A 72,089-nucleotide genomic window follows, 5' to 3' on the forward strand; every position below is an offset into this window, starting at 1 on the left:
AGTTTGGGGAGCCCTCCAGGTCTGCGAAGTCGCCCTCCCGGATGAAAGAGGAGGAGTTCAATGCCAACGGAGCCCTGCAAAACACGGCTAACAGAGGGGCACTTACCAAGCTGATGGAGACCAGGCGAATCGGACATACGATGCACTTTGTTGAGAAAGACGAAACCAAGACTGAAAGGCCATCAACCAGCTTGAAGAAGAAACACTGTCGGATCGGGACTCCGATAATAGGCGACCTGTGGGCCCGAGCAAGGAGAGAGTCCTCCGAGAGATGAGACTTGTAACGCGAGAGTAGGTATGCAAATAAACCGGATCCAGTTTGGAGAGAGAGAGAAGAGGTATGCAAATAGACCGGATCCAATTTTCCACTTTTATTATTTTTTGCTGTTTCGACCCGGATCTGACTTTTCTATGTATTTAGCTGATCTGAATCCGATCTGTTTGCATCCCTGAGAGAGAGAGAGAGTAGTTTTCCACCGTGGGCATGCGTTTTCTAGCCGCATGTGTGCATGTAAGGCTGAGAGCTATTTACCATCTAATTCAATGGGACCTCATACTGTAACTGAGATATAAATGAGAAAAAAAAATGAAGTTGAAAAGGATTTTCACTAGTAGTCACACAATAATGGTGAGCAAAAAAAGTTTAAAAGATGTGCGGGCGAACCAATCCCATCAACCAGCTTTTTAAGAGAATTTTATGCTGAATCTTGCTTAAGGCATGATAAACCAGATCAGAGGGATCCTACCAGCTGTCATTACGATGTAAAGACGAGCTAAGGACTTGTGAGATTAATCCTGCTCTATCGATTGGTCGCTGATCCTGCGAATTAGGCATCAGAGCGGCATCGAATTGCTAAATTTACTTTTTGAGAAGCATAAGACAATAGAGGTGAGAATAAATAATCCCTAGAAGGTTTCTGGGAAAATTTGATCTTTAAAAATGGACTGCTTGCTCGGTCATTTGTATCCATTAGCAGGGATTAACGCATCACCACTTTGTCGTTTGCTTCCTTTGGTTCGCATTTTTATAATGCCAACTTTGCCTTTTCTCTTGGTGTGCTTCGTAACAATAAACAATTTGTTAATGTGCCAATCTCCCCTTCTTTGGTTTTTTGTGTGGGAGACCAAGTTTGTACACCTCTGTTTACTTGGACACACAACAGTCTTGACCTTTCCACAGTGACCTGCACTATCCAAATAGTAGGAATGCCCATCATGACCTCAGAAAGTGCCCAACCACTCACCCTCATTTTACCTCTATTTATAAGCTCATCACCTTCACTAGTGCATTGCAATCTGAGTGGAGGGATCATTATTTTGTTGCCTTTTTAAGACGAGGATTACTTTGTTGCTCAAAATCTCCACATTGAGAGAAGATGGACCATGACAACACTAGTACTAGAGTGAATGTCAGAGGAGGAGGAGGACGACCAATGTTTTCCTTGAATCACTCAGTGGATTGGAAAGGCAGACCTTGCAAGGCCAGCCATGGAGGAATGAAAGCTGCAGTCTTCGTTCTGGGTATTCATTCTTTCACCTTTCTTTTCAATTCAAAATTGTTGTCTTTCAATTGTTTTGGCTTGATGACATGTTACCAACAAAACCATGTGTGAAGAAGGGAGGGCATGATTGCTGGGTTTTGTCCTTCCTGCTTCCCTTCATGCAAAGTTTTTGGTTTCTTGGTGAGTTCATGATTTTGTCCAAAACTAAACGTGGGATGAGGGAAACCGCAATCTCTGAGCTGAGTCTTCTTTCTTTTGCCCGCCCTCTGCCGTTTTTTATGCCAAAACCAATCCATGTAGGAATTTGGAGCTGCAATCTTTATGAATGAGTTGATGCCCACTGAGGCTCTGATGGTTTTGAGACTCAAAGATGCAATCCTTGATATGGGTCTTATCACTCTCTGCCCTTCTCTTTTTCAAATGCTTGAGCAGACGGATTTGTACCCAACTCTAGAGAAGGTAGAATCAAGGGTACAATCTTTATGGTTGGTTTTCTCTGTTTTGAATTGTCGTTTTTTGTGTTGTTTGTATTCATGGATGGTTGGTAAATTTGTTACAAATGGTGGGGTTTAAAGATGCCATGTTTCTCTGGTTCTTCTTTCTTTTTTGGTTGAAATGCTTTGATTCATGGTTTTTCAATGTGCTTTTTCATTATGCAAAAGTCCAGCCATCGAGAAGGAAAGATAGTGGCAGTCACCATACAGTCTCCTCTCTATTTTTTTGCCTTTAATTTACCCTGCTCTTCTACTGTACTGGTCGATTTTATTGCCCATAGCAGTTTTTTTAATCAAAGCCAAATAGTCAAATTGTTAATTCTTGCTAATATTGTCTAAGGCTGGTTTGCTGAATGAAATTGTGCTCTTTGATTCAATTTGTGGGCCTTGCTGAATTCTTCAAAATGTTTTGGACTTTATTCTCATGTCGTGCCTTGTCTGCATTGTCTTATTGGATTAATTGTTCAGAATTTCTAATATGATGCCGATTTTTCTTTTTTTTCTTGTGATGATCCAGGCCTTCAAGCCTTCGAGATCATGGCGATAGCAGCTGTGGGGAACAATCTGATTACATATGTATTCAATGAGATGCACTTCTCTCTTTCAAAATCTGCTAACGTAGTGACAAATTTTGTGGGCACCATCTTTCTGCTATCCCTGTTGGGTGGATTCCTTTCTGACTCTTACCTTGGAAGCTTTTGGACCATCATCATATTTGGCTTTGTAGAGCTTTCGGTAAGAGCCTCTTCGTTTAGTTTATCACTTTCAGATCATAATGAAAACATCTTCTCATGTGATCCTTTATTTCAAGCATTATTTGACAATTCATTAAAAAAAAATTGATTCTGGATAAATCATGAAGCATTTTTTGACAATTCATTTTAAAACAAACGTTTTATATGTTTTTTTGATAAATCATATCGGTCTAACCTGACGGTTTCGTGATCAAAATTGATTACAGGGCTTCATCTTGCTCGCAGTCCAAGCTCATTTACCTCAACTTAAGCCAACAGCCTGCAATATGAGAATTGAAGGCGACTTCTGTCAGGAAGCAAAAGGGTTCCAGGCATTGATATTCTTTGTGGGCTTATACCTAGTGGCTCTGGGAAGTGGATGTGTGAAGCCAAACATGCTTTCTCATGGAGGAGATCAATTTGCAGGGGATGACCCTAAGCAGTCGAGGAAGCTCTCATCTTACTTCAATGTTTCATATTTTAGCTTCTGTGTTGGTGAGCTTATCGCGCTTACCGTCCTTGTTTGGGTTCAGACTCACTCAGGCATGGATATTGGTTTTGGAGTCTCAGCTGCAGCCATGGCCATGGCCTTAATCAGCCTAATATGTGGCATTACTCTTTACATAAACAAGCCACCTCAAGGCAGTATATTCACTCCTATTGCACAGGTATGCCTGTTCGCCTAACACTCTCACTCACAAGAGAGAGAGAGAGAGAGTATGTTTCTCTGCTTTGTTTACGAAAGAATCCAACTGTTTCTTGTGACATTGCTTGCTGCAACTTTTCCTTGATAGTAGGATATACTTTAAAAGATTCCAAGTTTATAACACCCTTTTGTTTCTGTACCAATGGAATTTGTTTGGTGATTGTCAGGTATTTGTAGCTGCCATTACTAAAAGGAAGCAAGTCTGTCCATCTAAATCCGAGCTTCTTCATGGAAACAAAAATGATCTTCCCAATCTAAACTCATCTACTGTTGCGGCAAACCTGCTGCATACAGAAAAGTTCAGGTGAAAACTGATTCTTGCAGCCAGATTCCTGCAATTACTTAGTATTATTTATGATGAATATACCGAAATCAAGACATGGAAAAAATTCCAAGTACTTCAACTATACACGGAAGTAATGATTTTAGTTATTTAAGAGATGCAGGTTTTTGGACAAGGCATGCATCATGACTGAAGATGGCATTACAAGAAAGCAGAGCCCATGGAAGCTCTGCACAGTAACTCAGGTTGAGCAAGTGAAGATCATCATCTCTGTAATCCCCATTTTTGCCTGCACCATCATTTTCAACACCATACTTGCTCAGCTCCAGACATTCTCAGTGCAACAGGGAAGCACCATGAACACCCAACTGACTAAGAACTTCAGAGTCCCACCTGCTTCACTTCAATCAGTCCCCTACATTACGCTTATCTTCGTTGTGCCGTTCTACGAGGCTGTCTTCGTTCCATTTGCACGACGAATCTCTGGCAAGGACTCTGGTATCTCACCATTGCAGCGAATAGGTGTTGGACTGTTCATTGCAACTTTCTCCATGGTAACAGCAGCTATAATCGAGAATAAGAGAAGGAAAACGATGCAAATCTCTAACCATCCAATCTCCATATTCTGGATTGCACCACAGTTTCTCATATTTGGACTCTCTGAGATGTTCACTGCTGTTGGGCTCATTGAGTTCTTCTACAAGCAGTCTCTAGCAGGGATGCAGTCCTTCTTAACTGCCATGACATACTGTTCATACTCATTTGGCTTCTTCTTTAGCTCAATTCTAGTCTCTGTGGTGAACAAGATCTCCTCAGGCAAATCTCACAAGGGGTGGCTCTCAGAGAATGATCTCAACAAAGACAGGTTGGACCTTTTCTATTGGCTGCTCGCCGCCCTAAGCCTGATCAACTTTTTTCAGTACATATATTGGTCTAGATGGTATGCTTACAACCCAACGCTAGACCCTACTCAACTGAATGATCCCTATGGAGAAGAGACTAAGTTCAACCCCTCTAAGTATATTGGAGATGAAATTCAACTCCCCTAAGCTTATTGAAGACGAGATTACAGTTTAGTATCTCCTCATCTCCCTTATTCTTTCTACCCTTATTGACTCTTGTATGGGCAGAATAGTAAAAAGAAAGTCCATGTTGGACATAGAACCACCATGTTGAAAAGGACCCCCTTTGCCTTCTTTAATAATTGACTATGTAAATAAAAGGCCTACTGAGGCCACACTGTAATTAATTAAAAGTAAAAGTTAAGGTTAGGTCTGATACCAACTTAAATTCTCATCATTCTTCTTCCTTTTCTTGCCATCTTTATTCTGACTTTTTTTCCCAATTGTCTTGTGCATGTCGTAGCCTTTTATGATAACGGTGAGCAACATATCTTGTTTAATATGAAGAAATGTGGATACGGTGAGGTTGACATACCACATGCTTTCATTAATTACGTAAAGTGAGGCTGAGTTTAAAATAAAAAATCACATTTTTCTTTGTTTGGCATAACTGTGTTAGCGAATAACCCTTCGACTTACCTACCGATGGATTGAAGAGACAAACACTGAAAAATTCAAATGACAAAACAGTCATACACCAAAACAAAGATTTTATGGGGTTTGGCAAGAACTGCGAACGGTCACGACCGAACTGAGTTTTCTTCTTCATTCGATTGAGATACACAATACATGGGAGGATGTCTCCTTAAGTAAGAGGAGTCTAAAATTTTTACAAGGAATCTACTAATGTGGTTGAATATAACCAAGTGTTAAAAATAAAATTATAGAACTACCCTCCAAAAAATTGCCTCTGCCCCCAACTAATGCCCCCCAAAACCCTACCTTACGGACAAGGAGGCTGACTCTCCTACAACTCCCCTCCAACTTATCATGAAGTTGGATCAGCAAAAATTAGGATTTTATATCCAAGTAGGAAATAGACTTCACTCCAACAAACTGGGCATGGTCTTTCTGATACTCTATGTTGAAAATGACTCTTATGATTTTGTCTTATGTTCTATATGACCATGTTTGACTTCTTTTGCTGCTTGACGTTGTTTGTTGAAATATTTTGATCATCTAATGAAATGATTTTCCCCTCTCAAAAAAAGAAGAAAAAAACCTATACACGTATATGCTCTGCAAATTCACTGATATTTTTTCCTTTTTTCCAAGAAACCCATGTCAATTAACTGAAACCATGGTTTTGAATCCATATTGAAGATATAAAGCAAGCATCCCAAAGAATCAAAAAGGAAGTGGTGTGCCTTCTTGATGCAGTGGTCAGGAGGATCTCTCTTGAACCCTGCAAGAATAACCACCCTAGGGAAACTATGAAACTTGGAAACTAAGAAAACGTGAAATTAACGTAAAATTGAAGAAAAATAAAAAAAAATACTCATAATTCATTCATCTCTAGCTATTCATTTAAGATCTCTTGATAACCCTCTTAAAAGATAAACTTATTCAAATCTAATTAGATCTGGATATTGGATCTAATATGTAAATTCAATGTCCGTTACAAATAATCCAAAATACAAAAATGATCCAAATACAAAATATTCAAATGCTAAAATATAAATCGGATCCAAATAAATCCTTATAGACCCAGTCTTCTGCTCCACTCAAGCATCACTTCTTTTGCAAATGGTGGTATGCTTGCTGAAATCCAAGTACGTGCTTGGAGATTTCTCTTACTGCATATATCAGTGATGACTTCATAGATGATCGTCGAAAGGCTTTTGTTGTATTGTACCATAAGTGAGAGTTGTCCTTCATATAGCCAGCCATATTGTTGTCTGCTGATATTTTAAAAGTATCGCCAAGCAGCAACCTAAAAGGAAAGAAAATGAATAATTATCAAGATATAATTAATGGCAAAGCAATTTAAAATAGATTCATTTCTAATATTTTTAAAATCCAATCAATTTAATTGTTGTAAAATAACGATATTAGTATAATCATTCACACTTTTTATATCCATATGTATAAATCTATTCTTTTTATCTAATTTGAAAAGCTTATCTATATCTTCCCCGTAATATTTCAAAGAAAGATCTATTTTTATTATTTTTTTGTATTTTATATTTTATATTTTATATTAAATATGAAATATGAAATTTTTGTAAGATTAATAAGCAAGCCTATAATATCCTAAAAAATTGCCTTATCAAGCTAAGATGGACATAATTGTGTCTTTTGATATGCAAGCTTGGGTATAGGCCTGATGGGGTTTTGATGTAGGAGTGGAGCTATGCATATGCGGATTCATATTCCTTTTTGGATTGTTTGAGATCCATATTATTTTAATTTGAGTATCTTTTTATTTGGGTCATTTTGTAATAGATAGTAGATCTTTATGCTTGATTCATGTCTTAATTAAGATATGTTTTATCTTTTTAAGAGTTTATCAAATTAGGTAGATCACTTGGATTGAGATTTGGGAAACCTCATCTATAAAATGATGAGAGCCTTACATAGAAGAAACAATGGAGAGTTATTTTCAGTTATTTATTGTTTTTGTTAAGTTCTTGCATTTTCTTATTTGTTTGACTCCCCCACATTCTTTATCCAACTTTTTACCGTAGCCTGTTTCGGGGATACATATCTTATTCAAATGAGTATGGACCTCATTCAGGCACATTCCCAACCTCTTGAGGTCAGGTCTGACCCGATTTTTTATTCAAATCAACCCCAAACGCAATATTTTGGTTCTGTTGCGGGGAATATGTATAATTTAACCTCAAATGAACCCTCAAAATCCATTTTAGACCCATCACCCTTCTTAAACTCTTTAGACAAATCCAACATAAACTCCTTTTGAAGTCAACCCACACCACAAGAAAATCGTGGATTAGCGACGGATGCTATCCATCGCTAAGTCATCGCTAAACTGTTTAGCGATGGATAGCGTCCATCGCGAATTTTTGCTCGCTAATTAGCGGAAAACCTTATATGTTGTTATTTTTGTCGCTAATTTGCGATAGATTAGCGACGGACATTATCTGTCGCTAAATTTTAAAAACAAAATAAAAAAAAAATTTGTCGCTAAGTAGCGTGCTCTCCGGCGTTGCCGTCCTCTATGAACCAGTGTTTGCTTAGTTTGTATTTTTTTTTCTTCATTTTCGTGCATTCGCTTTACCTCTTCTTCGTTGTGGTTCCATTTCTAGGGTTTCATTTCGTGCATTCGGGGGAAGGGGAAAGTGAGAGATGGCGCAGGAAAGAGGGGAGCACCAGAATGGGAGCGGAGCAGAGAACGGCGGCGAATCCACTGCGAAGTTCTCGACGCTCAGGCCGAAGCTCGTGGTTCAGGCGCCGAGGGCGGTCGATGTCGTCGCCTTCTACAAGGCGGCTTTTGGTGCCGAGGAGGTCGAGCGCTCCAATCACTCCAAAAGGAAGGCCGATCACGAGCTCCCTCTCATCCTCTTCTCTCGCCTCCGACTCGACGTCATGGAGTTCCTCGTCGCCGACAAGACCGATGAGTCTGAAGCCAGGTTAGTTTCTCTCTCTCTCTCTCTCTCTCTCTCTCTCTCTCTCTCTCTCTCTCTCTCTCTCTCTCTCGTTTCCTTGCTTTAGTATCCGAAGTCGGTTTAAATCGAGCGAGGTCAGTTTAAATTTCGAATGGAGAGGGAAAATTTCACGCTCAGTTTAAATAAAAAATTAGCGAGGGATTTAGCGAGGGAATTTTTTCGTCGCTAATTAGCGATGAATTAGCGACAGAAAAATTCTCTCGCTAAAATGTTTTCTTATATTGAGAATTAGCGACAAAAAAATGGTGTCGCTAATCCGTCACTAAGTAGCGACGGTTTAGCGATGAAAGTTTTTCATCGCTAATCTGTCTCTACTTAGCGACGAATTCATGAAGAAAGTTTTCTCTAGCTAATCTATCGCAAATTTGCGACGGAAAAAAATTGTCGCAAATTTCCGTCGCTAATTAACAATTTTCTTGTAGTGCCATATTCCCAACATAACCTGTGTATTTGACCTTGGACCTATCATAACCCATTTGGATCCTATTAAGATTAACTTAGATCTTGTTGATTCTATTCGGATCCAAGTGCATCTTAAGATAGATCTTCCTAGTTTGACTCATGATCTACATGAAGACCCATTTGTTTACATGCTACACAGTCATCGGATGATTGGTTTGTCAGTTCACACTTGTTTGGATATTTTTTGGATCGAATCACACCAACACTAGTAGATCTGTGTCTTCCAGAGTCCATTATTTTCTATAATCAGAGCACAACTAAAAGAAGTGTAAGTGAGATCAAGACATGAGGGCAAATCTTCTCTAACCTAGGAAGAATGATGCAGAAGCGGAAAGATGCCTATCCAAGTCCATATCTTTCTTTGGATCATTTGAGATCCATATTATTTTAGTTTGAGTATTTTTTTATTTAGGTTATTTTGTAATGGATATTGGTATCTTATGCTTGATTCATATCTTAATTAAGATCATTTTTATCTTTTTAAGAGTTTATCAAATTAGGTAGTTTACTTGGATTGGGATTTGTGAGACCTCATCTGTAAAAAGATGAGGGCCCTATAAAGGGACAATTGAGAGTTCAGAATTTAGAGTTATTTCCAGTTATTTTATGTTTTTGTTAAGTTCTTACAAATTTTTTATTATTTTTTTGAGTTTCTTGTCTTTCTTAGATAATTCGTAGTGTGGGTAGTTTTCTCATAAATCAAACACTCTCTATTTACATCAGATTTGAACCCTTGACCCTTTGATTATTAGAGTGTGGCCTACCCCCCCCCCCCCCCTGACACATACACACACACCTACCGCACATGGAGGGATGAATCTATAAAGCTTCACAAGCTAAAGCTCTAAAAGCAGCCCCTACCACCAGTTACAAGTTCTACAACTTTGGAGTCCTAGGGGCTCCCATTAACCTGGAGAATGTGTGACTTACTTGCAGCCTAATAACATAGTTCACCCCAACAAAGGCTCTACATTATTGTTAAGGGCGACCATAGTTTGTCACCTAACAAGAAATGACTGTGGTTCAAATTGATGTGGTTGATGATAGAGTGGTGTTAAGGTACCCTCCCCCCCCGACAAAAAAAAAATGACAGCACCCTTAAGATGGAAATGGTGATGATATAACTGATGAGTCGAAAATGAAGATAGCCTCAAATCAACTACATACGTGATGTAGTTGACAACTCCAACCTCATTACCCATTCTGCTCTCCACTCTTATCACCCCTTTCATTTCCTTGCCAAGTCCAGCTCCAAAACAACCTAAGGCTGTAGCAACTCCATTGGTGGAACTAGGATAACAGTTGTACCTTCCTTTCTCCATGAATGAACCAGCTCTACTGATTACTTTAGTTCCTTGATAGCCCCTCTTGGCCATAAATGCATGGCTGAATCACAATGTTTTTGCCTTGAAGCTGAAAACAATTTTGAGTCAATGCACCCCTACTCATTATCTAATCATTCAAGTTGAACATTTTGCGTGTGAAGCACATTGAAAATTTAAGTACATAAAACACCACCAAGATATAATGTATTTTGATGCCTAAAATGTTTTATCTCCATCTCTAATATTCTTATAAAAAGCAGAAACATGGTTAAACAAAACAAAAAGTTCAACCTTTCATTACTTTTCTTAATGGCCTTCATGTTATGTAATATTCAAGGTGTCATTATGTATTTTTTCTTAAAAGACTGTGTCATTTACATGGCAATGTTGTAAATTTAACAAGATATATACACGACTAAATTAGGTACCTCACTACAAGGAATACGGTTAATAGCGGTGACTCATTAATGGTGACACAAAATGTTGCCTCTATTGCTGGAATTGAATTGCCGCAATAACATATCATCATTATAGATATATCTATAACAGAGACTTTATATATCGTCGTTAGAGATATGTCTCTAATGGTGATTAATAAATATCGTTGTTATAGATTGTCTATAACGACATATGTGGCCGTTAAATTCTTATCGTTAAAACACTTTTGATGGCAAGATCTAACGACCATTACAAGTCACCATTATCGTTATAAGGTTTTACTCTATAATGGTGACCATGTATGTCACCGTTATAGATCTATCATTAACGACAATATATGCAGTTGTTAAATATACATACAAGGATTAGGGTCAATAGCGACAACTCTATAACGGTGACGTAAATGTTGCCGTTATATATTACTCATTAGTAACAACATAAATGTCGTTGTTATTGAGTCTATAATTAGGGCTCAACAAGCCCTTTTGAATTTTTTTCGCTCTCTGTCTTTCTTTCTTCGGCATCCCTCCTCCATGCTCAGATGATGCCATCAGACCTCACCTTCCCTCTTCCCTACTTTGTTGACACTACCGGACCCCAGCCTCCCTCCTCCTTGCTCGTCTGATGTTGCGGCACCTGGCCCCCTCACCTTTTATGCTACCTCCTCTTCTTTCTCCATCTTTCATTTTCGTTTTTTTCTCTCTCATTCACTTTTCTTCTACTTCCTCCTCATGTTCTTCTTTTTGTTTCAACCTAACTCTCACTGCAACAGCCTAAACCACCACCATGTGAGGCAATTTCCACACTCTTGCTTTCCTTCCTCCTGATTAGAGCCAAAATAGGCCAATATTTCATGGATCGGCCATCTTAGAAGCCGTGGATTTGGGAATTTCGCAAATTATGGAGTAGGCTCTGGGATTCTCACCATATTTTGTGTGAAAATCAAAGGTAGGATCTTTCCATCTATTTCCTTAGGTAGTACCACGCGTAGTTTTTTTTTCACACCCTTGTTGGTAGTACTCGGCGTTGGATTAAGCTTTTGTTAGAGTTTTGGGGTTCAACATGTTGCTAAATGGGAGTTTAGTGAAATCAGTCATGGCCATTAGGTGGTGGCATTTTGTTTTTGTATGCTTTAATTTAGTTGTTGTTTTCTACAAAAAAATTTACCTTGTTCATAACTGTCCAAGAATATTTTATTTACACAAGAAGATTGAAAGATTTGTTCAAAAAATGTAAAAATAGGTTTCAAAAAATTTCCTTAAACTTACTATAAAAGAAAAAATCTTAAAAAAAAAACTATTGTTGAATTCAAATTTTGAACTAGTCAAGAAGCAGACAACTAGCACATTTTATCGACTTGTTCAATTACTAACAATTGCATACTATCTAAGAGGATTTGTGAATCAAAAGAATACATGTAAAACAACTTGTAGTGGCCAATATCTCAACTTATTTTTCTTGATAGATTCACACTTAACTTTGTCACTGATAAAAATACCCTTCTTAAGTCAAATATGTTATTGATAATGATTAATATTACAAGCATGCAATCGCGATAACTTCTACATATATGCAACTTAAGTAGGTCAAATACATCCAAAATGGCTTTAGAATTAGAGTAACATATATCTTGAAATTATATAAGTTGATTAGCGTGACTTCCTGCTGAGATTTTTAGGTGATAAAGTCCCTGCTATTAACAAGAGTATTGCTAAAAGTTTCTTTGTTTTAAATCTCTGCTATAAATGTGAGGCGGTTGGATTTCCTTTTGATAGAAAATTTCATACATGTTAACATTATGCTACTAAATTTTTTTATAACAGGTTATAGAAATTTTTCTAATTCATGTTCATTTTCATTCTTCTTTCGTAACAAAAATTATGTATATACAACATTGTTTTATCTTTGCTTGACATTAATGTAATTTTTTGAATTCAGCGGTTGATATATATATATATATATATATATATACCCCTTCTAAACTTTGATTCAGGTAGCGAGGCCTATTAGAAATTGATGTTCTATCATATGGCCCACCCCCAAGTGGTTAAGATCCCTTAGTCGTACTAATCTTAATCTTGTTAACCGCCTAACTTGAATAGTTTTGTGCATGGAGATGTTCAATCTTATTTTCATGAGAAAAACATGGTTGCTTATGTAAAAAACACGGGCTTCACTTTTTATGTGTGTGGATGTTCCATCTCCATCACATTCATAATCACAAATCTCATTCTTGTGAAATTTTTGTGATATTTTAAAAAAAAAAATTGTAAAATATCAAAAAATATAAGCATATATAAACATATAAGAGATATAAAAATTGACAACAAAATATGATTTGAAATCTCATACAAACTAGAGAATGAATCTTATTTGCAAAAATAACCAAACATGTGATTAAGAATCTCCTTCAAAAATCACATTTGAAGCGACTCTCATGTGATTTCAATGAGATGCAACCAAATGTACTCAATTAATTCAAAAAAATAGATGGTTAAATTATGCTTTTTATGAACTATAAAGTTTGGTAATCTATTAAAGTTCTTATCGTATAGATGTCAAAAAGTCCCAATTGGTTGGACTCATGGCTAGACCCAAAATTTTCTATAAGTGAAATTGAACATCTACCTATTAAAAAGTTGATAAAGCATCTAGGGTTACAAAGGAAGTATAATATAAGTGCTTCTGTATTTTTTTTCTCTCTTGAAAACAAGTTCAAAAATGTATATAGCCCTTATATGATAGTGAATATTCTTGTATGATTCAATTATGTAAAGTGTAGTCTAATCTAATATTGTTTGCATGAAATTAACAGACGACATTTTCACAACGAAGACATGTGTGTTCATCCTCATTCAGGATTGCTTCACCACCCGACGAGATTGAACATAGGTCACACTTAGGTGATTCTTTGTTGGAAGAGAAGCCCCCCAACACCACAGCCCACTGCAACTCCAGAGCCATCCACAACGACTTCAAGTAAATATTAGTCCAACATTTCTTTAGTATAATTAAAATTTTATTAATATAATTGCTATTAATATTTATAACTAAATACAAATTAGCAACTGGAGGTTCTTCCAAGTACAAACATGTGAAGAACAAATGTGTAGCCCACTTGAAGCAACTTAAACAAGGAAGGCTTCAGTAACTGTCAAGCCTGGGTCATGTGGAGTCATGGGCGAGGGTGTCTCACAGTTCTCAAGGAGGCTTACGTGCATCATCAAGGGAAAGACCGAACTCACTCACTAGTCGTGGATAAAGATCCTATCGGATGAGAAGACATTGTTGCTCAAGATAGTTTTTGTAAGTATATTGTTTAACTATATTTTGATAAGGTGATTAATTTATAAAAAAAAATGTTACTAACTATTTTTTGATAATTTGGTGCAGATGGAGTTTACTTTATATGAAAATATATTTGATCATCATACTGTTGTGGATAAGCTTCAACTATCATACAAAAGGGTGTGAGAAACATCCTATATGCATTACAGAACATTTCAATACCGTACCAAAGTAGGACATCCTCCCGAGGGAATCAACTATGAAGCAATTTCTAAGCCAGAGTAATTTCTAGTCTGGACTCGGACCAATTCTTTTTCTAAGACTATATCAATATCTGAGATCCAACTCAGACATTAGATCCAATGTTGGATCTGATGACCGGTATCCATTTTCTATTCTGGACCTGGATTTTTTATCCAATTCACTTTGTTATTTGTATCCAGGGTCCATCTTGTTTTCAGACCTGGATCCTTTATCAAATCTGCTTTGTTATCTATATCTAGAGTCTAATTTGTTTTTTGAACCTGGATTATTTTATCAGATATCTAGGGTTCAATCGTCTACTATTCAGGATCCATTCTTCAATTTTTATTTAATATCTAGGATCCATTTCCACCATATTATCTTGATTTGGAATCTGCTTCTGCAATAGTTGTTTACTTCCTTCATTAGGGTAACAACGCAATTGTTACAATTTCAGTAACGACTCAGTCCCTGGTAATGTGATATCCTTTTTAAATGTCAAGTCGACTCTTGTTGTTTGTCCTTCTGTGTTCTTACTTATTCATTATCTTTTTCTTTGAAAATCTTTTCAAAACTTCTATTTCTCTAATTATCCCTTTTGGCATTTTCATCATGGTTGACGACCTCGCTTGGGTAACAAGGAATCCTTTAGTTGTTTATTTTCTTTCAAGGAGTAACAATGGAATTGTTACAATTTCAGTAACGACCCAGTCTCTGGTAATGTGATATTTTTTCTAATTGTCAACCTGACCCTTGTTGTTTGTCCATCTGCTTTGTCTATGTGAATATTTCTTAACATTGTCCAAACTCTTATTCATTGTCCTTCTTGCAAAAAAAATCAAAACTCTTATTCATTGTCTTTTGTATTCTTCAAAGAGCTTTCTTTAATAACAAAGATCGCCTATCCTTCTTTCTTTGGTCCAACATCCCTTTCCTTTGCTATACTGGGGCATCTTTTATTATGAAACTTTATTTTTGCCCAGAATATCTTGTGCACATGGCAAGATCGAGAAATTCTTTTATCATCAATTTTTGAGACATCATGATCAACTTCCTTTCCTACCCATTCAGGATAAGGGATCATCTTGAAAACATCCATAGGAGTGATAGGGCTACCTATAGGGATTTGTCCAAAATCGTGAACCTTCTTTAGGTCAAGGGGGTGAAATTGAAAATTTTTGCAAAATCTTCATTATGATCACCAAGAGCTTTCAAAGTACTGGTCTTTTTCAAATTGAACCCTCAGGTTGATCTTTTTTTATCAAAACTAGTTTCCCACCGGTCTTTTCTAAAATCAACCCTCGGGTTGAGCTTTTTCTACAAAACTAGTTTTTACCAGTCTTTTTAAATTCAATCTTCGGGTTGAAACCCTTGTTATCAAAACTAGTTTTCATCGGTCTTTTCAAATTTAATCTTCGGGTTGAACCCCTCTTTATCAAAACTAATTTTTCATCGGTCTTTTCTAAATCAACCCTCAGGTTGAGTTCTTTTATGAAAACTAGTTTTCACCAGTCTTTTTCAAATTCAACCCTCAGGTTGAGTTCTTTTATCAAAACTAGTTTTTCACTGATCTTTTTCAATTCGATCTTCAGATTGAATCTTTCACTACATCCAGCTTTTGTACCGGTCTTTTCCAATTCAATCTTCGGGTTGAACTTTCTATCAAATCCAACTTTTGAACTTGTCCTTTCCAATTCAATCTTCGGGTTGATCTTCAAATCCAGCTGGTTTCCAAAATGCAACCTCTGGGTTGATCTTTTTATCAATGCCAATATTTTCAAAATCCAACCTTCGGGTTGGAACCCGTTCTCAAACTGGCCCAATACTTTGATTATTTTTCAACTTTTGCAAGGGGCCCTTTTTCTAGGGAGAGTTTGAGGGAACTCGCTCCTTTTGTAATCACTTCCATTATTTTCTTTCGCAAGAACCCTTTTTTCAGGGAGAGCTTGAAGGGACTCGTTTCTTCGCAAAGTCGTTTACAAAACAACTACCTTTTGTTTTACATAAAGAACCCTTTTTTCAGGGAGAATTTCGATGGAAACTCATTTCTTTGTGGCCCTCTTGTTAACTTTTTTTGGCTTCCCTCCTTCATAGAGGATTTTTTTTCTAGGAAAGAGTATGATAGAACTCGCTCCTCTATGATATCTTTCAACTTTTGTTATTGGCCACTTTGAAAAAAGAGAAGCCTAAGATTAAGGAGTTTTGACGAAAACTTAATTTTTCTTTGAAAGACTCATTTTGCGAATACCTCCTCTCTAGGGAAAAGCAAAATCTTTCACACCCATTCAGGTAAGGGGTAAACCTGAGCCTCTCTTTGGGAAAAGAGAGGCCCAATATTCAGTCAAAGAATTCATCAATTTGATATCAAACAATTTCTTTCATAAAGGATCATAAGATTTATTGCCAATATGTTATCAGGAATATTTGTCAATTTCAAAAATTTTATTCATTGCATAAGAGTTCACCTTGAACTACGTCTTGTATTCTTTTATAAGGGTGAAACTTTTGTGAGATAAGGAGAAAATTCAAGTTTTTTTTTATTGGTCAACTAAAAGGGATGAAGAAAAGATCCTCGATGTGGCCAGCAGAGAAAAGATTTAATGATGTTGAGAAGCCAGAAATGAATTGATATTAATTATAGCAATGAAACATTTTTAAAGGCAATTCTTCTAGCAATATGGTAGTGAAAATATCTCGTGTGGTATAGAGCCCACTCCATTTATCCAAACATTTGAGCATAATGAATTACCTGCAAAAAGAGATTTCTCAATTGTCACCAAGTTGAAGGATAACATGAGAGTTTAGATCCCTAGAGACAAAAAAAGATTCAGACCATCTTCATGTTGAAGGAAGATGTGACATGCACTCCCAAGAAAAAAATCAGATTGTCACCAAGTTGAAAGATGACATGAGAGTCTAATCCTAGGGGACAAGGAATGCTCTGATCATCTCTGAGTTAAAGGAGGATGTGGCATGCTCTTTTAGGAAAGATCTGAAATATCTCCAAGTTGAAGGCTGATAAGTCGAACTTCTCGCCAAACCCCAAAAGCATTTAAATCTCAAGTTTATGTGTCAAAGAATGCAAAAAGATATGATGGGTAAACCCTAGATAACAAACTGTCAAATTGTCAGGAATCATCTTTACTTATGTGAAATTCTTTGTTAATATCTTTTCATCAACCCGCTTGTATGAAACTGACAACGTTTCCTCTTTTTTCATATCAAGGAAATTGATAGCTTCTTTGGAGAAACCCGATAGCAACAACTTGAATTTGATTCTTGATTTTATGAGGTTAGCCTAGTTGGAGATAATACTCAAGGTAGACGAGGGAATATCTTTTGCACGTACGCGCTCATTTTCAAACATTTTGATCAACTATAATTTCTGTCTTACTGACAATATTTCCTGACTATCCTGGCATGAAGTAAGAGTTTGATGTCTCTTGATGTATCCTTGCGCCTTTTTATTATCCCTCTTCAGGATCTAAAAACCTGGGTTTTCAAGATCCTTCCCTTCTTTTGGTTTGAGCGCCCGGGCTCTCAAATCTTTAGCAATTTTGTGCTTTCCCATTGTCTTGCCATAGACAGTTTCCGTTCAGATTAAGGGTTAAACCTGAATCTTTGCAAGAGGTCTTTATTTTAAAAGCTTCTTCTTTGTCTCAATCATGGGACCCCCCCTTTATAAATTTCTCTTTTCAAAGCTTTTAGGGACCTTGTTTTCTTACCTTTTGCCATCTCTTTCGAATTTAGTGCAAAAATCAGAAGTTTCCATCATGGTTTCCTCACCCCCTTTTATCAAAGCCCTTTGTTTTTTAGGATTCCATTCTTTTTAACCCCTTCAGGTTAAGGGTTAAACCTCAATCTCCGCAAAATGCTCTTTATTTTTAAAAGCTTCTTCTTCGTCTCAGTCGTGAGACCCCCCTTTATAAACTTTCCTTTTCAAAGCTTTTAGGGACCTTCTTTTCTTACCTTTTGCAATCTCTTTTGGATTTAGGGCAAACCTCAAAAGTTTCATCACGATCTTCTCATCATTTTTTATCAAAGTTCATTATTTTTTAGGATTTTGTTCTTTTCAAAGTCATTCAAGATAAGGGATTAAACCTGAACCTCATTTCATGAAGACTTTTCAAAATCAATCTTCCACACTCAGTTCAGATTTTCTAATTGGGGCATTTTGTTTTCAAAATTTGATGTGTTTTTCTTTGCCACTAAGCTCAGCTTTCAACCGGCTTAGTAGAAAAGAGGGGCATCAGTAAACACCCCAAAATTTTTAGGTTTATTTTTTAACACCCCCTTTCACAGATGCCAACCTTTGTAGCACAGTATAGGAGTCTAACCCCTAGGTCAATTCCAATTTAGGTGTCATTTCACCCTATTTTACCAAAAAACTATCATTTTACCCCTAGGTAACCTTAGAACCTTATCAGTTAGGTCCAACCAAGCTCATTTTAGGCTTAGAATAGTTAGAATATTGAGATCGGGTAAACCCCTTCACTTTCTTTTTATTTTCATGTTTATTTCATTATTTATTTGTTGCATTCTACTTTTCTTTACAGCCCTCAGAAGGTTGAAACTCGGTTTCTCATAAACTGAGTCCCTCCTTCCAATCGGCTACAGCAAAGTAAATCCCATGCTTTTATCATTTTTATTTTATTCATGTGCATCATAGATCTAGGTTTTGCATTATTGTTTGCATCCATACAGAATCAAGAATATTTCATCATTTCATTTTCTTTTTTTTATGCATGTTTAGATTAGTTTGATTTTGTTTAATAGCCTGTACTCTAAAATCTTGATTCTAGCCTTCACGTTAGCATCATTATTTCATGTATTTATTTTTATCATTTTAAGCTAATTTTTTTATGAGATATACATTCATATGCTTACGTGAATCTGGCCAAGTTTCATTATTTTTCAATATCTGTTGACCCATTTTTAAAAATAAAAATTGAAACATGTTTTTTGCATCGTCTGGTCTCTATCCACAGCCTGAGCCAACTTGCCGAAGTCATATCTCCCTAATCGAAGATGATTTTTCAGATCCGTAAAAAATGACTTTTTGTATGCATATCTAGTATATTCTAAAAAAAAATGGTGATTTTTGAGGTCTGTTTGCTATTTTATTTTAACCCAAAACCAGAACCTGTTTCTCGGCACTGCCTTACCATGTTCATAATCAGGATCATTTTGTCAGAGTCATATCTCCCTAACCGAAGATGATTTTTCAAATTCGTAAAAAGGGATTTTTTCATCATCATGTCTAGTTTTTTTTTGTTAAATTTTGTAATTTTTCATGGATGTCTCTATTTTATTTTGACCTAAAACTGTGATAGGTACAGAATATCCCATTCTACACCCTATTTCACTTTTTAATTTAATATCCATTTCCTGAATATTCATTAAATTTAGGTTTTGGTTGTATGCTGTCTTTAGGGTTGTTAGGAGTCCTCATGTCATTTTTCATGATTTTAGGATGTCATTTAATATTTCATCTTGTTGTTTTTCAAAAATTGATTTTCTGTAGAGTCCTCTTATGCAGAAATAGAGGTAGATTCGATCTTTTCTTGTTTATATTATCGTTCTCATAAATAGTTTTTATAATTTTAGAATCTGATTATTTTTTTATCATGTCAGGGTGCTCTCTACCCAATTTGGCATCGATTTGAACCTGTTTAGCCTTTGAATTGGGCATATTTCAAAACTCATTTTTAAACCCCTAGTTTTTAATATTGCTTTTTGCAATTAATCTACACTCTCAGGGGTATTTTGGTCTTTTTGCCTTTAATTCTGAAATTTTTATTTCATAATAAGTTAAATCTTGTAGTTTATTATGTAATGTATTTTCTTTTAGATTATTTAAGGATTTCGTTTTATGAATGCATAGAGAAAGACTTATTTTAGATAATATCTCTTAATTTCTAGATATTGTTGGATAAATTCTAAAAAGCCTACATATTTCTACTAACATGTTTGTTGGTTTTGCAGGAAAGTTCAATATTTTAATTTTCTTTTCTTTTTTTATTTTATTATATAATTTCTCAATGTAAATTGTAATCAAAGACCATAAATAGTAAAAAAATATTTTTATGCGTAGCTTAGGATTGCATAAGCATATAGTTTATTTTCTTATTATTAATTGCTATGGTTTGTTATGCATATGCACATTTTCAAATTTCACAATGGTGAAATATGAATGTCACATGCAAATTCTTTTAAGAGATTAATAAACTTAGTGAAATTCATATTTGTGGCCATAGTCAGAATATGAATGAAATTCAAGTTTAACACTTAGGTTATTTTAAAAAACCATTACATATTTCAAAGATTTTCAACATATTTTTCAAAACACTTCTATTAGAATTTAATGAGATATATTTAAAATATATTCGTGGCCATACTCACAGATATATGGCAAATTTATCGCACTTGAATTTTATAAGACACAAAAATCCCTTTTTATCAAAAGAGTTTTCTAAAACAAGGGGATTTTCAAATGATTTTCTCGAATCTTTCAAAAAGATATTTCGATCTATTGCATCCACGCATCATTTAGACTTAGATTGCATCATGCATGGGCTCACAAGGCCACATGCCCAATTATTTGATTTTTTTAGAAATTCAATTTCAAAAATATCTCAAAATATTTTTCTTTCACAATGTTTTCCAAGAATTTCAGGCTTGCATCATGTTTTCAATAACTCTTTTTCAAAATCATATCATATGTGTGTTTGATTCTTTTTGTATTCTAGGATTTAGAATAATTTCTAAAACATTTGAATAAATAAGGTATATCGTTCAATCCTTAGTTCAATTACTCCTAGGTAAGGTGCCAGAAACGGTTGAACCTCGTATCGACAGGCGGATCCCAACCCCCAAGTTTTCCTGCATTTTTCAAAATGGAGGCGAGTTTTCTAAAAACTTTTTCAAAGGTCAGTGCAAAAGTAAAATTTTGCATGATAACAAGTGCCTAACAGACTGAATCTCATATCCAAGCGGCCGATCAGTGATCGGGAGAAAACCCTTAAGATTCTAACATTTAACATGGATTGCAATCCATATTATTTGAAGTAGTTGAGGTATATTCCATAGACAACCACAACCTCCTTAACTTCGAGTGACTGGAGACACAAAGGATGTCATTGCTTCCAAACAAAAAGTGTGATATGTAGGTAAATTTACATGCGACTGGGTCACTCGAAGTTGTACCGATCTATCTTCTCCACTAGACCATTAGTGTGAATAAATTATAAGTTTTTTTTAATTAATGTGTCAATCTAAGTACCTCCGTTCATGAGGCAAACAGGGCTCAGTAGACCTAATATCCTCTTAGGGTAATAATCATATGAAAAAATAGTTATGTACTCAACCCATTCACGTTGCTCCGATGCCTTTAGCTCGTACGAGTGTCTTGTCGATGAGAATGAGAGATCAATCAAGTGTGAATGTATGCATTTGTAATGATACAACCTTGCGTACCTTATGAGTTCTTGACCCACTCAAGCTCTATCTTGAGCTATCAAGCCTAAATATGACATGGTTCAAATGCGTAACTGTAACAATTGCATAAATAAGTAAATCCAGACAAGTATTCATAAATGCCGAAAGGTTTCTTGAACTAATTGCACTTTACACAAAAAATAATTGTGCAAGCATGAATCACCAACATTGTGCATTCATAACATAGTAACCTCATGTTTGGCATTAACACCATGCACCACTCTTAGCATAATCAAAATATGCAATTTTAGGGCACATCATTCATTTCATACATGTAGGCTAAATGAATATATATATATATATATATATATATATATATACATGTAACATACTAGAATATGTATGCATTCCTTTCCTTTGAAATCAACAACATAATTATGTATTTCTTAAAATCGCACAAACTTGTAGTTTAGCAACATAGAGTTTAAAATCATATTTTAACATTGTATGAGCTTATATTGTTTTTTTAATTTCTTTTTCATCATGGATATTAGTCAAAACAATGTAGAATCATTATTAAAAACTCAAACACAATATTTTTAATAATAAGCATGTGTTAGAAAATGTTGAAACATCCTTAAGATTTGAAGAACAACATTTTTAACAACAACAACTACGCCTTCATCCCAAAACAATTGGGGTGGGCGATATGAACCAACAAAGAAAATCATTCTCGGTCTTCCACATGAATCCTTCTCCTCCATTCATTTCTATCCAATGCCATGTCCTCAGTGAGGTTCAAAGCATTCATATCCTTTCCTATCACCTTCATCCATGTCTTCCTAGGCCTACCCCGACCTCTTTTAACTAATATATTTTCCCATTTCTCCATCCTTCTAACTGGAGCATCATTAGGCCTTCGTCGAATATGTCCAAACCACCGTAAACGATTCTCTCTCATCTTATTTTCAATGAGTGCAATGCCTACCTTCTTATGTATCTCCTCGTTTCGAATCTTATCTTTTATTGTATTTCCACACATCCATCTCAGCATACGCATCTCAGCTACACTCATTTTTTGAATATGATGTCTCTTGGCAGCCCAACATTCCGTACTATATAGTAAAGTGGGTCTAATAGTCGTCCTATAAAACTTTCCCTTCAACCGCAATGACATTCTACGATCGCACAACACTCCAGTTGCACTCCAGTTGCACTTTTCCATTTCATCCACCCAACCTTTATCCTATGATTTACATCTCCATCAATTTCTCCATACTTTTGAATGATAGATCCCAAATATTTGAAAAAATCATCCACCGGTATTTCTTGCTCACCAAGCTTCACTATACTCCCATCACTACTTCGTTGCTTACTAAATCAACATTCCATGTATTTTGTCTTACTCTTACTCAACTTCAAACCTCTTGCTTCCAATGTATTTCGCCATAATTCTAACTTAGCATTAACCTCAGCTCTAGACTCATAAATCAAAACAATATCATCAGCAAACAACATACACCACGACACATTTTCTTGAATTGATCTCGTAAGCTCATTCATCACTATAGCAAATAGGAAAGGGCTTAAAGCATATCCTTGATGTAATCCAACCGTTATAGGAAAATTGGTTGTCACCCCTCCACAAGTGCGGACATTGGTTACTACTCCTTCATACATATCTTTGATTATACTAATGTACTCGAGAGAAACATCTTTATTCATCATTGTCCACCAGATAACGTCCCTAGGTACTCTATCGTAAGCCTTTTCCAAATCAATAAAAACCATATGCAAAACTTTGTTCCTTTCTCTATTTCTCTCAATAAGTTGTCTAAGAAGATGTATAGCTTCCATAGTTGATCTTCTAGGCATAAAACCAAATTGATTCTCCAATATCATGACAACCTTCCTCAACCTAGACTCAATCACCCTCTCCCAAAGTTTCATTGTATGACTCATGAGTTTTATTCCACGATAGTTTGTGCAATCTTGTATATCACCCTTATTCTTATATAGAAGCACCAAAGTACTCTTCCTCCACTCGTTAGGCATCTTATTTGTCTGTCAAATCTTGTTAAAAAGATTTGTCAACCATTCTAAACCTTTCTCTCCCAAGCATTTTCAAGCCTCGATAGGTATACCATCTGGGCCAACTGCCCTTCTTGATTTCATTTTCTTCAAAGTCTCTACAATTTCTTTTTTTTGAATCTTGCGCATTATGTCACGATTCATCTCATGAAAAGGAATGGAAAAGTCTCTAAGATCCTGAGCATGACTTTCATTAAATAGCTCATCAAAATAATCTTTTCATCTCTCCTTAATCTCCTCATCTTTGACTAAAACCCTTTGCGTTTCATCTTTGATACATTTAACCATACCCAGATCCCTCGATTTCCTATCTCTCATCTTTGCAAGCCTATAAATATCCTTCTCGCCCTCTTTGGTATCCAACTTGTCATAAACCTCCTTATATACCTTATCCCTCGCATTCCGAACTACGTTTTTAGCTTCCTTCTTTGCTATCATTTACTTCTTCAAATTCTCATTATCACGACTTTTACTTAGATTTCTATAACACTCTCTTTTAACCTTAATAGCTAATTTGACATCCTCGTTCCACCACCTTGTATCATTACCTTTCGGTGCACCGCCTTTAGACTCACCCAATACCTCCTTAGTCACCTTTCTCATGCCACTCGCTATCTTATTTCACATAGATTCTGAATCCTCCTCGAGACACCAATCAACTTCCTTAACTACCTGCTCTACAAACATTCATTGTTTAGCTCCTTTCAGTGCCCACCACTTAATTCTAGGATCTATCCTATGTCTATCCCTTTTGTGGCATTGTCTAATTCTAAGATCTAAAATTAAGACTTTATGTTGTGTATCTACACTTTCTCCCGGTATAACCTTACAATTGATGCAACAACCCCTATCTCTCTTTCTAAGTAGGAAAAAATCTATCTGACTCGTATTAACCCCACTTTTAAATGTTACTAGGTGAGACTCCCTCTTTCTAAACCAAGTGTTTGCTAAGATCATATCATAGGACAAACCAAAATCTAAAATCCTTTCTCCACTTTCGTTTCTTTCTCCTATACCATAGCCTCCATGAATACTCTCAAATCCATCCTTACGAATGCCTACATGCCCATTAAGGTCACCGCCGATGAAAAGCCTTTCTCCATAAGATATCACTTGTGCTACTCCATCTAAATTTTCCCAAAATTGACGCTTAATGGAATCATCTAAATCTACTTGAGATGCATAAACACTAATAATATTAATAATATTTGTACCTAATATTAATTCAATAAGTAAAATCCTATCACCCTTCCTACAGACCTCAACTACATTATCTATAAACTCACGACTCATAACAATCCCTACTCCATTCCTATTCTTATTTATTCATGTATACCAAATCTTATATCCCCAAGGTTCTATCACTTTTGCTTTCTCACCTACCCATTTGGTCTCTTGTAGACATAAAATATCAATCTTTCTCCTACAATAACATCTACTAACTCTACCAACTTACCAGTTAAAGATCCTATGTTCCAAGTGGCTAACCTAATTTTATGGTCTTGGACTAACTTCTTTACCCCCACCTGTGCAACAAAGTGAGGGTATGACTAAGTTTTTATGCTAGCTGTCACAGGCCTACCGCAACCCTCCTCCTTTATCCGGGCTTGAGACCGACAGTGTATAACTAAACAGTTATTCACAGGCGGAGTTAACAACATTTTTAACTATGACAAAAATTAAAAATGTCAAATTTCTTATAAAAATTCAAACACATTATTTTAATCATAGACGTGGGTTTAAAAGAATGTTTAACAACATTTTTAACCATGAGTATGAGTTAAAAATGCAAATTCTTCATTAGACAACTAAAAATATTATTTTGAACCATAAGCATAAATTAAAAATGCAATGCCACCATTAATACTCTAAGAACAACAATATTACCATAATCATAAATTAAAAAATAAAACTACCACTAAGATACTAGAAAGAGTATCAACAAGATTGAATGTCCATACTTATATTCACATGTATTACATGAATACATGTGCATAATGATGAAAAAATAAATAGAACAAGCATTGAACAACTCTAATATGGAATTAAATAGGAAAATTAACAAATAGAACTAAATACCAAGAATCACAATGACTTGTAGGGTGAAATCCACATGGGTACTTCACCCTACACCTAAGTGGAAAATGGTGGAGAACAAACTCAAATCCTCAAAAAAAAAAATGGTGGAGAGAGAGATAAAGAAAATGAAAGAACAAGAATTTTTGAAAATCTAAAGATGAGCTCTCTCGTTGTCTTAAGGGATATTTATAGGGTGAAAATGGGCTGAGATTAGATGTTTAGTGTAGCATACATGGGCGAGGATGGAGGGTTAATATTAAATCTAGCCTCCACTCCAAGAACTCAAATTTTTGAGCTTGACATCCTTTTTACAAAATAAAAAAATCTCTTTTCTAATTTCACAAAAAAGGAAATGTGCCTTTTGTCCTTTCAATTTCATCCGGATCTAAGTTTTAATTAGGATATGATACACTCCCGATCTATTTGAGCTGCCAGATTGAGTTTATATTGGGTTCATAAAAACTAAATCAGTAGACATCAAGTCACCCTCTTAAAGAGTTGGATTGGGTTTGGCTTTGATGTTGGGCTCAAACAAGGTTAAGAGAGTTAAGCTGCTTAACCCGAGAGTTGATGCATTGAAGGTATTTGATTTCTATTCCCAGCGACATATTAATAAGTTTTGAGTTAACGAACTTTGTAAGATTATGCAGATTTAGTACCGGGCCTGATTGATTCTGGGTCAGATTTTTCTGTGGTGATGGATTCAATGCAAAAAACGAGCGTTTTGCATGTAAAGTGTAAGCCGATTGGATTTGATCTGGACGATAGATAAATCAAGTGAAATATTAATCCTAAGTCAATCCTAATGCAGAAAGTCTAAACCTATGCTAAAAATAGGTGGTCTGGACCTAGATCCAACTAGGAGATGCTGGTACTAGTTATGGACACAGGTCCGATATTTCATAGTAAAAACCATACCGGCGTTAGATAAGGATTACATAAACCAGACCTGGTCCATACCAGCTAAATAATGTCATGCACTTTTTTTACATTGAAAAACTATGAATCTTAATGGGAACTCAGGTCAGACCCAGGTTTGGTAAGAAATTTCATGAACCATAACTGGGTGGATGTGTTAATCGGACCTCATAGGTCCAACCTGGATATTCAATCAGACGCCCATCTTGTGTTACAAAAACCTGGCCTTGCCGGATCCAGAACAGACCTATTAGAATTCGATTCAAGTATACATTCGGATCTTACTTAAGATCCATATCCGAGAAAATGTTTCAGATCCTGGTCTAAGGTCCGACAGAATCCGATTCTTATCATTCGGCTGATTCGTATAGTCTCGTCAGAAAATCGATACGAAACAGGGACATGAATCGGTACCTTAAAAATCGGACGATCCAGGGCAAAACGATTCGGTTTAACCGATACACCGAGTCGACACTTTTTTGTGTCATTTTCTAATCCAAACCCTAAATCGACTCGCGTCACCACCTCCACGGCTCCGCCTCCCCCTTCACATCCTCCGCCGCCTATTCTGGCCTTCCCCTAACGTTTCGTTGCGGTTGGTATCGCCGCCGGCGTCTCCACCACCGGAAAACGCGATTCATTCGGATCTCTCTCTCCCTCTCTCTGCTTCACCGGCGGCAAGGTAGCAGAGGCCTGGCTGTGGACCTGTGGCCCTATCTCTGGCTCTCTCGAACCTTCTCTCTCCGTTTAAACAATCGACACGGAACCGATTCGATATGGTACGATTCGGTTTCGTTGAAAAGCGATACGGATCCGATTCCGATACCGACAACTCGTAGGGTTACCGCGATATTTTTTTTTTCCCGCGAGGGAAAAGATAAAAAGAACAAGAAAAATAGAGAGAGAAGGGTAAAGCCCACCGTATCTGTCCAAAACCTCTTCCACTCTCGCCTCCCCTCTCTCTCTCTCTCTCTCCGCTGGTTTTCGGCCGCTCACCGTCGATCTCAAAGGGTTTGCTATCAGATTCGTTCAGGTTGGTCTGCGTTTCTTTTGTTTCTTTCTTTTAGACAAGAGGATGAATTCTTGTTCTGTTTCCTATGCATCTGATTCTCCTCTTTTCCCTTCATATTCTCCTCCTCGAATCCCCTGATTTTTTCAGACGAATGATTCTAGGGTTTCTCTACATTAGATCGCATCTGATCCAGATTCCTCTCCCGAGTCTCTGTTATATCTTGCAATTCGTTTTGCCTAATTTTCTTGCTGTTTTCTTTTTCTTTTTTGTTAGTTATTAGTCACGGTTTCGTTCTTGGATGCATTTCAGTACGAGGCGCGATTCTATTGTTTTCTTTACTTAACAGAATTTTTGGATAATTTTAGGGGCAAGAAATTTATGGAGGGAGATAATACGCCGATCCATCGGTTTGGTGAGTTTTCTTTTGTGCTCACTTTGTCAACGCCTTTTTATTTATTTGTTTACTTTTAATGTGTGCGTGTGTGTGGTGAGGATGGTGGAGGTGGTGTTAGGGAGAGGAGAGGCGAATGAAAAATTTTAACATTTTTTTACATGATTATTAATTGTTTAGGTAATGACATTTCCACAGATCTGCTTTATATGTGTGTCATAGGAAAATTTTAGTAAGAGTGCGAATATTGATGATTCGTTCGTGTTATTGTGTTGTTGTATTTGACGTCTTCGTTTCTTTAGAATGAACCAACGCATGCTTTTGCATTAGAACAATTAGCCTTGTTAGAAGAGCGAACTGAGCGGTTTGTTTTCCCAGTATTGGTTGATTTTGCTCTCCCTTTATGCATTGGAATTGTTGGTATAAAATGCATGCCGTGTTATTGTTTGATGAAATAGTGTTTTAGCTGAATGTAGTCTTCATGATGATTGTATGCCCTCGTGTTTTTCGGGGAGGTGTAAGGAGCGTGATCATGAAGGAGGCATGTATTGTATAGTAACTGGTAAACACTAGATACTGGTAAACACTAGATACTATGTGGACACTAATTTCTCTGTGTGTGCACATAGTGCTATGCATTGGAGAAGATAGATGGCACTGAGCATGAGAAGTTTTGAGGTTTGCACATGGTTCTGTAACCATCAATTGTTAATTGGTGATTGTGATAATTATTTCGTTATCATCTGGGCAGGAAAGAAAATTCTTAGGGAGTTTTCTGAGAATGAGAAACCATAGAGAAGGAAGTTTGAATGATCCTCCTGGAGTACGTGCAAACACTGTAACTGGTACTTGTACATATATAGATAGATATTGTACAGGCACACAATTGATAGAATGGGTGATAATAAAATAAAGGGCCTTATGTTAGGATGCAAACCCCTTGCTCATACTTCAATTTCATGATCCTAAAATGAATTGTTATAAGATTGTTTCAAGTTTAATTGTATAAGTCCAAACATTCTATACACATTTTCTTTGAAGGTTTATTTCTTAGACCAAGTCCACAAGTTGGCTGTCTCCCTTGCACCCATCTGGCCTTGAAATTTCTGTTATATTCTAGTCATTATTTTTTAGCGGTTGTTAAGTGAGACTGTTTTTAACTTGGCAACCTTATGGCAAAAAAGGAGTGACAGAAAACAGTGATTCAGACTTCAGTTCACATGATTGCTGGGTTAGAGTTAGTTTAGTTGATATTTTTGTACAAGTTCATATTTGGTGCGGTTGCAGAAGAATTTCTGGTACCTTTTCTGGGGTTGTTATAATGTACGGTGTACAATAAAGCTTGCATCATGAGCTATGTTTTGGATCCGTCACTTGCATTGAGACTGGCAATTGTTCTTTCTTTTGTGCATCCTAATGAACCACCAGTTCTCTTCATGAGGCAACACCCTTAACACCTGCTGCACCCACCACACACCACATGTACCGTCCATGTGATTGAGCGGATGGGCCTGTTTGTGTTCATGTGTGATATGTACTTTATATAGGTAATGCACCATGTATATATGCTGCAGTCGTTTGTACATGCAATCTAGTATAATTTGCTTTTTCCACTTTTATTTTTATTTTTGGTGGATCTAACCTTACAGATGTGATCTATATAGTTTTTTTAGTAGAAAATAGGCTTTGGATCATGTGTTTCCAACGTGTAATCAGGTTTTTCAAGGGCTTCAAAAATCAACAGTCCATGATGTGCCAAAATTTCATGAATCAAAGAATCATAGTTTTACGTTCTAAAAATGTGATTGAATGTGTGTTCCCTAGAAAAGGAGATATGCTGAATGCATCTATGAGGTCAGATCGAGTGGATACACCTTGCATCTATGATTTTCCAACTGGATTTTACATACTGTAGACACACACACACATATATATTTATATAGACATTAGACACATACATACATTACCTATATAAGTTGTAACACCTCTTGGTTACTCTAGATATGTTTGTTTGCTTTTATATTTGATCTCCTCACCTTGTATATTTATTTTGATCCATGATTTTGATGCAAGAACTTGGCATAGTTGCTTCTAATAGGTTGATCTTGTTGGTTTTGATTGCTACTACTAAACTACCTACTGAGCCTCATTTTGATTTTTCTTGTTTCTTGGGCCTTCTTGATGGGTTTCAGACAACATGGATGATATCCAGTCGAGCTTGCATGCATTGGGTTTGGAACCAAATGGTATTTGTGTTATTCAATCATGATCTTAAGGAAATGCATAGCACGTTTAACATATGATTACTGTAATATAAATAATATTCCATCTTGCATCCAGCAAAAGAGAATGAACATGATGCTTTGGAGGATTTTGAAGACTTCCAGGAGAATGAAGGGGAACTAAAGCAACATCTAAATGTTGTGGACGGTGGTCATGTTGGTAAGTTGATCTGGTTTTGAGCATCTATGCTTTATTTTTGGTCCTTATTCTTGAGGTATAGTATTGGCAGTTAGCAAGTTGATAGCCCATTTGCTAGTGGGCTTCCATTGAGGTTTCTCTATTTGATCACTGGTTGTGAGACATTGAAAATAAAATTGTCCTATTTCTGCTCTCTGTACCTATCATACTCTTGGTTTGATCTACCAATGGTCAATCTCCTTTGGAATATTTCTATTCTATTTGGGGAAAGTTATTATGTGAGTTTGGTTGGTCTGTCTCATCCTTGTGCAAGAAAGATTACTTAAGTACGATCATGCTCATGGATAGACAAGTGGTACCCATTTATCCATACTACAAATGCCATTTTTGATATCTCTACTTTATTTATGGGCTTCAGATACAGTGGAGAAAGTCCAATCAAGTTTGCAGGCTGTGCAAGTGGAGCACAATGGTAATCTTAGGCAGCCAGTAAATTCTATTTTCTTCTTTGGGGCTTCGAGGGTGGTGGGGTTTATAATTTTAGAGGCACATTGCAATTGGTATTTGGGTTTCATGATCATTAATCATGTTTGATAGTATATTTTTCTTGTTCAATTTCAGTAAAGGAAAATGAAATTGCTGCTTCAGAAGATGTTGAAGAGGAAGATGAAAAGGAAGACTATAAAAAGAGACACCTGAATGTGGTGTTTATTGGTCATGTTGGTAAGCCTTTTTCTGAACAATGTGTTGCATATGATTTGAAATTCTTGATTTTGTGGTAGGTTTTGTTTCCCTTATTTCTTTTTTGTATCTTTCATTTTGACCTGTGCTAGCGGTAGTACTTTTCTTTTGGTTTTCTAGGCTATGAATTTTTGTGTCCCTTTATCTATATCTTGAGCTAAGATCATAGTCACCGATATTGCAAAAATATCACGATAATTTTGGTATTGTAAGGTATGATGATAATATCAGCGATATCTTGAAAATATTGCTAGAATATAACACATCCTGATTTTAACACAATATTTTTTATTTTTAAAACAAAATATTTTAAACCTATTTTTTCTATTTTTTGTTTCTTTTATATTTTAAAACCTTTTAAAACTTGTTTTTTTATATTTTTTGCAAGAAAAATAATGTAAAACTTATTAATTTCTATGTTTTTATTATTATTCATATTTTTTCAAATTTTAAAACCTTCCGAGATTTTCTCTAAAAAACCATTTTTTTGAAAAAAAAAACTCCAACAAAAATCCTCGATGAGAAATTTCCTTGAATTATATAGGTGACTATGGCTAATATGTATTATATATTTTGGTTTGTGTGGATCCATTGTCTATAGTTTTTATTGTTGATATGTCTTGCTAGTTTGGTACCTTTTGATGATTCGGCCAGACAGGTGTCGCACCCTTCGTCGACGCGACGCGGGTGCGGCACCCGGTGCGGTCAACGCACCCAGGGTCATTTTGGTCCATTTTTGGATTTTTTTTTTTAAATTTTGCCCTATGAAATGGGCTGCGGAATTTAAAAAAAAATCTTGGGGGGGGGGGCGCTGCCCCCCTATAACCCCCGGACCCCGCCGGGGGGAACCCCTGGACCCTCCTTCTATATATATATATATTTTGCCACACCCCCGCACCCAAGGTTTTTGAAAGTGCCGCACCCCCGCACCCGCACCCGTGTGACATAGCTTTTTAACCAAAAAGGGTGAGATTTGCTGATCTGATGGATTTTTGTGGACTTGGAAGCATGGGGGGAGATAAAATTCAAGCAAGTGGTTGCTTGTAGCATATTCTCCATGTAGATACTGGAAGTGTCTAGCAACATCAGGATCACGCTTCTTAGGAAAAGTTGTTTGCTGCATAATTCATTTATAGGTGCCATAGTTTCATAGCAACATTGGGAATCATTCTTCTTAGGAAGCGCTTGGAAGTTGGAACCTGCCTGCATCTGATAATTTAAAAATGACACATGCATAAAATATAAGTGAAACATTAAAGATTCAGTTAAAGTTTTTTCTACTTATATTAGCATTGCTATCATATTGTCATAGGGATGGAAGTATGAAATTGTTTCTAAATTCATAAGATCTTTTTCTATTGTTCAGTAATATCATAAAGTAGCTGACTTGTGCTATTACAGTGAAGACTTAATGGGAACTCTTACATTTGTAAAATTTGTTATAAATTATGTATCAGTGTTGCATGGATTATTGTTGCTATTTTCAATCCTTGGGTGTCCAAAGTAAGCTTACTATTCATGAATGCCATTTTTATTTGAAATGTAGCATAGAAATTTTTATTTTTCTATTTTTTTTGTTTCTTCTTTCATCCATCAATTTCTCAGTACTTTACACTCAAAAGTCAAATCTTACATCCCTTCCTAAACACTTCTTGTATTACTGCCTATCTGCTTCCTGCTTCCTGCTTCCCTCTTTGTCAGCTATGGTTTCACTATTTCTAACTTTCTAACTGATCACAGAAGTTCCTCTGTAGCATTCATTTGCTCATAAACCGATCATTTGTTTTCCTATGCATCATCTCGGTCCAGATCACATACCAAAAAAAATATTTATTCTACTTGAGAATTTCCTGATCTTCTCTTCTACCTAAACAATTAAATTTTGAGTATGGGTAGAGCTGTCCTTTACTGCATTGGAAGATGGGTTCATGAGTTTGATGACAAGTTTGTCTGGAAGTTGGTGGTGGGCTGGGGCTTGCCAAGATGGCGTCTAAAATCCTTTCATATAGATACAAATTGTGGTGAGGGTGACATTGGACATATAGTGCATGGACAAAGCACGTTGATGGTGAGATAAAAACTTGAGAGTTTTAGAGCGGGGCTCTCCTTTTAGCATTTTGGTCCATTGTGAAGGGGTTGTTAGGTGCATAATTTTCTTCAGTTGAAAACAGTATTGAAAGGTTCTATAAACTGATGGTCATATGGTGCCCCAATTGGTTTATGAAAGAAATATACACAACCCATTTTTGAAGTCATGCGTGCATTTTTTCCCCATCTTTTGCACATTGGAGCCGCATTGGCTTGTCTTTTCAAGATGGCTTTTGGTTTTGTATTATTGCTTTACAGAAAAAATCAGTTTGTATAGGGCAATTACTGAAGTTTTGCTACAACTGCTTAAGATTTCTGTGTGCGTGTGTATGTGGCAGATGCTGGCAAATCAACATGTGGAGGCCAGATACTATTTCTTAGTGGTATGGTGGATGATCGAACAATTCAAAAGTATGAGAAAGAAGCGAAGGAAAAAAGTAGGGAAAGTTGGTGAGTGTCAGATTTTCATGCAATTGCAGGAATTTTGATCAGTAAAGGCAGCAACCTTTTCTTCTCTAAGTCACACTCTTTAAATGTTGTTTGCCTGTTTTGTATTTCTTATTCAGAAAGTAGGTGATCTTACTATTTAGAATCAAATTGGTAGGCCTTCTTGAATAAGTTTTATATAAAATGGGACTTCCTTTTTCTATTGGTATGGACCTTATGTTTACTCATATAGATTACAGCTGGTGAAAATGTTTCTGTTAACTCTTGCTTGCACTCTTAAGTGCATCTTAAATGAAAGAACATGCACATGAAGGTCCTTAAACATGTTGATGGTGTTGTCTAGGGATGCACAACGAACTGAGCCAGCTTGGACTCGGCTCATCTAGTAAATGAGCGGAGCTTGAACTAAGCTCTAAGGCTCAGCCGAGCAAATGAGCCAATCTTGATCGGCCTATCGAGCTCGATAAGGCTTAGCTCATATTTACATTTTATAAAATATATAAAATATATATTAATTATATTAATATCGCCCCACCCCTTCTTGAGCCCTATCCCTCTCTCTCGAGCCCCGTCCCCGCCCACTTTCCCCTTTCTCGCTCTCTTTCTTCCCCACTTTCCCCTTTTTCACTCTCTCTATTCCCCTTTCCCCTCTTGCTCAGCTTCCCACTCCCTCTCTTCCATGCTGAAGGCGCAACAACAGAGGAACACGATGGAGGAGTGCAGCGGTAGAGGAACACGATGGAGGAGGAGCGTGGCAGCGGAGGAACATGACTGAGGTCCTCCTCTCTCGTTCTTCCCGGTTGAGGGGAAGACTCTCTCTTTCTCTCTCTCTTTCTCGATCTTCCCGATTGAGGGGAGAGATTGGAAGACTCTCTCTTTGTGCTTGCTGAGCCCGGACTGAGCCTGGGCCCGCTCGATCCGTTGTACTCAGAAGTCAGAATTGTGAAACACTGACCCAGGCTCGACCCGGTTAAGCTCGGCTCGATTCAAGCTTGGAACGAGCTCAAGCCGAGCCTGTACATCTTTTTTTTTGGGCGAGCCAAACTTGTACATGCTAAGCTTGACTTGAGCCCGACTCGTGTGCATCCCTAGTGTTGTCATTGGCTACTTTGCAGATCAGGTTATCCAAGATTTTTTTTGTAACTCAAAAGTGGAATCGTTACAATGCACACCCATTTGTGCATATTAATATCATGCACACAAGCAAAATATGCCCTTAATAATGGTATATTTGTAGTTTATAAAATGGGTTTTTGGTCATTCTATTAAATGTAATATTTATTTCTTAACAAGTAAACAAGTTCCCTCACCCTATGTCACATAGACACGGCTACTGAGCAGCCGTACCCGTGTCGACACAGCCCGACATGGGTACCGGTACCGGATGCAGCACGGGTACGTGGTGGTTCGGATCAGGTTGGTCGGGTCCAACCCTGACCTAAACCTTTTTTTTTTGATGTCGGTGAAAGGCAAGAAAAAAGAAGACGACGAAGAAGAAGAAGAAAAATAGGAGAAGGAAAGGAGGAAGAGGAAGAAAAAAAAAAGAGGAGAAGAAAGAGAAAAATGAGGAGAAAGAAGAAGACGAAAGGGGAAGAGGAAGAGGAAGAGAAAGAGGAGGAGAAGGAAGAAGGCAAAAGAGGAACAAGAAGAGGAGAAGGAGAAGGAGAAGGAGAAGGAAGAAGAAGACGAAAGAGGAAGAGAGCATACCCTCTTCAACCTCCTCCTTCTTCCAATATGAGAGAGAGAGAGAGAGAGAGAGAGAGAGAGAGAGAGAGAGAGAGAGAGAGAGAGAGAGAAGGGCTCACCTTCCCCATTTATAGAGAGAGAGATGGAGTTTGGGTCTGGATCGTATGTGGATCCAGACCCTCTTATATATGTATAGCCGTGTCCCCGTACCCACATTTTTTAAAATTGCTGTGTCGCACCCTCTGTACCCGCACCCTTACCCATACTCATGTGACATAACCCTCGCCCATTCACCGTTTAACCGCATCGCACCGGAATACCCATCAAAAGAGAGTCCAGTGTGAATATGTTTTGGATTGCATATAACTGTCAGAAGTCTGTCTCCATTCAGTGTGATCTGAATACCTGCTGGAAACCAGACATTTACCCATTGGAAATCTAAGTCTGTGCCTTAATCTAGATCTTATCCATTAAAAAATCAAAATCCAGCTTGAATACTGCAGGATGTCAGACTTCTTTCATTTAGGGGTGGGCAACGGGCCGGCCCAGTCAATGGCCCAGCCCGTCAATGCCGGCCCAGTTCAAAAGTCCGGTTTGGGCTGGGCCCATTGGTAAAACCACAGCGCATGGCCCGCCCATTAGGCCCGTGGGCTTAATCGGGCCGGGTCAAGCCTATTATATAATATATAATATATTCTACTTATATATATAGAGAGAGAGTAAAGTGTTTGATGATACGTTGGACACACATGTCAATAATGAAAAGGACTTTTAGCGGCGGTCGTGGCCGCCGCTAAAAGTCCTTTTTCCTCCCAGGGGCCAGGGAATTAATCGCGGTCAGAAACTGTCACCAATGCCTGTTTTTTACTGACATTAACGAACGAGCGTCAATATATATGCCGGGCCAAAAACCCGGTTCTGACCAGGCTGGCCCGGCCCAATACCCACCCTTACTTTCATTACAGCATGTACCCATCAAAAATCTGCATAAATTATGAGAACCTGCTGGAAATCAGACCTTTCCCATAAAAAATCTGGATCCATGCCAGAAATCATGTTGCACGATGAAAAACGGTATCCTATGTGAGCAGTGCTGGAAATCAAGCCTTCTAAATCATAGGATGTAACCACCGGAAATCTTCATCCTGTGTGAATACCAGTCCGGAAATCAGACCTTCCACACACACATACACACGCCCCCCCATATATATATATATATATATATATATATGGAAAGAGAGAGAGATCCACCTGCTATGATAATGGACAGTCTGATTTCCAGCAAGCATTCACGCCAGATTCTGGCTGCAGGTGGTTATTCCAGTGGGATGCTGGTAGATTTGGACAATGGGCGAAATAAGAAGTGAAAGGTTAGGGATGGGATTTGTGGCTTTTAGGAAGGGTATACCAGTCACTGCTGTTAGAAATTAAATGATATATTTGATAAAATGACAAGAAATACCAACTCAAATTATAGGCATGCCATTATTGCATCCTGTTTTGTCCTAGAGTTTTTGTGCATGATATTAATATGCAAAAATGGTTGTGCTTTGTAACGCTTCCCCTCAAAAGTATTGCCTTTGTTATTTCCCTGATTGAATTTATGTAGATATGGTCTTTTGCAAACTACATAAAATCTGTTTCTATGTGAAAACCTTTGGGTAGACATTCATGAAGTGAGCAGTCTTTCAGCGTTTTATTTTGAAGTACAAAACTCGCTTGGTTTTTATTACTGTTGCAGTGAAAATTTGCCCCCCCCCCCCTCTCTCTCTCTCTCTATATATATATATATAACAAAACTCGCTTGATTTTTTATTACTGTTGCAGCGAAAAATTTCCCTCTCTCTATAGATACAGATATTTATATGTATGTACATTTGTATGCATGTGGTGCATGCACATGATGTGTGAAAAGTGTGCATGTGTATATGCTTATAGTGAGCCATTGTTCGCTGTGTGTTTGATTTCTGAGGGCTGCTACTTCTTGGCAAAAAAAGAAAAAAGTGAAGAACAGAAGGTTTGGAGCCCTTCCAGCTCCTCATAGTACAGGAGTGCACTTTGTATGGCCCTTTATATATATAAAACCTATGATAATACCATACTCTCTAGTTTATGATTTTCTAATGTTTGCATTAAATGCTGTGTGTTCGTCATCCCAGATGTGAACTCCATAGCTTTTTTAGTAGAGAACATGCACTAAATAAGATATTTTGGTGTGCAAGATAGTTTTTTAAAGGAATGTTCAAATGAAATTTTTAAAGGAACGTTTGAATGATGGGCCCATAATGCATTGATTTTTACATGTATTTTAGCAAACGAACTGTGGCAATCATATCTACAAGGTCTGGAGGATATGACTTTCTACTAGAGTAGGGTACTATTAAAGGCACCAAAGATAAGCTTGTGTTATATCGGTGCATGCATGTGCGTATGCAGTAAGCTGGACATTTTTTGGCAAATTTTCATGTTGATATCTCATCAGAGGTGGCTATTGTTCTGAGCTTGTCATTTTTTCATTGTTTATGATGAGCCTAACCATGCTATGTTATAGGTATATGGCATACATCATGGATACAAATGAGGAGGAGCGAATAAAGGTATGCTTTTTGGAGTGAGATTTTGTTATTTACACCCATTCACCCTCCCACACATGTTATGCTTCTATGTTTGAGCATTATTTCCCAAATCTCCATTCTTGTAAGGAAATTGCCCCATTATTGTCATTTTTTGGTGTTATTTTCTTAAACTTTATTATTATTATTTTTATTTCATTTGAAAGAACTAACTCTTGTTCATCTCCATTTTTAGGTTGTTATTTTTTTACTTTTTAGATATCTTCTGCTTAGTGTTTTTTCCCCATTGTGAGCATTTTAAAAGAAAAATAGTTAATTTCATGAGACTCATCTTTTAAGTGCTCTAGCCACTAAGCTCTTGTTAATTAGTTGAAAACAATGTGTAGGCCCTTCCTGAAATATGCCTTGTTTCTGGATAGCTGCTTTATTTTTTGTCACCATGGTATTTCTTTTTGGACATTAAGGATTTTGGTGCACAATACAGTTTGTAGTTGAATTTGATGAGATTATGTGCCCAATTTGAAATGTTGCCATTCTTGTACTTGAGCAGCTTGTATATGCTTGTTTTTACTTATTCTAATCATATGCCATTAGCTCCCTGCATCTCTCTGTTCACTTCATTCTTTTTAATTTTTTTTTTCTAATTTACCTACTGCAGGGAAAGACGGTGGAGGTTGGTAGAGCTCATTTTGAGACTGAGACAACAAGATTCACTATCTTGGATGCTCCGGTAATGCCTACTGATATTGCACAAATGGGACTTCTCCTTGGATTCATAATATATTTATTATATTATTAACCCAAATCACTAACTTTATGGGTGTGAAAGCATTCCATGTTATGTTTGCGTTTGACTCTTTTGTGATCTCAAAGTTTCTCATTGGGTGCATAAACGACACCTGTATTGGCTTCTTCTTTTTTTTTTTGCCTATTCCCCTCATGGTTGAAATCAGTGTTTTCTTTTTTTCCTTTTTTTCGCTGCATCACACAGTTACAGATGTTGCGACATTTTGAAGCCGTGTTCTTTCAAGTTTTTTTGGGGAGAAGATAAAACTCTAGAAGATCATAAGTTGGGAAAACCCCAAAATAAAAAAATTGTGCTACTACTATTATATATTAATTGTGATTTTTAAGAAATTCACTTATTTACTTTAATTTTTGGTCTTCATGTTATATATATATATATATAAAATGCCATGATTTTCAAAGGGAAAATCCTTTTTTTTTATTCTCATGGGAAAAGCTCTTGCTGATATTGTATAGGTGAGCATGTACATATGTATATCTACATCTTAACACTTACTAATAGTGATGCAGAGATTGTCAGATGTAGAAATGATTTTCTTTATAGGAATTCAGACAATAAAACCTTTTGGCTGTATTTTATACGTCAATATAGGTTTTATGACATTTTTAGACTAATGCACATCTAATGGTGTAAACTGTAAATTACGTCATGAATAGAAATGAAATGATCCGATGGTGTTTTTGGATCTTGTCTTTGTACTTACTGAAAATAGAATAGTTTAGAAATGCTATATTTGTTCTTTCTTTACTTATGGCTTTCAAAGAAGAAATATGTAGTTGGAGGATTTTTATGTAACACTCTCTTGCACGTGGAATGACAGTTAAAAGTTTAACCTTGAGCTACTTGTAAGATAAAAAAGTAATTACCATAAAAAGATGAAGGTAATGTATATGAAGAGAGTATAAATCCTTAAAATGGGGAATATGAGGTGAAATCTCTCTCTCCCTCTCTTTCTCACTCTACACACACACAAATGCCAGAAGCTTCTGACATTACGCCCGCTCGTGTGTATATATATAGAGTAGGGGGTAGCTGCCTACTCCGATCTGTGCCTACTGCAGCAGCCTACCGGGCTTTTGAAGGCCTTTTCTCCCATGGTTTTCTCAAATCTGACTGTACAGATGCGTTCAATATGCTTGATTTTATCAGAATCGTCTCTTGGATCGTCCAGTTCTGACATAAGGGTAGGTTTTTGTAACCTTTGAAAATCAACAGTCTAAAATTTTCATGAATAAACAAGGCTTAAAAAACCACATTTTTCATCGAAAACGTGATCCAAGTGTTGTTTTCTATCAAATTGACCATGCTGAATGCATCTGTGGGTCAGATTTGCGATTCGCTCATGGTAGGCTGCAGTAGGCATGAAACAGAGTAGGCAGCTACCACCTACTCTCTCTCTTTCTCTTGATATATATTAATTATATAATGAGTATAAAAAGAAGGGCCGTGCCTAGTGTGGTTCTATACACTAGCATACTGGGGTGTTGGCACAGGACACACACATATTCATTGGCACAGGATGAACATAAAAGGTGGCAATGCCCAGTGACGTTCTGTATTTCTGGGGTGTTGGGGAGTAGTGGACTCGATGTCCTAACCATGGCTGCTTTGAGGACTTGGAACTTATGTTTTCATGATCACATAAGGTTTCTTATTTTTCAGAACTAAATTTAATTGATAATAATTTTGAATCAAACAGAAAACTTACATAGTTTTTTTTTTCTGAAAAAGCTTTTCATTGTTACTTGGTGAGATGCCCTTAGATTAGAAATACATCTTTTCTATTTTTTTCTTGTCATATCAACTTTCTTTATCTGATCTAGAGTTTCCAACTAGGAGGGGCAATTTGACGCACATGCTTGTTACTTAAATCATAGTTTAATATGTGATAGGGTCATAAAAGTTATGTCCCGAACATGATAAGCGGAGCTTCTCAGGCAGATATTGGAGTTCTGGTGAGTGAGTTTATTGCTAGTTTGTGGTGCTTTAATGGGCTTGATGGATCGAGGCTGACCACATTTGCACTTATGGTTATTTTTTAGGTAATATCTGCTCGGAAGGGTGAGTTTGAGACTGGATATGAGAGAGGAGGTCAGACACGTGAACATGTCCAACTTGCAAAAACATTAGGCGTTTCTAAGTTGATTGTTGTTGTCAATAAGATGGATGATCCTACTGTTAAATGGTCCAAAGACCGGTAAGTACTTACACCTTTGCCTATTTTATTAAGAGCTATGCTGTTCCCTTCTAAAATTTATTTGTGATCTTGTTGTATGCTATTTCTCCAGGTTTGATGAAATAGAGTCAAAGATGATTCCTTTTCTAAAATCTTCTGGTTATAATGTTAAAAAAGGTAACCAACCATCATTTAAGCTTTGATCTTCCTTGCACATACTGTCCACTGTCTGTCCTTGCAGAAAAATGGCCATATGACAAAAAAAACTCAACCATCATAGAGGTTACTTATTTTCTAAGCCTCTTTAATTTTAGCAACCTATTCACTCTTCTGAAATAAGGTTTGGGATCTTGACTATAAAAAAAATGAGTTAATCTTTTTGCATCTTGTGTGGCAATGCTTTATAAATTATTGATTTTTTTTTTCAAAAACCTGTTCTAGTGGGGAGCAAAATGATTGCTTTGCTCTTACTCAAAATAGCTCTGGAAAGCTGAAATTTTTTCTCTGGAGGCAGTTTGACTTGCACATTAGAAAAAAATTATGATTGTAACACCCCAAAATTTCAAACTTGCGAACCTTTCAGAAAACAGGCAAGAGACTAGAAAAATTCTCTTTTCTTTAGAGTTTGTTTATGAAATCAGCGGAAGACTATTCTTTTGTTAAATTTAGAAAGTTCAACTGACAACTTTGGGCACGTTAGCTAAAAGAACCAAAACTCACAATCCATGTTACTTGCAAAACACTTGACGAGCCACTTTCATTAAAAGAAGTTCCCAAATAGTACAAAATTCGGATATCCCAAGGAAAATCCATTACAAAACTCAAAAAACGTTCAGGACGCAAGCTAAGAGAAGGAAAAAGAAAATCTTGAAGCCATATTGCATCGCGCCATCGCCCGTTGTGTACCTAATCATCACCTGTACCCATAGAATGAGTTAGTTTCGTGAAAAACTAGTAGGTGCACAAGAGAGACTACATGAAACTGAATTAAGTACATTTAATTCAGTATGCTAAGCAGTTTAAAGCAGATATGCAGTTAAACAGGTAAGCCGTTCAAAACAAGTAAGCAGTTCAAGCAGGTAAGCAGTTCAAAGCAAGTAGGCAGTGCACTCTCAAACGCAGCATGACGATTCATTTGATCGTAAGTTGTGAACTACCACGCAACAAACTTGTTTTTGTTCCTAGAACGGGGTCTCTGCATTTAATCATTATCAGGTCATCGTTTGTCGTTCTCACTATTTCTAACAAACTCTTTGTCCTGAACAACCGTAATTTATTTCCATCTCTTAAGGCCTTACGCGGCCAACTGTCACCTGTTATGACTCACTTAAGGCTTCATACTTTTTCAAAAAAACCCACCCTTTCATAGAAGGTCCAAAACATGATTTTATATCATGATAAAAAAAATCAACAAAGATCTGATTCTCACATCTGAGTCCAGCATATAATCATGCTATAACAGAACACCAAATCTATAAATTTATCATTGGCTATCAATATCAATCTTAGAAGATTATCACAGCTCAACATAACTTTTTATGGTAATCAAAATCACAAGTTTCACGTCGGATTGCTTGGTCTGGGAAATGTACGACCTCACAAGGAATTACCGCCCTAGATGGTATACCTAGTCTTGGACAACACACTTCCTCATAAGAGTTAACCGTTTTTGCGGCTACCCACTCTTGGACAGAGTACCTCCTCATAGTGATTCTACCGCTCTAGCCGGATTACCAGATCTTGATCATGCATACCCTCACAGAGAATCCTTTGAGAACCCGATTCTCAACAAATGCCATATTCAATGAAAATCATTGCGATACACGCATCAACACAAATGACCGCTCTCAGGGTCGATAGCCACTAATATAATTAATAAGATTCACGCCAGATCACCTGGTTTGAGAAATGTATAACCTTACAAGGAATTACCGCCCTTTATAGTATACCTGGTCTTGGACCATACACTTCCTCACAGGAGTTCACCGTCTTTGCGGCTACCCGCTCTTGGACAGTGTACATCCTCACAGAGAATCTACCACTCTAGCTAGTTACCAGATCTTGATCATACATACCCTTGCAGATAATCCTTTGGAGATCAGGTCCTCAACAGATACCATACTCAGTGATACATGCATCAATACAATCGACTGCTCTGAACAATTGACCGCTCTTGGGGTCAGTAGCCACCAATATGGGCACAAGCATGTATACCAGCAATATGCATCATATAACGTCACATGGTAAAACAAATCACAAGATCACACCTTTCTCCAATAAGGTTCTATGTACCATGAACATTTATCGTATGCTTTCAACATTTTTTATCACGTGGCATTTAAATCATATCATACAGAAGCATAATATCCTACGCCTCATATCGTGGCCACAAGGAACATTGCATTTCGCAAATTGAACCTCAAAGCATGCGTAAACAAAGCCTGAATTCTATACACATGTTCTCACGTAGATTACATAATATGAATCAACTAAACATCAACATATGTAACTCCTACGTAGTTCAATAAATTTACATAGGATTCAAGTTATATGTGCAAATATTCATATCATTGCATCATCATATGCATTCACAATTCTTATCTCAAAGAACATCACATTCGACCTTTCTAGCGTGTAACTCACGCACATATCTTCAAGACATTTTAATCAAATATTCATGATACTTATCAATTATGTTATACATGTATGATATATTTACACAAACAATCATAATGTAATATTCTGCAATACAACTATGTAGGCGTGACGTGTCATTTACCAGAATAAGCATCATAATCATAAGAATCTCGGAGACACCAAAGTCATGTAATTTCATCGATAAGCTTTTACTTGACAAAAATACGTACCCAAAACAGACGAAAGTCTTATGACCTGTGAACAGACTTTATGTTTCGATATTACTGGCCTGCGGGTACATGCAGACAAATCGTAGAAACAACTGAGACTAGTTCGGGCGTCTGTTATTCTATGTATTTTCAATAACCCGAATAGCTAGTTGAGTTCGCTCCTAAAGGGACGACTTTAGCCGAGAGGAGATTCCCCAAAGGCAGGTACTTGACAACGGATGCATCCAACTTCTGCAGAAGTCCATGAGATCTACCACCTAGGACAATGTTTGGTAGTCTCTTCCCCTAACTCCAATGACTGGGGAGGCCAGATCTTTGCCCGTGGGATGGTTGTTAACAACCTGTCTATTGGAGTGTGTACCGCTCTGTTCTCTCCCTTGACAGATTACAAGAAGCGAATGAGTGCGTCAGGGGTAATTTAACTGACGACTCATTCTATATGCTCTGGTCTTTTGACCAAATGAGCATCTTACCTGTGAAGCCAATCCCATTTTTATGTGTTTACAATATTGTGCATTTGGCACTGTTCGAGGTCGTGCTATCGTTTCATCCGATCATCGCAGTACTAGTGTGTAGTGCACGACTACAAGTACTCTAGGATGAAAGGGGTATAGTTCCTCAATAAGAGCCTCAACAAAAGTGTTTCACAAAGATGTAATGTTTTTCAAACTTTACTTTATCCTTTGAAACAACCAACAACTTGTGCCAACATTTGGCATGCGATTTTCAAGAATCTCATCCGCTATCGTGGTATCTACATGCCTCGCATGACTCGATACCGACCTCGATGAATGAAATACGAGTTTCTCAACAGAATCCTCGTTAAGAAGTTCGCTCAAGCCCTGATTCGGGGTTTCCCGAGATATGTCGAATAGATGAACAAAACCAGCCAATCACATCTTTCCAAATACTTTGATTTAGGCAGTCTTTGATGCTTTTGCGCAACTCCCTAAATTCTCAAGTCTACTTTGTCGGACTGCTCACTCGAAAAGCCAGGATCCTTGCTAGGAATCCCTCTCCTTAGACGATGATGTATCGTTAAGCTCCTGACTCAACTCTTGTCGCAAGAGGGAGAGTGGTAAATGCCTCTTGCATCCTCCACGAGGATGCCTTTATAGCACATGCAATGAGTGAAAACCTGAGTGTCATCTGCAATAGCAAGGCAATAACGCAACATTTGCAAAAGCAGGAGCCTGGGTGCAAAGTGCGATGACAAAGTAAAGATATGACAAGTAAAGGACAAGGATCGCAAAACCGCGTCCTTGAGTTAAACACGTACTCGTATAAATATATATGATATATATATATATATGCATATATATTTATTTAATTATCCTTTTTAGTTAATTGGACTCAATTCAATTGTCCAAGTCCTTCGTGCAATCTTCCCCTACCTTGGGGAGTTGCGAGATTGTTGGCGTCTACGGGTGTACGCGATTAACGGGTCGGGTCTCGGAGTGCGAGCGAGATTCGTCGTACGAGCTGCAAAAGTGACAATCTTAACAAGCTAACTCCAAAAATAGAAGATCAGGGGCACTGCCGCTGACCTGACGTGAAGGAAGCAGAGGCAGGGGCAGCGTGCCCTTGCGATCCTGCTTAACGCTAAAGAAGCAGGGGCTGCGAGCTCCTGCTGACCTGCTGTCAGCAACCTACGAGGAGGCAGGGGGTTGCACCCCTGCCCTCAGAAAGCGAGGGCAGGCAGGGCTGCGCCCCTGCCTGACAAAGTAGAAGAGAGGTAGGGGCTGTCAACAACGAAGTGGAGGCAGGGGGCTTCACCCCTGTCTGTCGAGCATGCAAGGAGGCATGGACTTGTCCCTTGCCTTGCTATTATGCGAACAGGCAAGGGGCGAAGCCCCTGCCTGAAGCTGGAGGAGAGGAAGAGGGCTCTGCCCCTTCCAGCTGAAAAGCAAAGAGGCAAGGACTAGGCCCCTGCCCGTTAGCCACAAAGGAGGAGGCAAGGGGCTTCGCCCCTGCCTGCTGAATACGCAAAGAGGCAGGGGGCGAAGCGCATGCCTGACGCCAGAGAAGAGGGAGCAGGGAGGGGCTCGACCCCTCCCCTGAACAACGGGGGTGCAGGGAGGGGCTCGACCCCTCCCCTACCAGAAAAAAGGGAGCAGGGAGGGGCTTGACCCCCTCTTCTGCCGTAACAGGGAGGAGGTTGGGCCCCTCCCTTGCTAAAGATGGTGCATGGAGGGGGTTTGACCCCTCCCTTGGCCGCAAGGAGCACAAGGAGCAGGGAGGAGGCTCGACCCTTCCCTGAAATCAGAGTGAGTAAGGAGGGAGCTCGACCCTTCCTGCGTACTACGAAGGCAGGGAGGGCTGCGATAAACAGAGGCAGGGAGGGTCCCCTGCGCACCTAAATCGGGGAACAGGGAGGGGCTCAATCCTCCCTGTGAAAAAGGAGACAGGGAGGGGTCTCGACCCTCTCTGGTGAAGACAAAAGGGCAGGCAGGGGCCCCAAAACCCCCTGCCAGAATCCTTCTCACAGGCGGCAGGGGTTTTACCCCTGCCGACCTGTCGGCAAACTGGTAGGGGCTAAAGCCCCTGCCGGACGACCCTTCTTTGCCGTAAAAGACCGACAGGAAGGGGCTTTTGCCCTTGTCTGTCGACGGAAGGGAGAAGAAAAGAAAAGAGGAAGAGGAGGCGGTAGAGGGAAAAGGAGAAGAAGAACGAGGGGAAAGGGTGCGTACCTGGAGGTCGCCGGAGAGCTCGTCGGGGGGAGGAGGGTCGTTGGTGGTGGGATGCCGGTGGCCGTGCTCGTCGAATGCAAGATCGGCAGGGGGGGTCGGTGGGAGAGAGACGAGAGAGCAAAGAGGGGAAGGGGTTTCATAACCCCTCTCCTGCCTCGCTGTCTTTAGAAGGCACGAGGGAGGCGGTGCCTCCATTGGGTCCGGGTCGGGTCCGGATCCGACCCGAATCCAAGTTGTGTTTTTTTTCGTATTTTACAATGATACTTCCTGAATTTTTAATACAAACAAATTCTTCACTTTTGACAATTGTTTGGGACTGCTGGTTATTCTTTTGTGACTTGTGGATAGCATTTCGTTTTTCATACTTAATGCCATCAAACTTATATAGAAAAATAAAATTAATTCAGAAGAACACAAGCTTGAAATATTTGTTTAATCATTGATGACATCATGACTTGCCATGACTTTATTTTTGCATTGGACTTATGAAGGGCATGGCATAACCACGGACTAAGAACTTACATAAAACTACTTAATATAGCTTCCATTCTTCATTGTTGTGAATATGTACTGCAGAATATTACTTTGGGATGCATTCAATCTAGATATTTGTCTCCTTTATTTGTAAATGAATAATTTCATCTCTGAGGTTTTGAGTTAGTCATTCATGATTTCCTAGTTGTCTTCACCATTTATTCTGGAAATGAATAGACTTTTACTGCGTTTTCATTTGCACTTGGCATTCAGGATTTCCTACTCTGCTTTCCTCAGTCAAAATGTCTCTCTTGTTATCTTTTTTTGAAATTGTAGATATGTAGCTGTGTTACCGAATCCACCTCTAGAGATATAAGGTGACATATGCAACTGTCCTTTCATCGTAATTCAATCTAAATAAGCTGGTTTTGTTCAGGAGGAAACTTTATCTTATCTGTCTCATCATAAGAAACTTAGGTGGTGCAAGAATGGTGACATCAAGATGGACTTGTTAGCCCCAGAATATGCATTCACAATTTTTTTTTCAAGTAAAAAGTTAGTGGGAATTTAGCTTTTCAATAACAAGCTGGGGGAGGAACCACAAATTTATGTACTCATGGAATAAGGAAAGAAATCAAAGGCATCATAGGGGAAATATACCCAACAAAATATGTTAGGGAGAAGAATAAAAATTGTCAGGATTCTTGGTAGGCTACGGGTCTGGTTTGATAAATTCATGAGCAGCTTTTTCTTTTCTTGTTCTTGCTGCATGGAGAATGCTTAGCAGGCCTAGCTGGCTTCAGTTTTAAATCAGTAAGAGTCTTGATATCAGGCTCTAATGCTGAGAGTTGAACAGATATATTCATTATTTTCTATCAAAACTTGCCTCAGTTGTTATTGACGTGTGACGCACTGGAGCCAAATGAGTCTTGGGCAATCCATGTCAACTTTACAGGGATTCACCCGGTAAGTGGGTCAGCCAAGATCACATGGGAAAGCCATCACTGGGTTTTTAATCCTTGAACTGCACCCTTCTGTCTATAGGTTCTAATTATGCTATTTTATACTTGATTTTATAATTATGGATTCTAGCAATGTTGTGAAAAGCGTTGAGGTGTATCAAAGTGCTCCACCAAAAACTAAAGTGAGACGTAAAGCGTAAGCCTTAATTTTTTTTAAACTTAAAAAATATCTAAAAATATAAAGAAATAAAAGAAATGCTTTATTCATGAACAACCAATAAGAAATAAGAAATATCAAATAAATACTGAAAAATATGAGAATAACATGCTATGTCACAGGGACTCGGCATAGAGGCCGCCACACCCTTGTCAACGCGATGCGGGTGCAGGTGCGGCACCCGGTGTGGTCAACATGACCTTGTGTGCAGTCAACTTGCGCCCAGGATTATTTAAAAATATTTAAACTTTTGTCCCAGTGTCAGCCGCGTATTGTACAAAGTTTTTGAAATGTTGTGCATTAAAGGCTTTGAGCCACATACATTCTTTTAATTTTTTACAAAGCTTTGTCATAAAAAGCTGAGCCATGTACATTCTTTTATACTCTTTACAGAGAGTCATAAAAGATGTTTCACTTTAAAAATATTTAAAGTTTTGTCCCAGCGTCTGCCGAAAATGTTGTGCATTAAATGCTCCGCACCATGCATATTCTTTTACTGTTTTTACACAGCTTTTTCATAAAAAGTTAAGCCATGCACATTCTTTTATACTTTTTACAGAGCTTTATCATAAATGCATTAATAAAAAAAGTGAAAACTTCATTGGAATGGATTTCTGCATTAAATGGGGAGAGGTTTGCTCTAATTTCAAGCAATTGTTTTATTGTTGAATGGCTGAATCCACTTGGAACCTGATTATGCTACATACCCGATTAACTAATCGGATCCTGATTTGGTATGAATTTTCTGCATCTCAATTTGGATCTTAATTTTTATTATTTCTGGCGAAAAACAGATTTTTTCATTGGGAGCTTGCTTTATATATATATATATATATACCCTCCTGCACCCCCACACGGAAGTTTTTTTAAAGTACCACATTGCCACACCTGCACCTATGTGACATAGATAACATGTAAAAATAACATGAATGCAACAACTTGATCTAAGTATCTAACAAATAAAATATAAGCATTTAATGAAAACTTAAGTCAAAATCCCTAACAATTAATTCATCAACATCATGCCATCATCATATAATGCATAACTAAAAATCACAAATTCACATTAACAATCTTTATATACAAAATTACAAACCTACACTTACACAATAGATTACATGTACATACACAATCTTATATGTAGTTATGTACATGTACAAACCTACACATACACAGTCCATTACATGCATATCCACCTATCAAAAAATTATTTTAAAATAATGATACAAACTAATATTCACAATTTGATATACACAATCTTTACAAAAACCAACACATACCCAGTCTATTACATGTACCTACATAATCACATGCACAATCAATTAATTGCACCAAGGAAGAAGAAGAAGAAGAAGAAGAAGAAGAAGAAGAAGAAGAAGAAGAAGAAGAAGAAGAAGAAGAAGAAGAAGAAGCGGCAATAGAGGAAGGGAAGAAGAAAAAGGAGGAAAGAAGACAGCAACAGAGGGAGGAAGAAAAATGATGAGGGAAGAAGAAGGAGAACAGAGGAAGGAGGGAAGAAGAAGAAGAAAAAAGGAGGAAAGAAGAAGCTGCAGCAGAGGAAGGGAAAAAAGAGAGGAAAGAAGAAGTGGTAACAGAGGAAGGGAAGGGAAGAAGAAGAAGAAGAAGAAGAGAGAGGGAGTATGTACATGCCGCAGGTGGTAGCAGCCGATGGTGGTGGCTGCCGCCGGCAGTGAAGAGGGTGGGCGTCGGGGAGCAAAAGGGAGGAGACAAAACAAGTTATTTATTTATTTATTTAATGTCAAATGAGGCGTACGCCTCACCCTGAGGCGTGCCTCAGGCATGGTTGCGCCTTAGGCTTGCGCCTCAATGCAAAAAGCCGCTCGCCTTGAGGCAGGGCATGCTTTTCAACAACATTGGATTCTAGTCTTTATTGACATGAACATTTAAAGGGTTAAACACCACTGACATCAGAAATAAAAAGCTCACATTTGCTTTAAAATTTTAACATGACTTGAAGGTGTCTGATGCATCTCATTTGGTTTTTACACCTGCTTGTGATGACTTCTGCAAAGACAACTTAATGCTCTTGATAGCAGTTGATTTTGTTTCTGTTCCTCTCAAGACATATATGTGCGTTTTGCAGATGTTCAATTTCTCCCTTTATCTGGTCTGCTTGGTTCAAATATAAAAACTAGAGCAGAAAAAGGCATATGTGGATGGTGGAATGGACCTTGCCTTTTTGAAGCTCTTGATGCTGTTGAAGTTCCTCCACGGGATCCTAAAGGCCCACTGAGGTATCAGTAACACTCTTGTCTTGAATATAACTTGGTGGCATGCTTTGATCTTTACCTGATATTTATCCCGAAGTTCCTTATGTTACATGGATAAATGATGCCTGTTTACTTTGTATTTTTCTGATCTTGTAACATGCTTGATGTGGTGATGCATCATTGATGGAAGTCTGTTGACTATAGTCCTTTCTGTCTGTGTTGGCTGCTGTTCTTTTAGTTGTATATAATCTATGCCATAGTCACAAATATCGGTATCGGCTAGATCTCGGCGAGGCTATTTCTTGTGTTATTATCGGTTTGGTGATAAATCCCGGGACTTAAAAAGTAAAAAAAATAACAAAAATAAGTAAGAAAATTTCATGTTTAGACAAAAAAGTACATAAATAATAAAAGAAATAAGTAAAATATGTAAAAGAAAGAAGAAAAACATATTTAAAATGTAAAAAATAAATAAAAAGTAAAACTAATTGATAATATCATGATAATATCACAATATATATATATATATATATATATATATATATATATATATATATATATATATAATTTTGATATTTTGAAAATATTCTGATATTTTACCTTTAATATCGTTTTCCATTACATCGCGTTAATATTGCGATATTTTCAAAATATCACTGATATCAGTGACTATGATCTATGCACATCATTCATGCATATGGATGAATCTACTACAATTGGTAAAAAGTGAATCTACAAAAGTGAATAGCTGATCTATGATAACTTTGTACCTTTTTTCTTTGCAATGTTTAGATTGAAAGATTTTTTTTTAAAAAAAATTGACAAATTGAGATTTTACCATTCTACTGCCCTATAACCATGGAAAAATATAGGCAAAAAAGTCTGAACAAATCTAAGAATCATGATAAAAATGTATCTTTTATTTTCAATGTTTATATGAAACAAAACATTTCTTCAAACTATTGATGAGAGATCTGAAGTGTTTGCCTGCCTTTCCTTTATTCTTGACGTAATGCATGTGAGTGAAAAACCTGAGAGATTGTTTGTGTGTGCTACTGTGCTATGAGTCTATGACCCATTTCACTCTTTAGGCTTCTTTTTCCGTATAAAGATGAATTTATGTAACATGTTTTGGTCAAAAATATCATGGTTGGCCTAATGTTCAACTTGTGCCACTTGCCTAGTTGAGTTTAACTAAGCAAGCATTCATTAGTCGACCATGCCTGCCTGCCTAGGCGTGCTTGGAGAGAGATAACCGTGTCCCTGTTCATAGGTTTTATGTTTAGTTAATGACAAGATCAGGCCTTTGCTTTACTGATCAAACTTTTATATTATATTCTTTTATCTGGTTGCTGGAATGCATATGTATCTTTTCTGCAAAATATGTATCAAATAATGAAAGCTTGTGTAATACATGTCCCAGCATTCTGTGGTTTCAAAAAATTGACAAATCATATTCCTTGTGCATGAGAGCTGTATTATCTAGAAACACATGTTTTATCATTTTCTGGAAGTTGAAATTTAAAGAATTTTCTGTAGCTGATCTTAAAATGACGAAAACTACCTTTCAAGGTTGTTAACGGAAGAGGGAATTAAAAGAATATGCATCATAAGGAACCTAGATTAGATGGTCTGCATAAATGCTTTATGTTACATAAGGTTGTGATTGGGGTTATAGTGAATCTTCGTTTTGTTTTTTATGGATGGCCAGATGCTTCATCAAAACAAGTGCCTTCCCCGTGGGAGGGTCAGATCTTTAGCATATTTAGTTGTTGCTTCCAGCAGATAGGCAAGCTGGGTTTTTGGGTTACCGATCAATGGAAATTGTACACGGGTCCACAAGACTCTGGCCTTTCCATTAGAAGTGGACAGATCATGAGGAAGAATTAGAAATATTGGATAATCTAATTTGCCATAGAAAAGAAAGAATTCTTTAAAAGAAATGTCTGAACATGAAACCAAATTGTGCTGGGAAAATATTTGTGTGGTCTAATCATTGGAAAATGTGCTCTTACATTCATTTCATTACTCGGATGTGAATAATTTACAGATCTTGGTGTACTTGTTGATTGAAACTGTTGATATTGGACTCTTTATATGATTGCAGTGAACACTTACATCCCTCTAATCAACATGGAATATGAAAGGTTCCTGGATTTTGGAAAATTTGATGATGGAGCCATGCTTACATGACTATACCATGTCATACCAGATAGAGCTGGATAAAATAGAGGAAACCAAAAACCCGGAGCCATGATCTGATTGTTTGACTTGATCCAAGTTGGTATGAGGTTTTTGTAAGGGTTCAAAATGTCAACTCATTTAAATATTGGGTTGGCTCTGGGTTTAGGATGTCCTGACCCAGAATGGGATAAAACGTGTGTTGTCTTCTAAATGTATCAAGAACTATACATGCCATGTATAAAACAAAAAAATTAGAGTTCATTATGATATATTTTATTAAATATTGCGATGGTAAATAAAACACAGTAAGAGCAAAATATACAAGTTCATTAAACAATTAGAAAGTTCCTTGTTCCTTGACTATTTAAACATATGATGTTTTATACTTATTGCTGGTAAATAAGATAACCTAGGTCAAGATCTGATAGGCTGGCTTTAACTGGATTGAACTTGACAACTGACCTGAGTAGCCGGCCGATCCCAATCCAATTGACTATGGATTCTTAAAATCTGATTAATTTTGAACCCAACCTGACCAGAGGCATTGCAGGTTAGCCTCAAGTGACCTGGATATGATCCTACCGGATTCATTTCTAGCACGCTACCAGTTATCCATGACTGAACCTAAAATGATCTGGTCAGACCCAGTTCATTTGGATATATGTTTAGATTTTTTAAGTTTACTTAATGTTGTCCAGAGCTGACTCGAGGCATTGCCAGGTTAGCCTCAACCCGACCTGGTCTTGACCAGCCTGTTACCAGATATCTGTGAGAGAAAACTTGAAAGAAATTGTGATCTTTTGTGGTGCGAAAATCACTTAATTCATGTTCTACATTAAATGTGGGTAATGTGGGGTTTTCCTTTTGAGCGATAGGATGTTCTGCATCATCACCTATGTGACATTGCTGCCAAACCCAGCCCTTGAAAATTGGCAATATCTCTGATCCTACAGGTTTTGTGGATTAGGCTTTTGTTCACTCTAGGATGGGCCAGGCTAATGCGTTTGGACCCTTCTGAAGAGAAGTCAAGCACATCCTTCTATATGGACATGTTTGATATTGACTTTTGCAGGAATTATCCTCTGCTTTCCTTCACTAACTTTTTCTATACTTATTCATGTTAGATTACACTTTTTTTGCTTACTTTCATGGATTTCTTTTATGTATCATTTCATGTTTTTGGTATGTTGAACCTTTGGTTCTAAGTGGCTAATAATTACCACAGGATGCCAATAATTGATAAATTTAAAGACATGGGGACAATTGTTATGGGTAAGATAGAGTCTGGATCTATTCGTGAAGGTGACAATCTATTGGTCATGCCCAATAAGGTCCTTTCTTTTTTCCTTCTCTTGATTGCTTGCTTCTCAATTGCCTTGCCATATAAAACTCTAACTTGGAAGTGTGCTTCTCTCCTTTTGTTCTTCAGGCTCAAGTGAAAGTGCTGGGCATATATTGTGATGAAAATAAAGTGAGGCGTGCGGGGCCTGGTGAAAATGTTCGCGTTAAATTATCAGGGATTGAGGAGGAGGATATTTTGGGTGGATTTGTCCTTTCTAGTGTTTGTAAGTGAAAGACAATCTCTAAGATCTTACATATACTCTGTTGGCATGATTTATATGGATCATTTGTTTTTTTTATTGAAATTACTGCAACTGTTATTTTGTGTTATTAATGCAGTGCCAGTTTTCCTCTTACCCCCATTGTAGAACTTTCATATTTTGTATTCTTATTCAACAACTGTCATCTTTTTTTATCTAGCTTATTCATTCCTTCAACTGTTTTATTCCCTGCTATTTCTTGGATTAGTTTCTCATCTGATAATTGTACTGGAGAGGATCTGCTAATGTACTGGTCTATTGAAATGATAGTAGAAGATGGTAAAGGAAAATAGCTGACTGTCCTGTGCTGTGATGAGCCAGATAACGATTGAATGGTATTATCTATAAGTATGTTCAAACTGTTTTACAGCTTGTGTTTGCCTCATACTAATCAGATTTGTGAGTTGTATTGTATGTCTTGGGTGGCTAGGTATTCACTGCTCATAGATGTGGATGCAAGGGGTAGGATCATTTGGACAATAAACTTGATACGTTGGAGTCTATGTCACAATGATTTGTGGACTCTAGAATGCAGGATTCAGATTTGCCTCGAAAGTTTGATTTTTTTTTTCAAAAAATAGGACACCAGGACACACATTTTTAAAATTTTAATCAATAAAAACTAGTTTTTAAATATTTTAACATAAAAAAGGTTTTTATTGAAATAAAATTAAAATGTAATAAAATAATGCCGGACGTGTCGGTGTCTGAGTCAGCCTGTCCACTCGTGTCATCAGGGACACAGCCAAAATGGCATGTCCATGCGACAGGTTGTGGTAGACTAGGTCTTGGGCTTGTAATAGATGGCTTGTGATGAGATAACTGTGAATGAGAGTGTAACCCTAGGTGATTTAAGCCCTTTGTATAACTATTAGTGCTTGTTCTTGAAATTGATGCTTTATCTGCAGTCTGAATGTACCATGGGTTAACAGATGGCAACCTTTACACAAGATTAAAAAAAATTGTAAATTGCCTGACTGTTAATTTTTAGTTGATAATATGTTCAACATGGTGCTTTTAGTTGTTAAGGTCATTAATGTTATGCTTTATTGATGCATGTTAAACACTCGTTGTGGGCTTAGACTGAATATGATGGATTTTCTGACTTCAATAGATTGGTTGTGGTGTTTTGATCTAGAGATCCCTATTATAATTTTATATTTCTTTGCAATATGCTACTCTTCCTAGCCAACCACTTACTCATGTACTGGAATATCATGCTCCCACCAGGCCTGTAGAGGCCATTTTGAGATTTTTTTGTATGTATGTGTCCTAGTAAATACCCTATAAAAGAATGACTTTCTTCACCTTCTTTCCCCAATGCCCTTATCTAGCCTCCTTGAATGCGATTAAATTTCCTTGTTATTTCTTCAAAATTTCATGGTTGGATTAGGACGTGGATCAAGTTTCTCATGAGATTTAAGAGGATTAAGTTTCGCCCAGGGTGCATAAAACATTAGTGGATCTCGGTTTGAGATGTTTGTGTACAAAATTAGGGTAGAAATGACTCTAGGTAAGCTAGTTTTGGCTATAGTTAGGGTAGGAAAATTGGAAATTTTTCTAGGACATGGTTCCTACAGGTTTTGGGGTATTCAGTTCATGCTATTTTATATTATCAGATGCAATATGATATAGTTTTGTGTTGTATGATAAAGGCCTCAGTCACTTTAACCTTATACCAGGTCCAGTCTGATCCATGGTAACCATGGTTGCCTTTTGCAGATGACCAATCACCAAGCTGCAAAGACACCAGCACACTGGGATAAGTTCATTTGAACTAAAAAAGAATCCAGTGAGCGCGAGATGTGAGATTGTTGGTTGCAGGTTGCTACCTGAAGTAGAGAACCTGATGTAGTTTGCCTCCAAAATAAGCCTCCTGGGTCAATTTGAAATTGATCTATGTCCAAAAACTTTAACCCATAGGCTCGATCCCAATTGATTAATAAATTTTGCATTGAGAAATCTTTGATCACTGGATGATGAGAACTTGAATTTTGTGAGTGGAATTATTCAATTGAATTGCTAATTCCTGCAAACCAATAAACAAAGCAAAACATAATGAAATGAATGTGGGAATAAATTAGATTTAGATGATTTTGGCATAGTTTTCAAATATTTTTTGGACATTGAGTAATTTGGCAATTTGATTGTCTAAGGCGAGACTTGTCAAGAGTCTTTGGTATACTCTGCATCATTCCTTTCATAGGAAATATCATTCCTGCACTCCTTGGCAATATTTGAGTTGTGTATTTGGACTATTTCAGCTGGATATGTACTGGTTTTATACATTCTTAGCACTGGATCACTTCCATACATGTGGATTTGTTCAGTAAATTTACCATATTTAAAACTTAGACTTTATGAATAGAAAAAAGTGCTGCAATACTTCAACTTGGTCTAAGTTGATCTGGGTGTCCAGATCTATGCTACAAAGTATACGTGTATGAAAAATACAGCAAAGAAATTCTGAAAACAGGGGAGAAGGGACACACTTTGTGTGTGTGAGCACGTGCTCGTGTGTATATGCGTGCGATCCAGATATTTTGAACACTTGACATCTCCAATTTTGTTTGATATTGCATCTGTTAAATGTAGGTATCTTCATTTGATATGAAATATATTAAAACAGTAAAACTCTATATGGCTGTATGCTTGTATGATTGAATCTTGGGAAATTGATTGAATAATATCAACAATGTTTCTTCCCACCAAACTTTGATTATTTTAAACTATTTGTAAGGTCTATTATTCACCTTTTGCGTAGCATGATGGAAGTTGCCAGATGGGTTCTTATTAAATTGCACTGTTGGTTTCTAAACATTCAATGAAGGTTGTTGCTTGAAGCATGGAGTGGATCTAGATCTATAATATTGTAGCCCTTACAAAATTGCATTTCAAGATCTTGCTCATCATAGAATTTTCTTGTTGTGGAACTTAAAATCATTTCCTTCACATTCAATTCAAATCAAATGATGCTTGATCACTTATAGTCAATATGTGTGTCAGTGGTCACATAGATGCATGCGTTTTAGATCATGTTGGAATGTGTGATTTATCTGAGCTCTGCATTTACACCATTTTACTGATTCGAGTGCTTAATTTGTTTCATGAAGCAAAGCCCATTTCTGCAGTATCAGAATTTGATGCTCAGTTGCAGATACTGGAATTGCTTGACAATGTGCGTGAGTTTTTTCTGTAATTTGCTTCTTTTTCTGACTTCCTGCTGTAGGAGGGGTTTTCACTTTGCATCTTTCATTTGATGATTTCTTGAAATTTTAGGCAATTTTTACTGCTGGTTACAAAGCAGTTTTGCATATTCATGCTATTGTCGAAGAGTGTGAGATAGTGGAGCTGTTGCAGCAAATAGATCCAAAAACGAAGAAGCCAATGAAGAAGAAGGTTCTTTTTGTCAAAAATGGTGCAGTTGTGGTCTGCCGCATCCAGGTATATAGATGGGCACTTTTTTATGTTGGGCAATTGCATTTTATTTATACAGTTATTGAAGAATTGTTGTCTATGTTGCGAAGGTGAACAATCTGATATGCATTGAGACCTTCGCTGATTTTCCACAGCTTGGAAGGTTTACTCTTCGTACTGAAGGTATAATTAGTTGTGGTTTTGCTCTATATGCTTCTGTGACTTGTTAACTGGGATTCTTGTTAACACTGCATGCTTACAGGAAAAACGGTTGCCGTCGGCAAAGTTACTGGGCTTCGTACCTAATTTTGTTGGTCAATTTTGGTAGCTGGTAACCATCTTTGTTTTTCATTAGTTTCTTCCACCTAGACTTTTCTTTAGTGAGAGAGAGAGAGAGAGAGAGAGAGAGAGAGAGAGAGAGAGAGAGAGAGAGAGAGAGATTCACCATTCTAATGCCCGACCTTGTCATAGCTGGAAACTGATGGTACCACCATCCCATTACCAGTTTTAATCAGAACCAAGTGGGATGGCACCGTCTTAAATGGATTGGCTACTTTGGTCTGTCCTTAAAGCATATTATTTCATCTCCTGCTTTCAGGTTGAGTGTGCGATACATTTTAAACATCGTCGGGAAAGTGATCTTCTCTGCCGAAGTAATTTTAGCATTGTGGCGTGGCATCAGTTGAGAGATCTGTCAACAAAGTGAGCAGATGGAGATCCGCAGATTTATCTCATCTTTTGTGGAGTGGTTATTATACATGTTTGGAATCATACATTTCAGCGACTCTGATCTACATTTTAATTTTTTGTGCTGTAAAACCGATGTTAGTAAATGAGATTCTGTATTTGATTACCGATATATCCGAAAGGGATTTGGGTAGCACAAGGTATCATAAGCCACGTCAGTATTGGAATAAGAATTTTGTAAGCTTACGATTTGAGATCAAACGAGAAACATGGTTCTACGAGGCCTTACATTTGGATTTATGAGGATTTCATAACCAACATTTGCATACGAACATTGACATGGTTGAAAAACCCGGGGCTTGCATCAGAGCTTTGCTATAACTTGGATGTGGATTTGAATTCATAACCGGAATGGGATCAAGGGTAAACCAGGTTTGCAATAAAGCTTATATATATATATATATATATATATATATATATATATATATATATATATATATATATATATATATATATATATATATATATATATATATATATATATATATATAAAGTTTCAACCAAAGTTTTCACTGAATGTGGGTATCAAAGGTAATGTCCTCATATTTGACCTATCAAGCATAAATTCCCATGAGACAAACGCATAGGGATTTATGCTTCATCAACATTGAAGCTTGAAAAAAAAGCCTACCGTCTCAGTGGTTGTTAGCAGAGACTAGCGGTGGTTATGAGCTTATGATGCTCTGCTATGATGACTATTATAGAGTCGAAATGATGAATTTGTTGTGCACGTTGAGTATGCTAAATGACAATTTATGTTTTCATAATAGCTTATGCAAGTGCATAGTTTATGATGCCTTGTGATGTTATCCAATCAATCCATGAGTCTTCAATTTTTTTTTCCAAGGGGGCATTGTGGACATCATTTGTAAAACTCTGAACGCCTCCTTTAATTGACCACTACCGTCATCTAGATCGACCTTCATTTTCTCCTGCAAATCCGTTTTATCCTCTTTTTATACCTGTTAATGATGGTATGTTCTTATTATGTTAGCTATATTGATAAAACAAGGACATATCAATACAGGAAAACCAGATTACCTTGATGGTGATGATTTTACTTGCTACGGCTGATGGAGTGATGGTAGGGCTAGTAAATGAGCTCCAGCCATCGATATTTTTTTAGTTTTGGTATCAGCTGGGCTTGTTTGTATGGGAAAGAAAATGCTAGTATTTTATTTCTTTGACATGGGAGGAAAGTGTCAGGCATTTTGTTTCTTTGATGACGAGGAGCCTTAGTTTTTTTTTTTTATGAGAACTTTCTTACGGATTTTTTTTTAGTTTTATAGTTTTTTTTTATGACAATGAACTTTCTTACGGACTCTGGTCATTTAATGGGCCTGCCTCAGGTAGTCCCCCAATCCCTATGCCTTTGAGAAGGCGGTATGGAATAGTGTCCAAGTAGTCCTTTGTAGAACGTGGTTTTTACTTGTGTAATTTCCTTATACAGATTTACCTTTTTACCTGAAATTTCATGTCAGATATCACCTTTTCCGAAATCCCTGATAGTCCAAAGTTTTTCTAACAATTCTCAAATGAGGACCTACTTTAACCTACCTTTAGCCTCTCCTAGCTAACTTTAGTTAAATACTTTAAAAACACCAAAAGTGCCCTTATACTTTATACTCAACTAAGTATTTTTCAATACTTTTAAATATACTTATTCTGGATCTGACCCCACATGGATATGTTACCCAAAACTCAAATTATGGGTAAGATCTATTTTCGACCTGGGTCGGAACCCTGATCCATTTATAAGTTCCTAATATTTAAAGATGGGTGGACATAAGTTCGTAACGTGTAAGAAGGGCAACCATGTTCACTAATAAGGGTAAGATAGAAATTTTAGAACTCTTTAAAGCATTTTCCTTCGTTTTGTTTGAGGAAGGTTAACTCAAGGTCTTTATTTGACCATTGTCAACAACTCATGATCATATCAGAAAATTCAGAAAAGGTTGTCTCTAAAATGGAATTTTCAGGTAAAAAGGTGTCTATATCAGGAGCTCACATGACAGGCGTGACAGTCCTCTCAAATCCGAAGGATCTGGTAAGTGAGAGCAGCAGCAGTCAGTCAAGTCGGCAGCCAGCCATAATCACTAGTCATGGTGCATAGCTGGCAGATATCCCCTTATGAATCTTTTTGGGTCAGGATTTACTGCTAGATCAAATGGTCCCTACCCTAGTGGGATGGTTCGCGGTACGGATTACCGTGTTTTTTTTAGGTATTTTTTTTAGAGGCTAGCTGGGGTTAGGCAGACCCCTCTACCAGTTATACAACTATATACCATTGGGATTCGAACTTGCAACGTCCCAACACAAGGTGACGTGCACTAGCTGCTCCTACCAAACAAGCAGAGCCTCCTCCGTTGGTATCTGTGGACATTTTTTTCATGGATAGGGTGGAATGAATATGGTCCAAGGTGGGTTTGATCAGGGTTGATATCTAATGGCATCCTTTTCAATAAAATGATTTTTCAACTTGTATTGTTCTCTCAAAAAAATAAAATAAAATTCAGCTTGTATTTATATTCAGCTTTGACTCTTGATCCTGGTTGGATTTAAGCTTTGATGATAACAGAGCGTGCTCCTATATTGGAATGACAAGTTGGGTTGTGATTCTTTTTCTCTTTCCCTCGGGTATGACCTGAATTTCGATTGACCACTACGTTAAGTACAGGACCTGGTCCAATAGTAAACCAGCTTGAATCATAGCATCATTGAATGGTATCAGTCAGTCCATGGGGCGACAGATCCAACCTACTTGGATACCAACTTATGAGTTGTGATCACACAGGGTTTATAACTGTCTAGAATGAGCATCAGCATAGAAGAATCGACCGTTCAAGCGAGAGAGAGAGAGAGATGAGAATCATTTCAAGGGGGAACAGAAAAAAAGAAAAGAAGTAAATATTCCAGGCTGTTTATTGACGCGTTGGGTGCAGTGTCCGTACGTAAAAAAGAGAAAGCCTCGTAAAAATATGGCTTGAAGAGCCCTCGATCGCTCCCCTCAAGCCTTGAAAATCAATCAATAACTTCTTGTGAAGCATACGTTTCGAAAGCCATATAATTGAGTGTCGTTATCAAATGGTCACATCGTTGATGTTCATCCTTACTTTTCAATAATATACAAACTGTATCTTTTAACATAGTTGATATACCAAATTTCAAAATGCGTGTGCTGTGAATTTGCGAGTGTCTGTTCCGTAGGAATTAAACTCAAAGAACACAAAATACTGTTAAATAAATGTGACACGTGTCAAGCTCTTATGTTATGTGTCGTGTCCCCTAGACACGAGTTAAATAGACCGTGTGCTTATCACACTGTGTAAAACATGATCTTGGTAATTCGGATTCTCTCTGTGGAACCACTTTACTTTCTTCTTTTGCCACACTCCCTGACGTTCATCCATTAACATGAACCTTCTAAAGTACAAATTTTGGAAGCTATAAAAAGAGTAAAGACAAGATCTAATAATTCTTTTCGTTTTGTTTTGTTTTGTTTTTTTTTCTTTTGGTCTTCGGGTCTCCATTGCTAAATGACACTGATGTATCCCCCCCCCCCCCCCCCCCCAAAAAAAAAAAAAAAGGAGGATACTTTGTTTGCTTTCTCTTGTTGAATGGTCCGACTATGAACCCAAGTGGTACCTTCGGAAGTATTAAAACATCTGTGATGCCAAGGAGAGGGGACAATATGAATCTCACAATGCATTTTAAAAAGAGGAAGGAACGCAGGGAAGGTTGAGAGAAGGGAGTGGATGCCTTAAACAAACTTAATCAAACAATAAACGAAGGTTCCTTACAATGGCTTAAATGGGAAGAAGCCACGCAATGCGGTTTCTAACAAAGAAACATTGTGTGTGTGTGTTTTCTTTAGACCTGAAGAAGCCAACAAGATTAAAGAATGGAAAGCCAAAATCCTTTTAAATAAAAAAAAAAAAAAACGAGTGTAGACCGGCAGAATCTGATCGTATCTCCTCCATATCACCCTTCAACAAGTTGGTTGAGAAGGGTAACCCTACACAGGCTACACTTGCCGTCACATATTATCATGTCTAATGTCTAATCTCAACATTGTTTTCAAACGCGTACCATTCCGTGCTGTTCCAAGCCCGCCCCTGGTCCCACCAGCCAGCTGCATGAACGCATACCATTCCGTGCTATCCCTTAGCCCACTGGCCCCATCTGCCAGCTGCATCAAACCTCTAGATCTCTCTCATTGGCTATATGTATGAATGAGCCCTCTCAATAGACAATTGTCAATAGGGTAGATAACAAAGACTACTACAATGGACAATATCCAAGAGCACCATCATCTTTCTCAAGCCACTAACTCTCCCCAGACACGAGCCTTCCGAGGGGTTAGGCGCAGGAGTTGGGGTAAGTATGTGTCCGAGATCCGCGAGCCAAGGAAGAACAATCGGATCTGGCTGGGCTCGTTCGGCACCCCCGAGAGGGCTGCACGCGCCTACGATGCCGCGGCCTTCCACCTCAAAGGGAGCTCGGCAATTCTCAACTTCCCGGACATGGTCAATTCCCTTCCCCGTCCTGTTTCGTCGTCGCGACGAGACATCCAATTGGCCGCCGAGAAGGCGGCTGCAAACTTCCAATTTGACCAAGTAACCAAGTGCACAGCCAGTGGTCCACTAGGCTCTTCGGAGAATCACTCTAGCACTAGTGACCACACTAGTAGCTCTAGCTCAGAAGTGGTGCCAACATGGGACTCAGATAGCGAGCTACTAGCCCTCTTTAGAGAAATTGAAGACAACCCTCTGGTTAGTCCTATTAGTTTTATACAAGGTTTTGAGATAACTGATGATTTTGTTATGGAAGAATTCCCCTTGTATGATTGGGCTATGTGATGTATATATGCGTATCTCTTAAGCTGTTTGATCCTTAGATTCTTCATCAGTATACTGGATTCCGGCAGTCGAGGGTATGAGATTCTGGTGTAATCTGAACTTGTGTTGGCTATGATGCATGCCATTTGAAATGCTAATGTACATTGGATTGCCGTGACCGTGATCGATGATGTTCGAATAAGATAAAATCCCAATTGTATCTTAATTTTATCACATGAAAAATAAGCAGTTGTGCTTTATAAGTGTACAAGGGAAGGGTACCCTGGCTATATATGTGCCAACTTCTGAATGTGACATTTGACAAACATGTATCAGCAATTTAAATTTGTACGTGCAACTCCACTGTGTATTTAACTTTTGTTAATATTTAGCTCTTTAGTGTGGGAGAATATTGGCTACACTCTAGGGCGCGACCTTTTCTATCTGAATTTCATAGCTGCGAGTTTTAGTTAGCCAGTTTCATCCCACAAACGCATTAAGCATGGTCCATTTAGTAGAAAATACACTTTGGATTGGGTCTTTTCTTTGCTAAAAATATGATTTTCTTAATTGAGGCATTGTAAACTGTTGAATTTTGTGCCCCCCTTAGAAAATATGCTTATACAACACCATTGATGATGTAAAACATGTTTTTACCATATAGATGATATATCTGTAGGGCTTGATTTACAAAAAAACAAGAAAATATAATGGAATGAGTGGATTCTACTAGAGCGTACGGTATACTCGAGGGTAGCCATTTTTTTTCCCTTTTGGTGTCACTTATATGATTTGTTTGAGGGTATCTATCATTTGCTGTCTACTGTACCATATTATCTAGCAAGAAATCAAAGATGCAAGTTTTGTCTAGTTAAACTAATCCCACATATGCATTCAACAATCAATATGGTTTATTTGTTAGGGCTTACATCTTTGTTTGTCATTTTTATGTGAAAACATGCTTTTCTAGTCATGAAACTTTAGTGTTGTGACCAGCAGGGGCTCCACTTGTTTGGTAGGAGCTGTTATTGCACATAACCTTGTGTTGGGACGTTGCAGGTTCGAAACCCAATGGTACGTTGTATAACTGATGGGGGTCTGCCTAACCCTAGCTTGCCTATCTAAAAAAAAAGTTTAGTCTGCTGTCATTTTGCTGTTTTAAACTTTCAACTAAGACAGGCTTCCCATGAATCCCCAAGATTTGTACTTGAAGGAAAGCACATTGATGAACAAATAACTCAATACGGTTAGAATGAGTGCCGAGAGATAAATAGTTGAATCAATAGCCCCAAACAAAGGCAAATATTAGTTACTGTCAGCAGTAAGAACAATATAGTAAAAACCACCATGTCTTTCATTTTTTTTTATGAATGTAACGTTATAGAGTATCTGAAAAATATGTTTGGACTATGCAATTGTGCCATGACAATTTGATCATTCTCATTTTGCTTGCATTTTTTGGCAAAACAAAAATCTAGAGGTCTTTGAATTAGTGGTAGTAGCCCCCAAAAAAACTTTCAAATACCTTAAAATCCAGATGCCTTGAATTTCTGGAAATAGCAAAAAATCTTGTTCGCGATCAGGGTTCCAGCTGACAGCCTTTGGAGAGAGGCACACGGGATTACAAGCTCGATTCTAAGGTTTGATGGATGAAAATTCCCTGTTTGCCAAAAACAAAATTTTTGTGACCTGGTAAATTTCTGTGACTAGCCAAAGTTTGCTGACAGGAACCTGTCTTAATAGATTTTCTGCTTTAGTCCCATCTGATTTGTTCGATCATGATGGATGGAAGGCAGATCAGGTACAATCACATTATACACTTTGAGTTTGCCGCTGCACCTGGCTGCCCTCCATCTGCTGTTGGGCTCCACTGTCGGTCAAAGATGAAGGGTAAACAGGTGGAGCGGCACACTAAAAATGTGTAATGTGATTGCACCCTACCTGCCCTGATAGATGTAGTCGACTGAAGACTAGCGACTTGATGCTATCAAGTTACCAAACGGTATTCAATGAAGGCACAACTTTTTTTAATATTGATGAATTCGTCAGGTCCATTCTTCACGTGTCATGTTGGCCTTTAACACCCGTTCTTGAATTCTTAAGATTTCAATTGTCTATTCAGAACATTGGTAGGTATGTTCTTCATTTAATTGTGCTGTGGCCTACCTGTGAAAGGAATTCCACCTTGAATAATTATGGATAGAAGAAAGAGTGGTACACTTTTTTCTGGTGTAAGAATATGTGTGTTTCGTTTTGTTGAAAGTCTCTCTCATGAAAGCGTCCTCTCTTTTTCTGGGTTATTGAACCTGCGATTCACCATTTGGTCATGATTTTTCAGAGCAGGTTTCATCAAGGGAAAATTTCATTTATGGGCCACACATTTCTGAAATTCTAAATATAGGCCAAACTTTTCCTGAAAACTGTCAAACAAGGGCGGGCCTTCATTGTCCTTTAACACTAAGGTTAAATCATAAGTCAAATTACAACATCATTAAAAGTTCCCACTGTTTACTTTTTTTTTTTTTGAAGATAAATACGAAATTTTCAGTTTTCAAGGGATAATACGGGAAACCGAAAAAGACTTACGTTTTTTCAATATATGATGGGTGTTACCTGAGGTTCTTATTTGACAGTTTTCAGAAAAAAAGTTTAGCTGATCATATTTAGAATTTCAAAAACTTGTGGCTTATATTTGAAATTAGGAACAAAAAGTTGGCCCCAAAATGAAATTCTCCCTTTGATTCAACAGTTTTGTAGTTAGGTTGTTGGGCCCCACAGGGAGGGAGACCTTCACCGTTTGTATACATTATGAGAATGTTGGTCGCCTCAAGCAGTGTTGTGAGAGGCGTACTCCTCAGTACTTGGCGAGGCGCACGCTCAAGGTACTGAGGCGTTGCTGTGATGCGCCCCTCATCAACCTCCGACCAGTTGTGACCACCGACCACCGGAGTTGCTGTGCTGCAGCTGCTGTTCAGTCTTCTCCGACCACCGGACGACCGGCATATCCCTCGCTTCCGTACCAGCTGGGCGGGTGATCCTTCTCTTACTGCCTCCCCTCCCACCGCTTCACTTCCATTCCAGTTGTGAGAGGCGTACGCCTCAGGGCGAAGCGCAGGCTCAACACCTCGCTTCGCCTCATCGCATTTAACAACCTTGGCCTCAAGTTAATTTTTTTGATCCCTCCTTCTCATGCCTTATAGCTCGAGTCCACCATTAGCTCTGATTTGAATAGTCAATTCAATGAGTTTCCTCCTAGAGTAGTACCCAATGTTATTATTATGGGTGCGAATCGGCAGAAAATCGATACACTTCAACTTTTGAATCGGCTAATTTTTAATAAATATAAAAATACTTAAAAATAAATTTTAATATTATTTTAATGGTTTTAACATGTGTTATAATATATATATATATGGCTGATCCAAAACTATTCACTTGAGTATCGACATCCGCCAGATACAGCTGAATAGGTAGTACCCACTTACCTCCTTGTTTCCTTTAACAGTAAATGCCTCATTGATGATGACTTTAACTGATACTTTGTCAACAAGATCGGCCATCATTTAAAATTATTTCTTCATCATAGCAATCTGAGCTCCTCTTGTACAGAACATCAAGAGATAGGTCAGAAAATAAATGGTTAAATGGACAACCTTTTTGTAGTGGGAAAAAAATCACACAATCTTTGGGTAACTAAGTCAGATCAGACTCTTCCTATATATAAATGAGGAAAATCAGTAAGTCTCCAAATCCTTGGCCAACAAGTGAGCGCCTTGGTAACCCTGTACTGTCTCTCGCATCATATCATACCTAGAATCTTCGTCCGTTTGATAAGTTGTGCAAGCGCCGCCTGCCCTTTTGAATTGGCTAAGGGCTGATTCGATGGGAATCGGCCAAAGACCGATTTTAAAAACATTGCTATGCTTTCAGCTGTTCATTTTGCAAACTCTAGATGCTGTCCATCCGGGGACAGCTATGAGAAAAAATGAGTACAACCATGGTATTTTGGATGCCGTTCATCCATGCAATGAACGCATTAGGGTGACCGGACCTTCGGGATTACTGTATCAGGTAGCTCTGACTTGATTGACACTAATAAATGCAGAAAATCTTGTGTCACGATCTCGATATCACCATTTTAAAGATTTATGCATCAAAATAGTGCTTTATGGTAAATTTATACGTTACGAGAGTGTTTGTCAAGATTCACGCAAGCTCACACACGAAACAAGATTTACGTGGTTCGGTTGGGTTAGCCTACATCCACAGGAGGAAGGAGAGATACTTCTTATTGATGTCTTATGTAGGGAATAAATGCCAACTTATATAGCCTGCAGTTACCCTTGAGATAAAGATAAATCGAGATACAAGATAGACACAAAATAACGCATAACCACCAAATGAGGATAAACACAATAACAACCTCCCAACCTCCATGCAGTGAAAATAATCAACACTCCTCCTCAAGTTGGGATCCGATTTCGGTCAATCCCAACTTGGAACTTGTGTCGATGAACCGATCCATGCTTAGAGCTTTGGTGAACACATCGGCAGGTTGTTGGTTGCTTCTCACATGGCTGGTTCTGATTATTTTGGATTTAATTTTCTTTCTGATGAAATGACAATCCACTTTGATGTGTTTAGTACGCTCATGAAAGACATGATTGGTACCTATATAGAGGGCGGCTTGATTGTCACACTTGAGATCCATAGGTTCGTTTGTCGTGATGCCCATGTCTTCTAAGATCGACTTTATCCAAATTAGTTCATATGTTGCTGCCACCATGGATCTATATTGAGCCTCGGTGCTAGATTTGGCAACGACTCCTTGTTTTTTACTCTTCCATGTGATCAGGTTACCTCCAATGAAGCAACAATATCCAGAGGTAGATCTCCTGTTATTTGGGTCGCCTGCCTAATCTACGTCAGCAAATCGGCTGATGGAGAGATTTTTGCTTCTTTTTAATAGAATGCCTTTTCCTGTGGTTCCCTTGAGGTACCTTTGCTCCAAGTGTACATGTTTCCTTCAATAAGTCCAAAATATATTTTCTTTGACAAATAAAATTTTCCTTCTTTGATTAAGCCACTTCTATGTCGAGAAAATATTTGAGTTGCTCGAGATCTTTGATTTCAAACTTCTTGTTTAAAGCTGTCTTGGTTTTATTGATCAAATCATAGTTGTCGCCGATGACTATTATGTCATCCACGTAGACCAACACTATGGTGGTTTCAATGCCTTTGGTCGATACAAATAAGGAGTTGTCTGCAGTGCTGCTTTTGAAGCCAATGTTGGTCAGGTCCTCGTTGAGTTTGGCATACCAGGCTCTTGAGGATTGTTTGAGGCTATAGAGGGCTTTGTTGAGCTTGCATACTTGATTTTTTTGAAAACTATCTTCTAAACCCGGGGGGGATGTCTATAAATATTTCCTCTTCCAAATTTTCACAAAGGAAATCATTTTTTACATCCAACTGCTATATAGGCCAGTTTTTAATGGCGGCAAATGGTGTTCATCTTGGCCACTGGTGCAAAAGTTTCGTTATAATCGACTCCCTCTACTTGCGTGTATCCTTTTGCCACTAGTCTAGCCTTATATCGTTCGATGGTGTTGTCTCTTCTGTACTTGATGTGATAGGTCCATTGACATTCCACTGACTTCTTTCTGGTTGGGAGAGTGACGATATCCCTTGTCTAATTTTTCTTTAGAGCCTCCAATTCCTCTTGCATGGCCTTTCTTCATTCATGTTTGGAGTTCGCTTCGCTAAAGGAGTTGGGTTCAGAATTTTCATAAATCTTTGCCAGATAGGCTTGGTAGCTCTTGGATAGCCCTTCAACCTTTAAGTATTGGTCTATTGAATGTGGTACTTGAGATGACACGTACATGGTGTAGATGTCTTTAAACTTTGAAGGGGGTTTGATTACCCTAGTTGATCTTCTAAGCACGGGAGCGTTGGGAGCGTGATCTCTTATACTGTCGACCTGCTGCGTGGGAGTTTGATCTTGAACATCTGCTCTAATATTGTCGATCTCGTTGTTCACCACCAGGGCTGGCAAAGGGGTGTCTTTCGGCTCCTCCTTGCTGATGGTATTGGAATCTACCATCCTGGGCTTTGAAAAATATGGTTCTTCCTCAAAAAATTTTATGTCTCTCGACGTATAGAACTTGTGATTAGTTGGGTCATAACATTTATACCCCTTTTTGACTGTAGAATAACCCAAAAAGATGCATTTGGTAGATCTTTTCTGAAACTGATTTCTAATGTGTTCTTGTAGGTGAACATCGCATGTGCCCGAAGACTCTCAAATGGTTTAAAACTATCTTTCTATTTAGAACTATTTTGAGCGGGCTTTTGAAATTCAACTTCATACTCAGGAGTCTATTTATCAGATAGCAGGCACATGATATGGCTTCGGCCCCAAAATTCGTTAGGGACATTTGTCCTGAACATAATAGCTCTTGCGACATTCAGGATATGGCGATTCTTTCTCTCGCATACTCTGTTTTTTTGTGGAGTATCGACACACGTGTTTTGGGGTAAAATTCCTTTCTCACTTAGGTATTCTTTGAAGGCCGAGTTGATGAATTCCCCACCATTGCCGGATCTAATTTTTTTGACCTTATAATTATATTGAGTCAAAACCATCTGATAAAAGATTTTGAAGGCGTTTAACACTTCATTTTTCCTTTTAAGAAAATAGATCCAACTAGTCTGTGACTTATCATCGATAAACAGTATGAAATACTTGAATCCCATTGGGGATTCGACAGGGGCTGGTCCCCACACATTAGCATGAATAAGTTCAAAACATGACTCGCTTCAAATTTCAGAGGAATTAAAAGATAATCTAGTCATTTTGGCAAACTCGCACGCTTCATAAGAATTGGAACAAACTTGTAGAAAAGGAAATAAAGAACCTATGATTTTATTTGAGGGGTGGCTGAGCCTCTCATGCCACAATTTGTGATCTTTTGGATTACTAGTTGAAGTGCATGCCATTGCAGGATTCTCCATCATGTATAAGCCATCGACTAAGGAGCCATTACCAATCATCTTCTTGGTCTTGTTGTCCTGAATCACAACCTTATGGGAAGAGAAGGTTATATTGCAGTCATGATTCTTCGTTAGTTTGCTAACCGATAACAGGTTAGCGAGAAAATTTTGCACGTATAGTACGTCAATGTGTTCATCATGACTCAGCACGACCATCTTGCCGATGCCTTCAATAGGCACATGGTTGCCATCGACGATGCATATTGGCGATCTCTCACATTTTTGGATGTCTAGTAGTCTGTTAGAGTCACCGGTCATGTGATCGGTGGCACCGCTGTCCAAGACCCATTTGAAATTCCGACCACTAGAAATAAGAGCATGGACATGAGTTTTACCTGAATCATTAGAGTCACGGGAGATGGCAAAGTGGGATTTTGAGAAATGTTGGAAGAGCTTAGCAAACTCTTTCATGGTGCGTTGTTGTTTCGAGTGTTAGGCTAACCTTTGTCTCTCCTTGGCTTGCCGTTAAGATCCCAACATCTTTCACGGGTGTGATCGGTCTTTTTGCAATACGTGCATCAGAGTTTGGGTCTTCCCTTCAGACATTCGAAGTCTGCTTGTTCGGTAGACGCTAAAGTTGCCTTCTGCTCCTTTGCGACTTCGACTTTGAAGGCAAATTTCTTATGCTGCTGCCTAGTTTGGAAAGTCTCGGAGTACATGACCTCACATCGTGTCTCTTCCTATTGGATCATGGCACACATGTTGTTGAAGGATGGAAGAGGTGAAGACATGATTATCCCTTCAGGACGTCAAATTTAGGGCCAAGTCTGGCTAGGAGTTTGAGAACTCGATTTTCTTCAAGTCGTTTTTTAATCACGTCCGTGTCTCCATTGATTCAGCGATATTGCGAGAGCTCCTCCCACATGCTCTTTAGATTTCTTATGTAAACGTTGAATGGCTTGTCTCCTTTGGTAAGGTTGGCAATGTCCTTTTGAAGTTGATAAATGCAGGAAAGGTTATTTCTCTTGCCGTATAGTTCACTTAATGAATCCCATAACCCCTTTGTGGTCTCGAGGAATAAGAAGCCTTCTACTATACTTGGCTCCATGGAATTGAGAAGCCACGACATAAATAGATGATTATTTGATTCCCAGTCATCGTAGTGAGGATCAAAATTGTTGGGAGCCTTTATCTTCCCATTATTGTAGCCAAGATGAGATCTGCTACTTAAGAATAGGCTGGCGGCTTTGGACCAGCTTAGATAGTTGGCTCCATTTTGCAGTGTAGTGGTGATCCTAAGAGACAGGTTTTGTTCGACTGGTGCAGTCGTGACATTGAAGTTGGTTCCACTGTTTTTCCTTTGCTGTTCGACCATGAGGATCGAGAGGATAGGATGACTAAGGGGATCCTCTACGCTCTGATACCATGTCAAGATTCATGCATGCTCACACACGAAACAAGATATACGTGGTTCGGTTGGGTTAGCCTACATCCACAAGAGGAAGGAGAGATACTTCTTATTGACATCTTATGTAGGGAATACATGCCGACTTATATAGCCTGCGGTTACCCTTGAGATAAGGATAAACCGAGATACAAGATGGACACAAAATAGCGCATAACCACCAAATGAGGATAAACACAATAACAACCTCTCAACCTCCATGCAGTGATGATAATCAACAATGTTCACTTGTGAGTTTATTGATTTCGACTTTGTGATAGTTTGAGAGCAGACCCAGTACTCGGCCACCTTTGGTTAGGTCCCTGGGTCCCCTGCTGGCTAGGATGATGGTCCCATGACAATAGGCACAGATCCGTGTACTTTGCTAAGTACTCGGCACGAATACTAGATCAGGCCTCTGATAGTTTGAACCAAAATGGATCCAGAAATGTCAAAACTTTCCATCGTTTCAGGCTGTCGGTTTGTACAACACAAAGGGTTATACCTGGGTTATCAGAAAAAGGTTAAGAGATTTGGTACAGAAAACTTTCAT

At 37.8% G+C, this 72,089-nt stretch overlaps 2 protein-coding genes and 1 pseudogene across 2 annotated transcripts; all 3 read left to right on the forward strand.

The window, feature by feature from the left end:
* Window positions 1-41: 41 nt before the first annotated feature.
* Window positions 42-4,954, forward strand: LOC149817397 (protein NRT1/ PTR FAMILY 4.3-like). The gene is made up of 6 exons (XM_089987969.1): window positions 42-85; window positions 1,451-1,521; window positions 2,514-2,731; window positions 2,958-3,398; window positions 3,604-3,740; window positions 3,883-4,954. The coding sequence occupies exons 1-6, from the start codon at window positions 42-44 to the stop codon at window positions 4,766-4,768; spliced, it is 1,797 nt and encodes a 598-aa protein (XP_089844095.1). The 3' UTR covers window positions 4,769-4,954.
* A 22,498-nt stretch (window positions 4,955-27,452) lies between these two features.
* Window positions 27,453-58,403, forward strand: LOC149817398 (uncharacterized). The gene is made up of 20 exons (XM_089987704.1): window positions 27,453-27,564; window positions 27,909-27,955; window positions 30,127-30,180; window positions 30,275-30,376; window positions 30,774-30,827; window positions 30,977-31,078; window positions 33,523-33,634; window positions 37,869-37,914; window positions 38,549-38,620; window positions 40,591-40,653; window positions 40,741-40,895; window positions 40,987-41,051; window positions 50,189-50,339; window positions 53,725-53,830; window positions 53,929-54,064; window positions 57,214-57,278; window positions 57,380-57,544; window positions 57,628-57,700; window positions 57,780-57,848; window positions 58,116-58,403. The coding sequence occupies exons 2-19, from the start codon at window positions 27,922-27,924 to the stop codon at window positions 57,821-57,823; spliced, it is 1,599 nt and encodes a 532-aa protein (XP_089843830.1). The 5' UTR covers window positions 27,453-27,564; window positions 27,909-27,921; the 3' UTR covers window positions 57,824-57,848; window positions 58,116-58,403.
* A 4,147-nt stretch (window positions 58,404-62,550) lies between these two features.
* LOC149817399 (ethylene-responsive transcription factor ERF021 pseudogene) lies at window positions 62,551-63,123 on the forward strand (annotated as a pseudogene).
* The last annotated feature ends 8,966 nt before the right edge of the window (window positions 63,124-72,089 follow it).

Source organism: Nuphar pumila, chromosome 14 (genome assembly GCF_984573655.1).
Source record: "Nuphar pumila chromosome 14, dmNupPumi1.hap1.1, whole genome shotgun sequence".
In the NCBI taxonomy this organism is placed as follows: Eukaryota; Viridiplantae; Streptophyta; class Magnoliopsida; order Nymphaeales; family Nymphaeaceae; genus Nuphar; species Nuphar pumila.

Excerpts from the sequence above, each read along its gene's own strand:
- LOC149817397 (XM_089987969.1), top strand. The coding sequence starts at position 42 with ATGAAAGAGGAGGAGTTCAATGCCAACGGAGCCCTGCAAAACAC. Across the intron at positions 86-1,450 it reads AACGGAGCCCTGCAAAACAC|CTCAGTGGATTGGAAAGGCA; the intron begins GGCTAACAGAGG and ends TTCCTTGAATCA. Across the intron at positions 2,732-2,957 it reads TTGGCTTTGTAGAGCTTTCG|GGCTTCATCTTGCTCGCAGT; the intron begins GTAAGAGCCTCT and ends AATTGATTACAG.
- LOC149817398 (XM_089987704.1), top strand. The coding sequence starts at position 27,922 with ATGGAGGGAGATAATACGCCGATCCATCGGTTTG. Across the intron at positions 30,181-30,274 it reads ATTGGGTTTGGAACCAAATG|CAAAAGAGAATGAACATGAT; the intron begins GTATTTGTGTTA and ends TCTTGCATCCAG. Across the intron at positions 30,828-30,976 it reads TGTGCAAGTGGAGCACAATG|TAAAGGAAAATGAAATTGCT; the intron begins GTAATCTTAGGC and ends GTTCAATTTCAG.